Raw genomic sequence first — 72,089 nt, 5'->3', positions numbered from 1 at the left:
ACCGCCTACATTGTCTATACAGGTTGCTGGACTTCCATGAAGAGCCTGGTCGTAACTTTGCTTAGGTTTGATTATTGAGGCGGGACTAGAACAGTACGCCTAGTAGCGATGTCATTCCTATCTGACTTCGTCTGGGACTCTTGAGTGGAGCCTCCAGTATAGTTTATTTTGCACTGTTTATGCATGTTTTCCTATTCTGATGGGCGCCCAATGAGATGTGCTTAACTGTAGTATTACTACATGATTCCGCTAATATTATCCTAGGCTGACTATCGCTACTCTCTCTCCTAAATTTAGCTCCTGATGATGCCCCCTCGGAGGCTCGTCCCGACTGTGTCCACCTTTGCAACTGTATTTGGCCCATAACCCATCCTGATATGTTTGTTAATAATGTTTATGTTGACAGGTTTACGGACCTATAGGATAGAGTTTGGATTTCCCTTTTTTTTTCTTTTTTTGCTGTGGGGGCTTGGCTGCTTGCTCTTTGCCCAATCACATCCCCCCTTAGGGTGTGTCTATGACACTACTTCTCAGAGTTTTCTCTGATATTGTCCTTTACACCTAAGGCCTAGTGGCCTTCTGGTTTCTCCTTTTCTTTTTGGTTGGAACCCTGTCTTCCGGCTAAACTACTCTCTCTCCTTAGTGCTTTACCTTATCTGTTTCTATCTTTTCCCACTTCCCACCACCTCTACTCCTTTCCGGCCCGATTGTACCACCCATAGACCCGACAGTTCATATGGCATCCATACAACTCTGCTCACTTAATGTCAGGGGGTTTAACGTCCCCGAAAAGCCATTGAAGGTTTTATATGGTATGCATTAGCAACGGGTTGATATACTCTTGCTACAGGAGACGCATTTCCGATCAGACAGAATCCCTAAGCTCAACCATAAATATTACACAAAGTGGTTCCATGGAAGCAACTCTGACTCCAAGTCTATAGGAGTCAGTATTGCATTACATAAGTCTCTACAGGCTCAGGTAGTCGCCTCTAAGACGGATTCTGATGGTCGATATGTGTTTTTGAAGCTCAAAATTGCCCATGATCTGTTCACCATAGCTAACATTTATCTCCCTAATCAAGACCAGGTCCGGGCGTGCAGAAAGTACATGCGGGACCTTACAGCCTTTGCGGAGGGCTATGTGATTATGGGAGGGGACTTCAATATGGTGTTGGACCGCGCTGTGGATTCTTCTTCGGGCAGGTCGGCGGTGCCCCCCTCACAGCTGGAGAGCCTACGTCGGGCCCTGACGGACTCAAGGTTGGTGGATATCTGGAGGTTATTGCACCCCACTGCTCGGGATTATTTTTTGATTAGTCATGGGCTCCTGTCTTTTAATCCAAAGTCCGACATCGACTCGATGTTATGGTCGGATCATGCCCCGGTTTTGCTCTCCCTGCGGCTCCCGAGTCTCGCTCCAGGAGAATGGACCTGGTCCTTAAACCCTGGTCTCCTTGGAGATCTAACGTGTCGGGAGGCCGTGCGGACAGCAATCTCGGACTTTTTAGATTTTCACAAACATGACCCCACGTCTGTTCCGTATCAATGGGAAGCTTTGAAAGGAGTTATAAGGGGAGTATTTATACAACAGGGGGCCCGAATGAAGAGAGAAAGGGAGACTAAAGGGGGTTTTACACTAAGCGATATCGCTAGCAATATCGCTAAAACGTCACCGGTTTTGTGACGTTATAGCGATATTGCTAGTGATATCGCTATGTGTGATACTTACCAACGACCGGCTCCCCCGCTGTCCATCGCTGATCGCGCGAGAATGTCCGGCTCCATTTCTCGTCGTCTGCTTCCTGCTGTGTGAATTGAGCGACGCGTGGAGGCAGGCGGGAGGACGCCAGGATCGCTGTGTGTGAAAGGTGAGTATCGTGCTGCTGCGTCGCTGCTGCATTGCTGTGAGATCTTTCTGTGTGAAAGCTCACTAGCGATCATTTAGCGATGCACCAGCGATCCTGACCGGGTCGGATCGCTCGTCGGATCGCTGGTGCATCGCTAAATGTAAAAGGGCCTTAACATAGTGGGTTTGTTGTCTCGTGTCCAAGCTCTGGAGTTAGATCATAAACGGACTAGAGACACCGGGGTGCTGACTGATCTTATCCGGGCACACTGTGAATTGAGTACCTTGTTGGATATGACATTAGCACGACAGAAGGATCGCTTTCACAGATTTCTGTACAAGTATTCTGATAAACCTGGGAGAGCCCTAGCGAGGTTTTTGCATCCCCGTGCCCCCACTACTTATATTCCTGCCATGAAGTCTGCCACGGGTGAAATGGTCCATTTTCCTCGGGAGATTGTGGACTCATTCAGAGCATATTACGATTTTCTTTATAATTTAAGCGACCCGTTGTCTAATATGTCTCCTCTCGAGTTTCAAGCACGGGTGGACGATTACATCCAAGATACTGGGCTCCCGCCCATGTCGGTAGAGGAGTCTGAGGTCCTGGAGAGCCCTCTCTCGGAACAGGAGGTTTTAGACACAATAAAATCCTTAGCTAATGGTAAAAGCCCTGGCCCGGATGGATTCTCCGCCGCCTTTTATAAGCTATATGCAAACTCCCTGGTACCCTTCATGACCAAACTGTTTAACTCCATCTCGGCCAGCTGTCCTTTTGCCCCCCAAACGCTGATGGCTACAATCACCGTGATTCCTAAACCAGGGAAAGATCCCCTATTATGTGCAAGCTATAGGCCCATATCCCTTATTAATGTGGATGTGAAGGTGTTTGCGAAAGTGTTAGCTGGTAGATTGAACCCTGTTCTTCCTGGGGCCATCCATAATGATCAAGCGGGCTTTGTACCACAAAGGGAGGCCTGGGAAAACACGGTAAAGACATTGCTTCTGACTTCGTATATGCGCACCGGAAAGGTACCAGCATGCTTATTATCTATTGACGCTGAGAAGGCGTTTGATCGCCTAGGCTGGTCCTTTCTACGCGCTTCCCTGAAGCAATTAGGAGTGGGTCCTAACATGTTGGAGAGGATTTTTGCTCTGTATCATAGACCTACGGCCCATCTCAGAGTGAATGGCACCTTCTCCCCACCCATTGATATAAGGAACGGGACCCGTCAGGGTTGCTCCCTTTCCCCCTTACTTTTGTCCTTGCGATGGAACATCTAGCAGTGGCATTACGGAAGACACCTGATATTGAGGGTCTACGGATTGGCCAACATGAGTTTAAGATATCCCTATATACGGATGACTTACTACTATATATTACTAACCCGACGGTGGGCTTTCCTGTACTCCTCCGAGAGTTCCGTAGGTTCGGAGAGGTCTCAAATTTTAAAGTCAACTACTCCAAGACGGAGGCGCTCAGTATCTCCTTGCCTGATGATCTGGTTTCTCAGCTACAGGCGTCCTTTTCTTTTAAGTGGAAGACGGCCGCCCTGAAATATTTAGGAGTCTTGATACCTGCTGACATTAACGCAACATATGCTCTGAACTATGTCCCGCTCCTGCAGAAAACTATCTTGGACTTTAAACGATATGGCAGACCTCAGGGCCTGCAATCGACTATTAATAGCTTTATTTGGGGGACTAGGAAACCGCGGACCCGGTTCTCGGTACTAGTGAGACCCAAGACTAAAGGAGGAGTAGGCCTTCCTGATTTTAAACGTTATTATCAGGCAGTCTTGTTCTCTAGGATTGTCGATTGGAGGTTCGGTGATGCTCATAAACAGTGGGTGCTCTTGGAGAAACTTTTATCACCCTCTTCTTTGTATTGACTGCCTTGGCTGGGGGGATTGGACGCCCACCCGTGTCAAGTTATGCTCCTCTCACACAGGTTGTTCTGAGGTTCTGGGACAGATCCTATGTGAAACTACGCTTGACCTCCCGATTGAGCAGATTGAGTCCCCTTTTTGACAATCCGGCCTTTCCCCCAGCAATGAATAGATCGACGTATTTGTGTTGGTCACGCTTCGACGGGGTGGGACTGGGTCAGGTGAAGGATAAGCTGGCGGGGCTCTCTGATGTGCGGGGATTACGAGGCCCTGGCCATACGACACCGCTGTCCTGGCTGGAGTTTCTGCAATTGCGGAGCTTTCTTCTCAGTGTGCCGATGGGGGCGCTGACGCCATTTGAGTCCCTGATGCTCCCTACCGAGGGTCCCTCCCATGTGGTTTCTGTGCTCTATGGCCTGGTCTTGAACTTGCTCCCCCCTACTAAGCTTGGATTTATGGAGGCTTGGGAGAGGGACCTGGGGATCACCTTTTCTGAGGCGGATAGTTTGAAAATTTTTACTCTTGCACATAAGATGACAATGTCCAGTCAGGCGCAGGAGAGGAATTATAAATTGCTGACGCGCTGGTATAGGTGTCCCACACTTCTCCACAGGATTAACCCGGAGACTCTGGACGCCTGCTGGAGATGTGGATCCGCCATGGGATGCTTTACATTTGGTGGTCTTTTGGTCCCCTGCAACCCTTCTGGAACTCAGTTTTTGATGCCTTTCACCTGATGACGGGGTCCGCCATGAGCCCTCACCTCAAATGGCCCTGCTGTCCCTGATACCTAGTTCGATTGCTTCTGTTAGGCTGGTTTCACATTAGCGCTTTTTAAGCGCACGCACGGCCGGGGGTAGCTCCGCCCCCGAGCCGGCTCTCTGCCCGGCGTGCCCGCCCCTTGCTTGTAGCGCCGCTTCCTAGCGGACAGCGGCGCCTGCGATCGGCGCACCCTATCTTTAGCATAGGGTGCGCAGATCGTGCGCAGGCCGTGCGCTAGTTGCGCTTTGACCTGCGCTGCGCACTTTTGACGGTGCGCCGTGCGCGCCAAAATCGAACTTTTCGGATTTTGGCGCGCACGGCGCACCGTCAAAAGTGCGCAGCGCAGGTCAAAGCGCAACTAGCGCACGGCCTGCGCACGATCTGCGCACCCTATGCTAAAGATAGGGTGCGCCGATCGCAGGCGCCGCTGTCCGCTAGGAGGCGGCGCTACAAGCAAGGGGCGGGTACGCCGGTCAGAGAGCCGGCTCGGGGGCGGAGCTACCCCCGGCCGTGCGTGCGCTTAAAAAGCGCTAATGTGAAACCAGCCTAAAAAGGGGATTTTGAGATTTTGCCTAACGGCTGCCAGAGCGGTAATTCCCTGACATTGGAGGTCCACTGAGGTCCCCTCCACGGAGGAATGGATCACTGAAATGGAGAGACTACATCACCTGGAGTCACTAGCGGCGAGTGATGGTGATGCTGCATGTGAACAGGGACACACCTGGTTCCTCTGGCAATCCTTCAAGGAGACCACGAGGTTCCTGACTTGGCTGCGTCCATATTCATAAGCCTTAATACGTGGGCATTTACAATGCTGGGTGTCCCCTAACCTTCCCTCCTCTCTTCCCCCTTACTCCCCCTTTTCCCCATTCCCCCTCTCCCCCCTCTTCTTTTCTCTTTCTTTCTTTTTCTCTTCTATCCCTACGATTACTTTTTACATAGGTTCTGTGTATAAGGTTCATGTCCGGAGGTGAATCTCAAAATGGCAAGCATGTATTCCTTTATGTACCAGAGTTCTTGTTCGGCTACACTCGTGCTGCTTTTATAGAGGCGTAATGTATAGCTCTGGAGATTGTAATGTCTCCTTTTATTGTTCTTACTGTTTAAAATTCGAATAAATATATTTACTGAAAAAAATGACTACCTATTCTTATTCTTCACTATAAAATACTAAGCATTAATAATTAAGACATTAGTGCAATTATTCTTGGATAAAGTAGACACTGGTCCAGCCCAAACTGTCTTGAAATGTCCTTATGATAGGAGCAGAGCCCCAAGTCCGAGGTAGTTCTTATTTTAAGAAGGCCTATGTAAAACCAAGAAAGGGCACCTTAAAAGGCGCAACTATATACAAGAAAGTCTGTGACTCATTCCAAGTTCATGATCACGGCAGTTCCAATTTCAATAATACTAATGCCAAAAACTAGGCAAACTTGGGAAAAACAAGGAAAACATGATAACAATGAGGCACAACGGTGCCAAAACTCTCCTGGATAACAGTTATTGGGCATGTTCTTTATTGATGGTCTTCTCCTGGGGTAGTGGAAGCTGACTTGTTTTGCTGCTTCCAGGGAAGACTTTCTGCTTTTCCACCTCCAGGTGGGTTTACAAATTGCTGGTATTCTTTCTCCCAAGGAGTTAGGTTGGTGGCTGCCTGTGCAGATGAGGTGGCAGCTGGTGGAACTGCTGCCTGTGGTACAGCAGGGGTAGTAACTTGTACCAGGGGATGTTTTACTCTGGTGGACGTGGCCTGCTTTGCCTTTGTGGGTATGTGGTAGGGGCCGGTATTGGGGGGGGTGGACCGCTGCTTACCAGACGAGGCAAAGACAAGATGGAATCCAGTTGTAACAGTTCCAGGTTTATTTCGTCGTCCTCCTGACGACCACCAAACACGCACCGCAGCTTCTTCACACTGTCTCCAGGCTCGGGTACCTGTGCCCTCATTCCAGTCACAGTAACGCACCTCGCGGATCTTTCACTGTGGGCTTCCCTAAACCAATCTACCCCCAGCGCTTCACCTGTCCGAGGTCGTCGTCCAGTCGGTACTCCCGGGGCCTCACTTGTCCTGCGGTACGTCACCTTGCCTGTCCTGCGGTACATAATGTCCGACCCGCCACCTCGTCTGTCCTGCGATACGTCGTGTCAGGGCCACCCCCCTGACTGTCTTCTCCCGTCAGTCCCCCGGTCAAGCTCTTCTCCATTTCTGACTTCCGTTCTAAGTCTTCTGTCGAGCTCCTCCAGGGACTAACCAAACTCGAGCCCCGCCTTCTTCTATTTATCCCCTCCCTTACAGGGGAATTTCCCTCCTGGGCTCCAATCTCCCCGCCCCCCAAGACTGTGCATTTCTCGAGACATAAGCTGTTGTAAAGTCCAAAACTACTCTCCCCTGCCATCTTGTGGTCATTTCTCGGTACTGCACTCTCCTAGCCACCTTTCTCAGCTGTCACCCTTCTAACCTGTCAAGCGTCTTGCGTCCGTAGGCGGAGCTACAGGCGGAGGTGCGGCAGGGGGCGGGGCTTAGCGGCGGCCGTGCGCAGCCCGACGCTGCGGCCATAAACGCTAATGTGAAACTAGCCTAAAATAAAGTATTTGCAGATGATACAAAACTATGTAAGGTAGTTAACACAAAGCAGGACAGTTTGCAACTACAGACAGATTTGAGTAAATTGGGCTGAAAATGGCAAATGAGGTTTAACACAGATAAGTGTAAGGTTATGCACATGGGAAGGAGAAACAGATGCTACAATTACTTACTAAATGGGAAACTGCTGGGGAAATCAGACATGGAAAAAGACTTAGGCATCTTAGTCAATAAGAAGCTAAATTGGAGTGCCCAGTGTCAGGCAGCTGCCACCAAAGCAAATAGGGTCTTGGGATGCATTAGAAGAGGTCTCGGGACACGAGATGAAAACATAATTCTCCCTCTGTACAAATCACTCGTCCGACCACACTTGGAGGATTGTGTGCAATTTTGGACGCCGGTGCTCAAGAAAGATATTACTCAACTTGAAAGGGTTCAAAGGCGGGCTACTAAAATGATAAATGGAGTTGGTTCACTACAATACCCAGAAAGGTTATCAAAATTAGGTCTATTTACTCTAGAAAAGAGAAGACTTAGGGGAGACTTAATATATATGTACAAGTATATCAGAGAGCAATACAGAGATCTCTCCAATGAACTGTTTGTACCAAGGACTGCGACAAGAACAAGGGGGCATTCTCTTCGTTTGGAGGAAAGACAATTTCTGCACCAGCATAGAAGAGGGTTCTTCACGGTAAGAGCAGTGAGGCTCTGGAATTCTCTTCCTGAGGAAGTGGTGATGGCCAACTCACTGAATGAATGTAAGAAAGGAATGGATGCTTTTCTTGTGAGTAACAGTATAGAAGGTTACGAACAACAGAATATTATAGGTAGATGGTTGACCCAGCTTAGGGGAAGGAATTTTTTTTCCCTATGGAGAAAATTGGCTTCTACTCTGTGGGTTTTTTGCCTTCCCCAGGATCAACAATGCAGAACAGCTGCACTAAAAATAGGCTGAACTAGATGGACATAAGGTCTTCCTTCAGCCTTCAAAACTATGTTATGTTACTATGTTATGTTAAGTTTGAAGCGCATGGCCGGGGTCCGGTCCCTGAGGCTGTTTGTGAAACTAATGTTCCTGCAGCAGAAACAGGAGGAATAGGAGTTGTGACCACTCTGTTCCCACAAAAGACTCGTAGACACGGTAGCAACCTACGTGTGAGCCGGGTCATGACGGATGGAGTCCCCGAAGCAGGCTACAGTCACTTGTCATGCGAGTGGAGTTTGAGTAACATCAAGCAGGAGGAACTTCAGTGTAACTCAATACTGCAAGTACCTCAGATAAGAGCTAGAAAGGAGACATTCAGAACAGGCACACGAAAGGGAGTGCTGGAGAGGTTGATTCCATCTGCCTGGGAGTTGGCCAGGGCTGTGGAGTCGGAGTCGGAGTCGTGGAGTCGGTGCTCATTTTGGTGGAGTCGGAGTTGGAGTCGGTATAAAATGGACCGACTCCGACTCCTAAAATATATAATAAATTGGGTACAGTAATTCAATGCAGAATATGCTGAATATTTTTTCATAGGAATTTGTGAAAGTTGTGAAATGCCCTATAAATGGCTGTTATATTCCTGATCTAAGGCTACATTCACACAGCATTTTTCCTGCGCTTTTTGAGGATATGTTTTTCAGTTGCAAAAGCCGATCAGCTTTTTAAAAAACCGCATCACCTGAAAGGTTTTTGAGCTCATAGATAATGTTTTCAATAGCAAAAGCAGATTATAAATCTGCTCTATATATCCATTTATCCATATCTGTCTATCCATATCATATCTGTACCAAAAAGAATGAAAGCCGGATAGCACACAGACCTTTTTTTTAGCACCAGTCATAAACCTCATAGCTGCCCAAAAGGACGCCCAGGACAGGCATTGCTCGTCTTCAGTAACATCAACATCAACTGATAGTTGGAATAAATAGACTGCATTCATCACCACATCTTCTTAAGGTGCAGGCTTTATTTTCAAGTGTAGGGGTGTGAAGTATGAGGTTCTGCAGCAGCTGAGGTGTGCAGTATGAAATTCTGCGGAACAGTATGAGATTCTGCCCCCCCTAGGTTTGATCCTGGCTACGACCATAGTGTGAATGTAGCCTGAGGATCTAGGCTTTATCTTAGCCGAGATAAGTCATAGTGTGTGTATATATATATATATATATATATATATATATATATATATATATATATATATATATATATATATATATATATACACACATACACACAGTACAGACCAAAAGTTTGGACACACCTCAATCAAAGCGTTTTCTTTATTTTCATGACTATGAAAATTGTAGATTCTCTCTGAAGGCATCAAAACTATGAATTAACACATGTGGAATTATATAATTAACAAAAAAGTGTGAAACAACTGAAAATACTGTATGTCTTATATTCTAGGTTCTTCAAAGTTGCCACCTTTTGCTTTGACTTCTGCTTTGCACACTCTTGGCATTCTCTTGATGAGCTTCAAGAGGTAGTCACCGGAAATGGTTTTCACTTCACAGGTGTGCCCTGTCAGGTTTAATAAGTGGGATTTCTTGCCTTATAAATGAGGTTGGGACCATCAGTTGTGTTGTGCAGAAGTCTGGTGGATACACAGCTGATAGTCCTACTGAATAGACTGTTAGAATTTGTATTATGGCAAGAAAAAAGCAGCTAAGTAAAGAAAAACGAGTGGCCATCATTACTTTAAGAAATGAAGGTTAGTCAGTCCGAAAAATTGGGAAAACTTTGAAAGTGTCCCCAAGTGCATCGGCAAAAACCATCAAGCGCTAAAAGAAACTGGCTCACATGAGGACCGCCCCAGGAAAGGAAGACTAAGCGTCACCTCTGCTGCGGAGGATAAGTTCATCCGAGTCACCAGCCTCAGAAATCTCAGGTTAGCAGCAGCTCAGAATAGAGACCAAGTCAATGCCACACAGAGTTCTAGCAGCAGACACATCTCTACAACAACTGTTAAGAGGAGACTTTGTGCAGCAGGCCTTCATGGTAAAATAGCTGCTAGGAAACCACTGCTAAGGACAGGCCACAAGCAGAAGAGACTTGATGGGCTAGAGAACACAAGGAATGGACATTAGACCAGTGGAAATCTGTGCTTTGGTCTGATGAGTCCAAATTTGAGATCTTTGGTTCCAACCACCGTGTCTTTGTGTGACGCAGAAAAGGTGAACGGATGGACTCTACATGCCTGGTTCCCACCGTGAAGCATGGAGGAGGAGGTGTGATGGTGTGGGGATGCTTTCTGGTGACACTGTTGGGGATTTATTCAAAATTGAAGGCATACTGAACCAGCATGGCTACCACAGCATCTTGCAGCGGCATGCTATTCCATCCGGTTTGCGTTTAGTTGGACCATCATTTATTTTTCAACAGGACAATGGCCTCAAACACACCTCCAGGCTGTGTAAGGGCTATTTGACCAAGAAAGAGAGTGATGGGGTGCTACGCCAGATGACCTGGCCTCCACAGTCACCAGACCTGAACCCAATCGAGATGGTTTGGGGTGAGCTGGACAGCAGAGTGAAGGCAAAAGGGCCAACAAGTGCTAAGCATCTCTGGGAACTCCTTCAAGACTGTTGGAAGACCATTTCTGGTGACTACCTCTTGAAGCTCATCAAGAGAATAGCAAGAGTGTGCAAAGCAGTAATCAACGCAAAAGGTGGCTACTTTGAAGAACCTAGAATATAAGACATTTTCAGTTGTTTCACACTTTAATTATATAATTCCACATGTGGTAATTCATTGTTTTGATGCCTTCACTCAGAATGAATCTACAATTTTCATAGTCATGAAAATAAAGAAAACTCTTTGAATGAGAAGGTGTGTCCAAACTTTGGTCTGTACCGTATACATGTACATGTATACAGTGTATTACATATTTACAATTTATTACAGTTTTTTGTGTTCTAAAGTTGTATTCCAATAAATAGATATGTTCTATCTAAATATCTTGATTATTGGATCATAGAAATGATTAAATGTCTGATGTTCACATTGTACTACAATAAATTTTTCACTTAAATATAAGCAATATATGTGGGAGTCAGAGTCGGAGTCGTGGAGTCGGAGTCGGAGTTGGAGTCAGAGTCGGTGTAAGGGAAATTGAGGAGTCGGAGTCGGAGTTGCAGGTTTGGCTTATCAACTCCACAGCCCTGGAGTTGGCTAAGCCCCTAGTGTGGAGACCGCGGCATTGAAGCGGGCACCTGTCTGTGCCAAGAACGTGAGTAAAAAAACTGGAACTGCACTCAGCTGTATCATTGTCTTCTTCCTGCGCCATCCCACTCAGCACTGCTACATCCCTGTGCCTAACACTGCACCCTTTCCCTCAACACCTATTACTACTGCCGAGGCACTACAGTTCCACCTGTGGGGAGCTTCAACATCATTGCTGCACCACACCATCTGTCCCAGATAAGCAACCTTGCAGCGCTGGTCAAACCGACCAGAAACCACAGGTGGTGTCATGAATCATCTCAATAACTTTATCCCCATCACTCTACCCCTTTTACATTGACCGCCTGAGGCCACGGACCGGGTCACTGCCACTGTGACATCTCCCATTGAAATGAAAGGGCCCGGCACCGAGTACCCCACGGCCTCTGGGGGCGAATCAGGAAACTGTGTGGAAAATGCTCCAAGTTGTGAAGGAAATTATCATAAAACTGTGCGCCCGCTATCTCTTGTGTATCCCTCATTGAACTGCAGAACATCTGGTCCAGGCAAACCAGCAACATCAGTTACATGTGGCCTGCTCAGGCGTAGTGCCCCACAGCACAAGTCCACACACCCACCCAGGACCTCCACTGTCATGTAACTTATCAGAACACATGAGATGAATGCCTCACCCACGGCTACCACCCTGTGCCACGTTACAGTACCATGGAGAGCAATGCTGGATCCCGTTCTTTTAGGGATAATTCCATGAATAGAGGGAAACATGGTGGAGGCTATAGATATAGCCCGTACCAACTGAGGAATTTGAGATCAAACAATAAATCCTCTAAGCTCCAGGTAATTAATCTGTCTAATATTGAGCTCTCATCGGATCTGTCGCGTCCGTCTGCAAGTCTGTGCTGCAGACAGGCAGCGCCCCGAGTAGCACCGACACCCTTTACCCCTATACAGGGATCTGGATTTACTGCAGAGCCCAGGAAGCGCTGTCTGAACAGGAGCAGAGTGCCAGAGCAGAACGGTCGCAATAGAAAAGCAGGAAGGGAGCCAAAAATGGAGTCGGAAACCAGGCGAGCAGTGGAGGTACAGAAACGGCAGGCAGAGGCAGAGTCGAGAGTCCAGGCAGAGGTCAAAAACCGGGAGAGTAGTGGAGGTACAAAATCGTGAGGCAGTAGAGGGGGTCAGAAATCCAGGCCAAGGTCAGCGTCAGTAATCGGGAGAAATGCAAGGTACAAAAATGGCAGGCAACAGAGTAGTCAGAAGTTCAGGCTGAGGTCGGCGTTAACGATAGGCAATCACAAGTAACACGTAGGGGAACCAAGAATATATCCGGCGGCTTGCAAGCTTAGTCCCAAGGTATTTGAGGGATCAGGTCGTCCCTCACAGGCTCCTGGGCTGGTGATGTCATCAGGACCGCCCCCAGGACCAGACCTGATGATAATGCACCAGCCCCTTCATGACTGAAAGAGGAGCGGAGTCTGCGTCCAGTAGACACCTGCGCAGAAGCCCTTTCATTGTTGCCGCCCTCACCCGGGCGCGAGCCACAGCGCCTCCTAGTGGTTAAGGGCGGAACAGCAGGCCCCGAGATCGACAACGACATGTCAGTCCGGCGTCTCCTGGTGGCCGAGGCCTGGACAGCAGGCCCCGAGCCCAAGGGCGGCGTGACAGTCCGTCGCCTCCTAGTGGCTGAGGGCGGAACAGCCGGCCCCGAGTCTGACGGCAACGTGACAGTACCCCCCTCTCCAGGAGGGGCCTCCGGACCCTCAAAACCCGGTTTGTCAGGGTGAAGGAGATGAAATCTCCTAATTAATGCCTTGGCATGGATGTTCCTTGCGGGGACCCAGGACCTCTCCTCCGGGCCGTAGCCCTTCCAGTGTACAAGATACTGTATGGAGTCTCTAACAAGGCGGGAGTCAAGGATACCCTGGACTTCATACTCCAAGGACCCTCCGACCGAAACAGGAGGAGGAGGGGACTGGACAGGGTGAATTGGGGAGCGATACAGTTTGAGGAGAGACTTGTGGAACACGTTAGGTAACTTAAATGACTGCGGAAGTTTCAAACGGAAGGCTACCGGGTTAACCACTTCTATAATTTCATATGGGCCGATAAATCTGGGACCCAGTTTGGCAGACGGTACTTTCAGTTTGATGTTTTTAGTAGAAAGCCAAACCTTGTCCCCAACCCCCAAGTGTGGCCCCTTGGACCGTCGTTTGTTTGCAGCTGAAGCCTGCCTAACCTGAGCCCCTTTCAAATTCGTATTTACTTCAGACGATATTGTTTTCAAGCGATGTATGTTTTTCTCTACCCCAGGGAGCTCCGACATCCTAGTCGAGAACGACCCAAAGCGCGGATGCAATCCAAGGTTACAAAAAAAAGGGGTAGTTTTAATGGAGTCCTGGTAGCGATTATTTAAGGCAAACTCAGCCAATGGCAGATGTTCTACCCAATCGGACTGGTGTCCTGACACGTAACAACGGAGGTATTGCTCCAGAGCTTGATTAGCACGTTCGGTTTGCCCATTGGTTTCGGGGTGGTAGGCCGAGGAGAAGGATAACTCAACACCGATGCGTTTACAGAACGCCCTCCAGAATTTTGAGACGAACTGGGTACCTCTGTCGGACACAATATTTGACGGAACACCATGAAGACGTACAATGTGCACAAGGAACAATTTGCTCAAGGTTTCGGAGTTAGGTAAGCCAGACAGGGGAATAAAATGGCACTGTTTGCTGAACCTGTCTACCACCACCCAGATACATGTTTTCCCATCTGAGGTCGGCAGGTCTGTAATGAAGTCCATGGAGATGTGGGTCCATGGACTCTCAGGGGTGGGCAAGGACTGAAGCCAGCCAGCAGGGCGACTATGGGGGGATTTGGCGCGGGCACAGACTTCACATGCTGAAACATAGTTCTTACAGTCCTTGACCACCGTCGGCCACCAAAAGTTCCTAGTTACCAACCTGGTGGTATTATTGAGCCCAGGATAGCCTGCCAGAACAGAGTCATGTGACTCTTTAAGAACTTGAAGGCGAAAGGTATTCGGAACGAACAATTTTTTGGGGGGTGTAGTGTCAGGAGCTCGTTCCGGAGACCTACGGATCTCCTCCAGAAGGTCCAAGGAAACTGCCGACACGACGATCCCATTGGCTAATATCGGAACGGGTTCACAGTCTTCGGCTTGTGTGGGGCAAAAACTGCGAGAGAGGGCATCGGCCCTCACATTTTTCGTACCAGGGCGAAAGGTGATTAAGAAATCGAACCTTGAAAAGAACAAGGCCCACCTGGCCTGCCTGGAATTCAGTCTTTTAGCTGACTCCAGGTAGGTCAGATTTTTGTGGTCTGTAATGACGGTGACCTTGTGTTTGGCGCCTTCGAGAAAGTGACGCCATTCCTCGAAGGCCCATTTGATTGCTAGTAATTCCCGATTACCAATATCATAGTTCTTCTCTGTGGCAGAGAACTTTCGGGGAAAAAAAAGCACATGGGCGCAGCTGAGTGAGGGCTGCAGTGCCTTGCGATAGCACTGCTCCCACTCCGACTTCGGAGGCATCCACCTCCACAATAAATGGGCGGTCTAAGTCAGGTTGTACTAAAACCGGGTTGGCCACAAAGCACTCTTTTAACGTAGAAAATGCTTGAATGGCCTCGGGATTCCAGTTGGCCATGTCCGCCCCCTTCCGGGTTAGATCCGTGAGTGGCTTGGCAATCTCAGAGAAACTCCTGATAAACTTACGGTAGTAATTGGCAAATCCCAAAAATCGCTGCATTGCTTTCAGCGATTTGGGTTGCACCCACGCCTTAATAGGTTGGATCTTGGCAGGATCCATGCGGAACCCCCTGCCTGAGACCATGTACCCCAAAAATTGTACCTCCTCAGCGAAAAAGACATTTCTCCAACTTAGCAAACAAGGAGTTCTCCCGCAGTCTCTGCAGTACTGAACGGACGTGTTGAGCATGTGTCACAGGGTCAGTGGAGTAAATCAAAATGTCATCCAAGTACACAACGACATACACACCACAGATGTCCCTGAAAATATCGTTAACAAAGTGCTGAAACACTGCAGGAGCATTACTGAGTCCGAAAGGCATTACTAGGTACTCAAAGTGACCAAGAGGTGTATTAAACGCTGTCTTCCACTCATCGCCGTCTCTTATGTGGATTAGATTGTATGCCCCCCGGAGGTCAAGTTTAGTAAACCAACGGGCTCCAATTAGCTGATTAAAAAGATCAGGGATGAGTGGAAGCGGGTACTGGTTCTTTATAGTGATTGCGTTTAATTCCCGGTAGTCAATGCAGGGTCTGAGACCACCATCTTTCCTCTCTACAAAGAAGAACCCAGCTCCAACTGGTGAAATAGATGGTCTAATGAACCCTTTTCTTAAGCTATCCGCTATGTACTCATTCATGGCCTGAAGCTCTGGACCAGAGAGATTAAATATTCTCCCTTTTGGAAGACGGGCATCTGGAATTAGGTTTATAGGACAATCATACTCTCTGTGGGGTGGTAGTTTCTCAGACTCTATAACGGAAAAGACATCTCCATAATCCCTGAGAGCAAACGGTATGAAGGGGTGTTTTTTTAGCTTGGTTTGATTTACTGCTACAGACATGCAATTATCCTGGCATTGCGAACTCCAGCGCACCACATCACCCAGGTGCCAGTCAATGACAGGGTTGTGTTGACGTAGCCACGGCATCCCCAAAATGACTGCAGAAGATAGATTGTCCAACACAAAAAAGGAAATAAGCTCAGTATGTAGTGCTCCTACTGACATAGTTATCTTAGCAGTAACAAATTTAACCCCCTCCTGAATAATGGATGTGCCATTAATAGCCGTGGTTTTAATTGGAATATTAAGTTTCAGTAGTGGAACACCAAGTTTTCTAGCAGCAAAAGAGTCCATAAAATTCCCTTCAGATCCGCTATCGACATAGGCTTTTAAACACAGAGAATCCTGACCAAAATACAAGAAATAGGTAGTAAAACTTTGGCCGCATCTGCGGGCAATACCTGAGCCTCTGCGCAACCATAGCCAGAGCTGCTCAGAGGCTGATGTTCCCGGGGTACGGATCTCTGACTTTCAGCTTTGTCCCTGGAGTCTCCTAACTGCAGCATGCTCGAGCAGGAAGGTGAGACTGATCCTCCAGGCTGTATACTGGGGCTTAGTAACAGGTGTTTTAGGCCAACAATCAGCTCAGGCAAGAGAGGAAAGAAAAAAAAATTCAGAGAAACTGTCTTTATATACACTCACTGGCCACTTTATTAGGTACACCATGCTAGTAAGGGGTTGGACCCCCTTTTGCCTTCAGAACTGCCTCAATTCTTCGTGGCAGAGATTCAACAAGGTGCTGGAAGCATTCCTCAGAGATTTTGGACCATATTGACATGATGGCATCACACAGTTGGCGCAGATTTGTCGGCTGCACATCCCTGATGCGAATCTCCCGTTCCACCACATCCCAAAGATGCTCTATTGGATTGAGATCTGGTGACTGAGGAGGCCATTTGAGTACAGTAAACTCATTGTCATGTTCAAGAAACCAATCTGAGATGATTTGAGCTTTATGACATGGCGCATTATCCTGCTGAAAGTAGCCATCAGATGTTGGGTACATTGTGGTCATAAAGGGATGGACATGGTCAGCAACAATACTCAGGTAGGCTGTGGCGTTGCAACGATGCTCAATTGGTACCAAGGGGCCCAAAGAGTGCCCAGAAAAAATTCCCCACACCATGACACCACCACCACCACCAGCCTGAACCGTTGATACAAGGCAGGATGGATCCATGCTTTCATGTTGTTTACGCCAAATTCTGACCCTACCATCCGAATGTCGCAGCAGAAATCGAGACTCATCAGACCAGGCAACGTTTTTCCAATCTTCTACTGTCCAATTTCGATGAGCTTGTGCAAATTGTAGCCTCAGTTTCCTGTTCTTAGCTGAGAGGAGTGGTACCCAGTGTGGTCTTCTGCTGCTGTAGCCCATCTGCCTCAAAGTTCGACGCACTGTGCGTTCAGAGATGCTCTTCTGCCTACCTTGGTTGTAACGGGTGGCAATTTGAGTCACTGTTGCCTTTCTATCAGCTCGAACCAGTCTGCCCATTCTCCTCTGACCTCTGGCATCAACATGGCATTTCCGGCCACAGAACTGCCGCTCACTGGATTTTTTTTCTTTTTCGGACCATTCTCTGTAAACCCTAGAGATGGTTGTGCGTGAAAATCCCAGTAGATCAGCAGTTTCTGAAATTCTCAGACCAGCCCTTCTGGCACCAACAATCATGCCACGTTCAAAGGCACTCAAATCACCTTTCTTCCCCATACTGATGCTCGGTTTGAACTGCAGGAGATTGTCTTGACCATGTCTACATGCCTAAATGCACTGAGTTGCCGCCATGTGATTGGCTGATTAGAAATTAAGTCTTAACACACAGTTGGACAGGTGTACCTAATAAAGTGGCCAGTGAGTGTAGGTGTGATATATATATACACACAAGAGACAGTTTTATTTGGGCCGGATATAATGTCGCGTCCGTCTGCAAGTCTGGGCTGCAGAAAGACAGCGCCCCGAGTAGCACCGACACCCTTTACCCCTATACAGGGATCTGGATTTACTGCAGAGCCCAGGAAGCGATGTCTGAACAGGAGCAGAGTGCCAGAGCAGAACGGTCGCAATAGAAAAGCAGAAAGGGAGCCAAAAATGGAGTCGGAAACCAGGCGAGCAGTGGAGGTACAGAAACGGCAGGCAGAGGCAGAGTCGAGAGTCCAGGCAGAGGTCAAAAACCGGGAGAGTAGTGGAGGTACAAGATCGTGAGGCAGTAGAGGGGGTCAGAAATCCAGGCCAAGGTCAGCGTCAGTAATCGGGAGAAATGCAAGGTACAAAAACGGCAGGCAACAGAGTAGTCAGAAATTCAGGCAGGTCAGAGTTAACGATAGGCAATCACAAAGTAACACGTAGGGGAACTAGGAATATATCCGGCGGCTTGCAAGCCCAGTCCCAAGGTATTTGAGGGATCAGGTCGTCCCTCACAGGCTCCCGGGCTGGTGATGTCATCAGGACCGCCCCCAGGACCAGACCTGATGATAATGCACCAGCCCCTTCATGACTGACAGAGGAGCGGAGTCTGCGTCCAGTAGACACCTGCGCAGAAGCCCTTTCATTGTTGCCGCCCTCACCCGGGCGCGAGCCACGGCGCCTCCTAGTGGTTGAGGGCGAAACAGCAGGCCCCGAGATCGACGACGACATGTCAGTCCGGCGTCTCCTGGTGGCCGAGGCCTGGACAGCAGGCCCCGAGCCCGAGGGCGGTATGACAGTCCGTCGCCTCCTAGTGGCTGAGGGCGGAACAGCCGGCCCCGAGTCTGACGTCAACGTGACAGGATCAGATAGATGTTCTTGGCCTTGGTTTAACTTTTTCCCCTGTGGCTTCTTTGATTATTTTTCAGCCTTAAAAGATTTGCACTTGTTTGCAAGGAAATTGGTCCTAAAGAAATTACATGACAAAACACCGGGTGGCATAGAATGGACCGCTGAGGAATGTGAATCTATAGCCATTTTGGAAGAATTGAGTAATAAGACATCTACTTCAATTCATAACAGTAAGTTCAGAGTCCCAAAATCAAAAAAATTTCCACCTCTTTGTCTGTTTCCCAGTATTGAACTATTTGTGAAATTGGTTTCTGATGAGTTCCGTCATATCCCTTCTGGGATTCATCATGATAATTTGACAAGACAGCAAAGGACAGCCCTTAAGGAATTAAAATCACGTAGGGATATAGTAATAAAACCGGCAGACAAAGGGGGCAACATTGTGCTGTGGCCGACTTCAGTGTATGAAAAAGAAGCACTCCGTCAGTTGAGGGATGTCAATTGCTATAAGAGACTCACATTCAATCCTACCACTTTTTTTAAATGAATTAAGAGATCTCACTGAACAGGCCTGCTTAAATGGTACTATCTCTAAGGAACTCATGACTGGATTGATCATTGAGAACCCTCGCACAGCCTGTTTGTATTTAATACTACCTAAGGTGCATAAATCTGTCACCAATCCACCCGGTCGTCCCATCGTTTCTGGGGGAGGCAGGCTATGTGAGCAAATTAATAAATATCTTGACTTCCATCTTAAGCCTATGGTTGAAGCACTTCCATCTTACATCAAAGATACTGGGGATGTTCTAAGAAAGTTGGAAGGTATACCACTTGAAGCTGACATGTGGCTAGTGTCTTTTGACTTTGAATCTTTATACACGTCTATTCAACATTCTGACGGTATTGAAGCCACTAGAACTTTTCTCCATATGTCCGATATTGATAATGACCTTGTTGAATTTCTTCTGGTGTTGCTCGAATACACATTGACACACAACTTCATTTTTAAGGAAGTCTTGTATCTCCAACTTCGAGGGACCGCTATGGGGGCTGCCTTTGCGCCCTCATATGCGAATCTATTTTTGGGGTCCTGGGAGCGTACCCTTTTTCTAACACCACTTCACTGATTTCACATGTTTTAACATGGGTACGATTTATTGATGACATACTGGTTATCTGGCAAGGTTCTGAGAGTGATTTGTTATCTTTCTCTCAACATCTCAACAAAAATAATTTAAATATTACATTAACCTGTAAATATAGCCAGACCAGTATTGAGTTCCTTGACACCAAAATCTATAAAGATGATGATGGCTTCTTGCACACGGAAGTTTTTAGAAAACAAACGGCAGTAAGCGCAGTATTGCATGCAACTTCCTCACACCAAAGACCTCTTAAAAGAAGTATTCCGTATGGTCAATTTTTAAGAACTAGAAGGATTTGTTCTAGTGATTCCTCTTTCTCCAGACAATCTCTTGAACTTGCACAACGATTTTCCGACAGAGGGTATTCCAACTGAGTTATCCGTCAGGGCCTTAATAATGCATGGAATCAACAACGAATAAACTTACTTCAACCGAAAAAATGCTACCTTCAACCCCAGAGGTGAGATTCATCTCTACATTTAATGAGAAATGGAAGCCTATGAGGTCTGTTCTTCAGAAATTTTGGCCTATTCTCATGAGTGATACAGTACTGGCCAAGAACATTTCTTCAAAACCTATAATTACCTACAGAAGAAGACAGAATCTGAAGGATTTGCTGGTGCATAGTAATTATAAAGGACAGCCTGTGGACAATAGCTTTGGTACCAAGGGACCGAGATGGGGATTTTTTCCATGCAAAAAATGCCTGGCATGTTCCAACATGGACAGGGCTGTTGAATTTAAGACCGCCCATGGTGACAAGACTTAGCACATTACGCAGCATATCACCTGTGGTAGTGATCACGTTATTTACTAAGCTACTTGTCCCTGCCCTCGTATTTATGTGGGTATGACCACCAGACAGCTAAAAAACGCACTAGGGAACATGTCCGCGACATCTCTAATGCGTGTGATGTCACTGATGTCACTACACTGAAATCCATACCTTGCCACTTCAAGAGTGTTCATGGATGCAACGCAAAACTTTTGAGAGTGATTGGCATTGACCGCATCAATAAGGACTTTAGAGGTGGAGATTTAAAAACCAAATTAGCTCAAAAGGAAACAAGGTGGATTTCTATGATTGGTTCACTTCAACCTCATGGTTTGAATGAGGTTATGAGCTTTGCTCCCTTTTTATAATTTATATTGGATCTGATGGTGCTTGATCCTGTATTTTATGTGGAAAATTTTATGGTTGTCTGAGCTTACTCTAACATTATGTCTTTTTGTGTTTTTATAGAATTTATTATACGTTTATCTTGTGATTGTTCTTTCGCCTTCTCTGAAGCCCAAGTGGATTCGAATCTACCTACCTGATGTCTTCTGCCATTTATCCCCTGACCTTGGAGAGGAATTTGCCCAATGGATATTTATATATTTAATTATCATTCTTAAATAATTTTTCTACTTTATTTATTTTCTATTTTTTATTTTTATTTATTGTTTTTCATATTTATTTTTCTCATTATCCCACGTGTTATCATGTACACAAAAAAATGTTTTGAAAAAATTTTGTCTGTAAATGCAGCAAAAATCTTCTCTCATGTTTATATTTTTTTTCATATATTTTTATTTTATTTTTTATATGCGTGCATATTATTATTTGCTTTGTTTTTATGGGGTATGCACTAGCTTCACATGTTACACTTATTAATAACTGTGTTCATTTTATTAATAATTATGTCTTTGTGTGCATATTATTATTTGTTTAGTCCCCATGGTGTAGGCACTATTCTCACACGTTACACTTATTAATATTTATGTCCATTTATCTTCATATTTTTCATTTTTTTACACCCATATAACATTTAATTCACCCTTTTCACATTCTTTTGTTCCGTGGATTTCCTCTTCCTCTCTTTGTCAGCACATTCCTCCCCTTTGCAGTGGTGAGCGCTTGGTTTGGCTGACGTGACCGGGTTGCCATGGCAACGCGTCCCTTCGCGTCATCCCCTCCTCTTGACGCATCAGAGGTGGGCGGTGACTGATGACGTGGGACGCCGGACCCGCAGCTCCCTGTGTCTCTGCTCAGCTGATCTAAGCGCCGCATTACCGCGCATATACAAAAACCGGCACCCTCACTCTTGTCACATACTCGTCCCCCTGGAAGAAACGACTGGCGAAACGCGCGTCGGGGCTATCTCCTTGCCCGGTCCACACGGTAATTATGCCTCCTAGTGACAGTCTGCTCCATTAGATGCCTGCGTTCATGGTCACATAACCAGTGGACAGCAATCTCTTTGTGCACTTGCACTGTCATATGCATCTTTGATTTACTACCTCAATCTATTGCTGCACTATTGCACTTTTGTTATGCTTTGCTGACTGTCACTGTATACTTATTTTTGCACTATTGTGCTTTATATGTAAATGATCTTTGCCTATTACTATATAAATGTGTTGTCACATTGCTAGATCTTTGCAGCTATTTTGGTATTACTTTATGCAAACTGCTAATTATGCAAATTGTCTTATGCAATATATATTTATGCAATATATAATTATAATTATAATTTAATTAATTAATTATAAAATATATTTATGCAAACTGCTCACATAATTCAATAGGTCCACATGGTATTTATTCTTTTTTTGGCATTTTTCATTTTCTGTGGACCCCTTGGAGTTCATTTTGTTCAGTTTCAGTCCCTTCATATTTATGTGATTTTACCTTTCTGTATATTCAATACATTTTCACTTTTAATTACATATTTGGTTTCACACCTCCGTTTTTTGGTGTCTACATTACCAGGGGGCGGCCTCAGCCTCAGCCCCTTAGTTCCAGCACAGGGAAATCTTAATCTTCAGCACAATACATTGTGGAAAATTGTAGCTTCAGCTTTGTGGGAACAGCTTGGTGAAGACCCTTCTCTGTCCCCATGACTGTGCCCAGTGCACAAGGTCCATACAGACATGGAGGGGACATGAGCGGCCGCACAGAGCCCGGACCTCCGCCCCATCCAACATCTATAATGCAGACTGTGAGCCCGGCGTCCCCCGAACATCAGGGTCAGACCCTGCAAATGCTCATCTGCATGAAAGGGCATAAAATCCCTACTGACACCTCCAAAATCTTGTAGAAATCCTTCCCAGTTACATGTGCAGAGGGGCGACTCCATATAAAGTCTATGGATGTAAGACGGGAGGTCGGAAAAGCTCCTGGAAGGGGGCACATACTTTTTTACCTGACAGTGAGATTTTCTACTATCTGGAGAAAGGTAACAAAGTAAAACAAGCAATTTGTGATTAAAGTTGAAAAACATTTCACTCTAATGACGACCTTTAGGATCTGATGCATGAAATAAAGAATACAGAAATGTCAGGACGGTTTTGCCGACGTTCTGTCTTTTGTAATTTCTTTTAGCTGCTTTATGTTAAATGCAAATGAATGACAAGAAGACACCAGGACTGAGAGGGTTAGATGGGATTTCCAGGTGGGGTCACACTCCAGGACACCGGGGACAGTTCTAGTAATTAGCCGCACAGTTCTTCTAACTGCTGGCGATTTGGTCCGTCAGTTTTGCTGTGCACGGATCCGCTGCTATAGTGACTGCACTCACTGAATGGATACTTTCAGCATTTGCATCTCATCGTACGGTAAACCGCTTCCTTCCTGCGCTGCCCAGAAGAAGTCACTAAATTAAGACATTTCTATAAAACCCATGAAACATTCTGTTCCCATTCCGGAGCGGGGCGACCACAAAACATTCGTTTTCACTTGCATATTTACAATTGCTGCCGTTTGGTTTCCTGCTGAATGGTCGGATGCTCATTGACACCTCGGAGGTGCAGTCCGATCACCCAGAGGGTCTGGCGGATCATTTTAGCTCCGCTTGAAAAAGTCATTTTTAACCTGATATGATTTTATCCTCGAAATTAACTTTTGGAGCGGAGAATGTTTCATGACATTTCCTACAATTATTCATCTTTCTGAGGTTCTATAAGGGAAATCGACCTGGTTGCAAAGTAATATCAGGGGCAATATTACTACGCACCTTGGAATGTTTCCTAGTGATTATACACTGCTCAAAAAATAAAGGGAACACTTAAAGAACAGAATATAACTCCAAGTGAATCAAACTTCTGTGAAATCAAACTGTCCACTTAGGAAGCAACACTGATTGACAATCAATTTCACATGCTGTTGTGCAAATGGAATAGACAACAGATGGAAATTATTGGCAATTATCAAGACATCTTCAATAAAGGAGTGGTTCTGCAGGTGGGGACCACAGACCACATCTCAGTACCAATGCTTTCTGGCTGATGTTTTGGTCACTTTTGAATGTTGGTTGTGCTTTCACACTCGTGGTAGCATGAGACGGACTCTACAACCCACACAAGTGGCTCAGGTAGTGCAGCTCATCCAGGATGGCACATCAATGCGAGCTGTGACAAGAAGGTTTGCTGTGTCTGTCAGCGTAGTGTCCAGAGGCTGGAGGCACTACCAGGAGACAGGCCAGTACACCAGGAGACGTGGAGGGGGCCGTATGAGGGAAACAACCCAGCAGCAGGACCACTACCTCCACCTTTGTGCAAGGAGGAACAGGAGGAGCACTGCCAGAGCCCTGCAAAATGACCTCCAGCAGGCCACAAATGTGCATGTGTCTGCACAAACGGTTAGAAACCGACTCCATGAGGATCGTCTGAGTGCCTGACGTCCACAGATGGGGGTTGTGCTCACAGCCCAGCACTGTGCAGGGAGATTGGCATTTGGCTCAGAACACCAAGATTGGCAGATTCTACATTGGCGCCCAGTGCTCTTCACAGATGAGAGCAGGTTTACACTGAGCACATGTGACAGATGTGACAGAGTCTGGAGATGCCGTGGAGAAAGTTCTTACAACATCCTCCAGCATGGCCAAGTTTGGCAGTGGGTCAGTAATGGTATGGGAATGCCTTTCTTTGCAGGGCCGCACAGCCCTCTGTGTGCTAGCCAGAGGTACCCTTACTGCCAGTAGGTACAGGGATGATATCCTCAGGACCATATGCAGGTGTAGTGGGCCCTGGGTTCCTTCTGATTCATGACAATGATAGACCTCATGTGGGTTAAGTGTTTCAGCCATCCCTGCATGATGAAAGCATTGATGCTATGGACTGACCTGCTCATTCTCCAGACCTGAATCCAATTGAGCACATATGGGACAAAATGTCTCGTTCCATTCACCAATTCCACGTTGCACCACAGACTGTCCAGGAGTTGACTGATGATTTAATCCAGGTCTGGGAGTAGATCTCTCAGGAGAACATTCGCTGCCTCATCAGGACCATGCTCAGGCTTTGTAGGGAGGTCATACAGGCACGTGGAGGCCACACACACTACTGAGCATCATCTCCTTGTCTTGAGACATTTCCACTGAAGTTGGATCAGCCGGTAATTTGATTTTCCACTTTCATTTTGAGTATCATTCCAAATCCAGACCTCCATGGGATATCATTTTAATTTTTCCATGATCATTTTTATGTTTTATTGTTCTGAACGCATTCCACTGTGTAATGAATAAAGATTTGCAACTGGATTATTTCATTCAGTGATATCTATGATGTGGTGTTTTAGTGTTCCCTTTATTTTTTTGAGCAGTGTATATTGGCCTTTGGGGGGAGTTATGAATTCTGGAGACCCCTCAACAATGATCATGTTGAATTAATTTTCTCTATCGGAAGCCGATCTGATAGAAGTAAACATTTGGATCAAGGTTTTCTATTTTTTTTTTTATTTATCCAATTTTCAACTGTGAAAAAACTTTTATTATGTAAATGTGACCCTTATTGCCAAAGTTCTAGCGCCTCTTCAGGGTCCTTCTACCCAAACATTCATCACATTCAGCAGCCATAGATAAAATCCTTTTAGGATCTTGAGTCTGAGATCGATTAAACCAAGTGATCCAGTCCGAGGTGAGGATCAGTATTTACTATTGCACATTTATAATCCACTGGTAAAACTTTGAGGAAAATAGAACTTTGTATCATCAAATTCCTCAGGAAGACTTGGGGTAAAGATCTGCTGATCACCGGGAACATCTGACATTAATAATTTATCTATGAACGTCTGGTTCTCCCATAGGCTTTGCAGTGTAGGATTGGACATTGACTGCAGAGCTGCATCGTGCAGATTATTATCCATTGTGACCGTCAGATTCAGCCCCTTAAAAAGATCATCTGCAATGTTCAGTAGGGGCGCATTGTTGGTTGGGACCCCCGAGCTTCCTGATTCCAGGGCAGAGAGCTGTCGTTCCAACATGTGAGTGGGACTGCAGTAGGATCCTCGCCACGGGGAAGTGACATTAGTAATCTGTGGTCTATATCCCAATGTGTGTTCCGGAACCTCAATTTCAGCGGTTGGGATAAGGGGCGCCTCCTCCACGTCATTGATAATGTCAGTTTCTTGGGCAGTAGTCGCTGAGGGGATTGGGCGACTTGTCAGTACAATCGGAATTTCTTCGATCTCCGCAATATCCGGGTCCGAGGGCGGCAGACTATGTGGAGCGATCAAACTCTCTTTGCTTTCCTGCTAAACGATAAGATCGGCGGCTTAGTTGGTAAAATGCACAAGGTGAATACACAAAACACAACCAATGTGACACCTGGAATGAAAGGATATTTACACTATTTTCAGTTTTGTTTTTTTTATTTGCTGCCTAAATGCAAAACTAAGCTACTTTCTAACTTTTTAGTCTTCATTAAAATTGTTCAACAAATTTTATGCTGCAGAATATCTGTAACTCCTTTATCTATCTGGGAGGTCTACAAAAATGGTACAGATTCATCACAGCTCCTGGTCAGTTCTGATGGCTCTACTAGCTCCCCTCTCACTTCTCTCAGTGATAGAGATAGCAGGGATGAGGTTGTACAAATATCTGCAGTGGAGAGGGGAGAAAGTATTCACAGTCTCTGGGAGGGCAAATAAAACAGACTGGAGAAATGAAAGAAAGATAGATCATGGAGAAGAAATAAGTCCAGGGCAGAAGCTATGCTGATATGAAAGTTAGTGAAGATGGCAACATCCTAGATACACACAGAGCTTATATCTAGCTTATATTACTAGGATAGACACAGATCTCACATCCAGCCTATATTACTGTGAGAGACACACAGACCTCTCATCCAACCTATATTACAGTGAGAGACACACAGACCTCACATCCAGACTATATTACTCGGAGAGACACACAGAGCTCGCATCCAGACTATTTTACTGGGAGAGACACACAGACCTCACATCCAACCTATATTACAGTGTGAGACACACAGCGCTCGCATCCAGCCTATATTACTGGGAGAGACACAGACCTCATATCCAGACTATATTACTGGGAGAGACACAGAGCTCACATCCAGCCTGTATTATTGGAGACTGCCCTTCCCGTGGTTGTTCCTTCCCGGGGAAAGACCTGGCTAGTCATTGCTTGCGTTGAGAAACATGTGATGGTGTCTCCGCGGCTGTTGATTTACATGCTTTTGCATATTTCCCATAAGGGATGGGGGCATTGCTCTAGATCACTGCGTTGAGAAACATGTGATGGTGTCTCCGCAGTGTTGGATGTTGATCTCCATGAGGTCACTCATCCTTATGTTCATAGCCTTTCACTAGGCATTGCTCCTACTAGCCAGTTTCCTACTCCACACTGATGAGGGGCAATACCCCGAAACAGCTGTCTGTGGATGGATACCATGTTTTGGCATAGGTGGTTTCCTTCATTGGAGACTGCCCTTCCCGTGGTTGTTCCTTCCCGGGGAAAGACCTGGCTAGTCATTGCTTGCGTTGAGAAACATGTGATGGTGTCTCCGCGGCTGTTGATTTACATGCTTTTGCATATTTCCCATAAGGGATGGGGGCATTGCTCTAGATCACTGCGTTGAGAAACATGTGATGGTGTCTCCGCAGTGTTGGATGTTGATCTCCATGAGGTCACTCATCCTTATGTTCATAGCCTTTCACTAGGCATTGCTCCTACTAGCCAGTTTCCTACTCCACACTGATGAGGGGCAATACCCCGAAACAGCTGTCTGTGGATGGATACCATGTTTTGGCATAGGTGGTTTCCTTCATTGGAGACTGCCCTTCCCGTGGTTGTTCCTTCCCGGGGAAAGACCTGGCTAGTCATTGCTTGCGTTGAGAAACATGTGATGGTGTCTCCGCGGCTGTTGATTTACATGCTTTTGCATATTTCCCATAAGGGATGGGGGCATTGCTCTAGATCACTGCGTTGAGAAACATGTGATGGTGTCTCCGCAGTGTTGGATGTTGATCTCCATGAGGTCACTCATCCTTATGTTCATAGCCTTTCACTAGGCATTGCTCCTACTAGCCAGTTTCCTACTCCACACTGATGAGGGGCAATACCCCGAAACAGCTGTCTGTGGATGGATACCATGTTTTGGCATAGGTGGTTTCCTTCATTGGAGACTGCCCTTCCCGTGGTTGTTCCTTCCCGGGGAAAGACCTGGCTAGTCATTGCTTGCGTTGAGAAACATGTGATGGTGTCTCCGCGGCTGTTGATTTACATGCTTTTGCATATTTCCCATAAGGGATGGGGGCATTGCTCTAGATCACTGCGTTGAGAAACATGTGATGGTGTCTCCGCAGTGTTGGATGTTGATCTCCATGAGGTCACTCATCCTTATGTTCATAGCCTTTCACTAGGCATTGCTCCTACTAGCCAGTTTCCTACTCCACACTGATGAGGGGCAATACCCCGAAACAGCTGTCTGTGGATGGATACCATGTTTTGGCATAGGTGGTTTCCTTCATTGGAGACTGCCCTTCCCGTGGTTGTTCCTTCCCGGGGAAAGACCTGGCTAGTCATTGCTTGCGTTGAGAAACATGTGATGGTGTCTCCGCGGCTGTTGATTTACATGCTTTTGCATATTTCCCATAAGGGATGGGGGCATTGCTCTAGATCACTGCGTTGAGAAACATGTGATGGTGTCTCCGCAGTGTTGGATGTTGATCTCCATGAGGTCACTCATCCTTATGTTCATAGCCTTTCACTAGGCATTGCTCCTACTAGCCAGTTTCCTACTCCACACTGATGAGGGGCAATACCCCGAAACAGCTGTCTGTGGATGGATACCATGTTTTGGCATAGGTGGTTTCCTTCATTGGAGACTGCCCTTCCCGTGGTTGTTCCTTCCCGGGGAAAGACCTGGCTAGTCATTGCTTGCGTTGAGAAACATGTGATGGTGTCTCCGCGGCTGTTGATTTACATGCTTTTGCATATTTCCCATAAGGGATGGGGGCATTGCTCTAGATCACTGCGTTGAGAAACATGTGATGGTGTCTCCGCAGTGTTGGATGTTGATCTCCATGAGGTCACTCATCCTTATGTTCATAGCCTTTCACTAGGCATTGCTCCTACTAGCCAGTTTCCTACTCCACACTGATGAGGGGCAATACCCCGAAACAGCTGTCTGTGGATGGATACCATGTTTTGGCATAGGTGGTTTCCTTCATTGGAGACTGCCCTTCCCGTGGTTGTTCCTTCCCGGGGAAAGACCTGGCTAGTCATTGCTTGCGTTGAGAAACATGTGATGGTGTCTCCGCGGCTGTTGATTTACATGCTTTTGCATATTTCCCATAAGGGATGGGGGCATTGCTCTAGATCACTGCGTTGAGAAACATGTGATGGTGTCTCCGCAGTGTTGGATGTTGATCTCCATGAGGTCACTCATCCTTATGTTCATAGCCTTTCACTAGGCATTGCTCCTACTAGCCAGTTTCCTACTCCACACTGATGAGGGGCAATACCCCGAAACAGCTGTCTGTGGATGGATACCATGTTTTGGCATAGGTGGTTTCCTTCATTGGAGACTGCCCTTCCCGTGGTTGTTCCTTCCCGGGGAAAGACCTGGCTAGTCATTGCTTGCGTTGAGAAACATGTGATGGTGTCTCCGCGGCTGTTGATTTACATGCTTTTGCATATTTCCCATAAGGGATGGGGGCATTGCTCTAGATCACTGCGTTGAGAAACATGTGATGGTGTCTCCGCAGTGTTGGATGTTGATCTCCATGAGGTCACTCATCCTTATGTTCATATTTTACTGGGAGAGACACACAGAGCTCGCATCCAGCCTATTTTACTGGGAGAGACACACAGACCTCACATCCAGACTATATTACTCGGAGAGACACACAGAGCTCGCATCCAGACTATTTTACTGGGAGAGACACACAGACCTCACATCCAACCTATATTACAGTGTGAGACACACAGCGCTCGCATCCAGCCTATATTACTGGGAGAGACACAGACCTCATATCCAGACTATATTACTGGGAGAGACACAGAGCTCACATCCAACCTATATTACAGTGTGAGACACACAGAGCTCACATCCAGCCTATTTTACTGGGAGAGACACAGACCTCACATCCAGCCTATATTACTGGGAGAGACACACAGAGCTCACATCCAGCCTATATTACTGGGAGAGACACACAGAGCTCACATCCAACCTATATTACAGTGTGAGACACACAGAGCTCACATCCAGCCTATTTTACTGGGAGAGACACAGACCTCCCATCCAGCTTATATTACTGGGAGAGACACACAGAGCTCATATCCAGCCTATTTTACTGGGAGAGACACACAGAGCTCACATCCAGCCTATTTTACTGGGAGAGACACAGACCTCACATCCAGCTTATATTACTGGGAGAGACACACAGAGCTCGCATCCAGCTTATATTACTGGGAGAGACACACAGAGCTCGCATCCAGCCTATTTTACTGGGAGAGACACACAGAGCTCGCATCCAGCCTATTTTACTGGGAGAGACACACAGACCTCACATCCAGACTATATTACTCGGAGAGACACACAGAGCTCGCATCCAGACTATTTTACTGGGAGAGACACACAGACCTCACATCCAACCTATATTACAGTGTGAGACACACAGCGCTCGCATCCAGCCTATATTACTGGGAGAGACACAGACCTCATATCCAGACTATATTACTGGGAGAGACACAGAGCTCACATCCAACCTATATTACAGTGTGAGACACACAGAGCTCACATCCAGCCTATTTTACTGGGAGAGACACAGACCTCACATCCAGCCTATATTACTGGGAGAGACACACAGAGCTCACATCCAGCCTATATTACTGGGAGAGACACACAGAGCTCACATCCAACCTATATTACAGTGTGAGACACACAGAGCTCACATCCAGCCTATTTTACTGGGAGAGACACAGACCTCCCATCCAGCTTATATTACTGGGAGAGACACACAGAGCTCATATCCAGCCTATTTTACTGGGAGAGACACACAGAGCTCACATCCAGCCTATTTTACTGGGAGAGACACAGACCTCACATCCAGCTTATATTACTGGGAGAGACACACAGAGCTCGCATCCAGCCTATTTTACTGGGAGAGACACACAGAGCTCACATCCAGCCTATTTTACTGGGAGAGACACAGACCTCACATCCAGCTTATATTACTGGGAGAGACGCACAGAGCTCGCATCCAGCCTATTTTACTGGGAGAGACACACAGAGCTCGCATCCAGCCTATTTTACTGGGAGAGACACACAGAGCTCGCATCCAGCCTATTTTACTGGGAGAGACACACACAGAGCTCACATCCAACCTATATTACAGTGTGAGACACACAGACCTCACATCCAACCTATATTACAGTGTGAGACACACAGAGCTCACATCCAGCCTATTTTACTGGGAGAGACACAGACCTCACATCCAGCTTATATTACTGGGAGAGACACACAGAGCTCACATCCAACCTATATTACAGTGTGAGACACACAGACCTCACATCCAGACTATATTACTGGGAGAGACACACAGAGCTCACATCCAGCTTATATTACTGGGAGACTCACAGACCTCACATACAGCCTATATTACTGGGAGAGATACAGCCCTCACATTCAGCCTATATTACCCGAAGAGACACGCACAAATCGTACATCCAGACTATATTACTAGGATAGACAATCCCACAAAAGATAAAATCGAAACTTGAATCAGGCTGCAAACTTCACATCAGGGGACCTGAAAATGGATGAATGAAATGAAGATTGCAGTCTGAAACTAAGTACAATTTTATTAACTAATGGTAACTACTAACATATGTAAATATCTTCTTTATATATATATATATATATATATATATATATATATATATATATATCAGAGTTGCCCACAGCCTTTGAAGAGTTTTACCCTCTGGTAAAGGACATAGCATATTGGTAGTATGTGCCTTTACTTTAGGATCGGGGTGAGGGTGGGGGGGGGTTCCACCTTTATAACCCATATTGATCCTAATAACTGTTTAGCCCTGTGTGCCCCTCACATGTTACCCTGTACAGTAGCGCCCCCAATCCGCTGTACATGGAATTGCTGCAGGTGAATGGGGCTGGCTGCAGTTGGCACAAAGGCTGAAAGGAGGGCTCCACAGGACATCGGGGTCTTATATACAGAGTATTCACCTGCAGAGACTTCACAGCTGAACTCTTCCTCACATCGGGGTATTCCTTATGTAGGAATTCAGGTAGCAATAGGGTCAAGACTTTTTTTACCCTAAAATAAAGAAAAATGACTCGTTATGTCGAAAAGCATCTGATAGCAATTAAGTGAAATAAGACAGTATTATCATTGTTTCTAAAATATAATGTCTGGAGTTCTAGTGATGGTCTTAAATCTACAATAGAAGTCACCGGCTTTCTGAGCACCAATGAGCTTTCATCAGATCAAGCTTCTCCTTTTCTCTTCCTTTCCATGCTTTACACTGCAGCTCTGCTTGTTCAGCGTCGTATAATCAGAAGCACATCTTTGCATACAGCGCTGCGTTCAATAGAACGAGCATCAAGTTTTTTGGATTTTTTTTGTATAATGACAAGTCATAACATTTTCCAATATACTTCCTGTGATAAATGGTCACTGTAGTTTCAATCCATAAACTGCTGTCCAAAAAAATTTGTAATATTTGTTATCAGAGAAATATGCTCTATAAAAAACCTGCTAAAATGTGTCCTGCTCAAGACAAGACGGATTGCAAGATCACTGAGGGATCAGATTACTGCTTATTTATTCAAGTCTATGGGAAGGAAGAGAAAAGAGCAGAAAGACAGGTACAGAGAAACTCACAGGTGCTGCAAGTTTATAGTGAGTGTTGATTTCACTCCAGCACTGGATTCACAGCTACACTACTCAGTACCACTGTATAATATTCTCCGTGCTGTTTGGCTTCAGAGACAGTAGAGCAAGAATCCCTCATATCTGTATGTGCTGTGTATGGGAGACATCACAGCAGCTCGTTTCCATCCACCAGCTCAGAGACAACTGAAAATTAGTGTTAGAGCCTGCAGAGGGGAAGGCGGTGATTTAATGGTTTTGGCCCTCAATAACTCAGTAAAATGGAGGTCGTCTGGCTTCCTTTTCTGCTGAATTCAAACAAAGCAAAACACAAAAAAATATCAAATTTAGAAGAATCTGATCTTTAAGAAGTACGAGTGAATCAAACATTGGTAAAGCTTCCAATAGGCGACAGCAAGCAGAGATCAGATCAGAGGAACTGATCCAGACGAGGAGATTGGAAAACATGCCGACATTATCATTATACAAAAAAAAAAAAAGTTAAACTGGAATATATAATTTAAAGTGCAAAATGATTATTACAAAAGTTTGTGATTACTATTTAAAAAAAATGATATATGTCCCAGAATAATCTAAACATCAGAAAAAGTCACCCACTGATTCATATCCCCTTTACTATAGCCGTCCCTAGAGTCCCTGGAGGTCTCCTTGCTTTCTTACCCTGTAGATATGGTACATGACCGCTGCAGCCAATCAGTGAGTATTGTTTTGTTTTTTTTGCATTTGTTTTAGTCCATGCTCGGTCCGGTTAAAAAGTAATGGGCAAAACACCAATAGGAAAAAAAGCTTTCGACTACAGATCTAATTTCCAGAAGCCTGTATCTTGACCTTTTTATTTTTTTTTTCCTACGGCTGGTCAATTTTGCTGTGTTAACCCTTCTCCCACCTGCTGTACTTTCTACTGACGTCAGTGTGAAACCACCATGGCGTCACCCTGCTAAACCACTTATTCTAGGAATTCATTAGTGCACGTAGTCAGGGAATGGATACACTGGCTCCCTCTGCTGGCTGAAAACTGGTAATGCATGCATGCTTTCCTCATCCCTTTATATGGCAGTCAGAAAACATACATGATAATGTAATAAATTTTTGGCACTCAACTTGTTGCAAAGTGAAGATTTTTATTTGCAGTCTCAATAATTTAGACGTTTCGGCTTGCACATATAAGCCTTCATCAGTAGGCTGCAAATCAGATACAAATGTACAGTACAAGTCAAGGGCTACATAGTGTACAAATAATCAAGATAACATACAGTGAATAATACAATGTATTCATAGCCGTGCACTAGTGATAGACAGGACGGGTTGAGGTGCACATATATTTGGGAATATGTTCTGCCATTAAATCATGTCGTTTTTGCCTCTTTCTAACACTTTTTTTGATTTTGCAGAGTCGTCAATTCTGAACTACACGCAAATGTCACCGATTGTCTCTGTTACTCCCTCGGACTTCCCCCTCCTGCCTCCTTCAAGCTTAAAAAATTTTATTCAAAAAATTTTTTTTCAAAAAAATTTTTTCTACACACTATAGTTTCTTAGAAACTATTTTCTAATTTTTCTATTTGAACCTCTCTTGGTCTGGAATACCAATCGAGTCATTTTGAACCCACTCTTTTGTGGGACATCATGATACAAAGAACTCCTTTTCCACAGTGACTTGAGATATCTTGCTCAATTTGCATATTGTTTACATCTATATATCTAATTTTTTTCCTTTTTTTAGATATAACCGCATTCATACACAACACCATATGCACACTCGCTAAAATTCTACTTTCTACAAACAATTGCTCTGCGCGTCAACACAGGAAGCACAATTGCCTGTATAGTTCTCTAGAATGACGAGCATTCCAGCGCCACCCCCCATAACACGCCCCTTTACTTTACTAAACCTATCAGCACACCCAAATGGACACATACGTCACTTCCGGTGACGCAGTCCAATCAATCTGACAATGTCCCGCCCACCGTCTATTTAAAACCCACGGTACACGCTATGGACACCCTGGCTACAAGCGGTGGATACCGCGTCCTCCCTGATACAACACGCCGCCACCCACCAAGGGTAAGCCCACTCCTAACTGGACATACATATATAGACTTGATTCTGTAGCGCTATTTAACCCCTCATATACTATACGTTTTGACTTAACAGCTACATCGCATAGCGTGGTATGGGCTCCTTGGGGAATTGAAACCTACAGTTGATTCCCAAACCTGACATTAAGTGAGTGAATCTATTGATGCCTCTTTGTCAACTTTAACCCCCAGTATATTAAGTGAAATTCTCTTTCTTTCTATGATCTACAGACCCCTCACATATGATTCTGTACGGTATCTTCACTGATCATTTCAGTTACAAAATCATTATCAGTTAGTATCTATAATAATTTATTCGTCATTCAACATATAAACATGTTACAGTTACATTTTAGTTCTCTGTTTCAGTCACATTTTCCTTCTCTTTTAAGATAAATGAGAATCATTCTCAATACGTATCAGACCATTCATACCACCATTTTAGTGGTGCCTTATCAACAAGTGAGTAGTGACGGACCATTGATTCCAGCTACTAACCTAATACAATTATTATTATATTATATATACTACATATGTGCTCTTTTTTCTGTCACTTTAGACACATTGCAGACCTATTCAAGAGAGCAGTCTGGGTAGGTTATAGACCTTCCCCTCCTTTATTTTATTTTTTCTCCCAAAAAATGTTTTTTCCTACCTCTCCCTACACCTCAACCCGTCCTGTCTATCACTAGTGAACGGCTATGAATACATTGTATTATTCACTGTATGTTATTTTTGATTATTTGTACACTATGTAGCCCTTGACTTGTACTGTACATTTGTATCTGATTTGCAGCCTACTGATGAAGGCTTATATGTGCAAGCCGAAACGTCTAAATTATTGAGACTGCAAATAAAAATCTTCACTTTGCAACAAGTTGAGTGCCAAAACTTTATTACATTATCTATACTGGTGTGGGAACCTTCTTTTGTGCACCAACGCAGTAGTGCCACGATATATTTGTAGAAAACATACATGTGCACAAGTTTCTGCATCCTGTCTGTAACAATCCCATTGCCCCATTCTTGGATCGCTGGTGTATACATTTTGCATATTCGTGGTCCCGTGATGATTGCTGGAACGGCAAGCAGAGACAAATCCTAATGGTATATACATTACACGCCGCTAAGATTCGGCGGTGATTTTCCAAAGTTTCCCCAGGGCGAGCAACCCCTATAATGACCTGAAGCAGATCAATAGATTGAGTAATTCACTGTATATACATTCAACCAATGTGCTGCAGTGTGCGAGTGTGGAGCGTACAGGTTATATACCTTTCCTGCATTCCAGATAATGTCAAAATGATCGTAGCCAAAACCATCACTCCACAAGCCATTCCCACCAGGAGGCCCACATAGCTGGTAAAATCGTTATCTAAAAAACAGAATTGGTATTAAGTTGCTAATGCCATAATCTAAGGTAGAGGTACATCATAGTCATGCAACGGGTCAAATAAGGGGTTAACTAACTCAGATAAAGCATATTGATTCCACCTGCATCAATAATAACTGAAGGAACGGCTACAAGGTGTGCGAGGGGTTAAACCTTCCCTTTTCCGTTCTCAGCTTTTACCATTTTTGTTCTGCTATCAGTCACCACTAGGGGGAGCTAGGAATAAATGAGAGATTTATAAATATATGAGGGCTCCTTCTAGGGGTGTCTACGAGCAATGACAACTTTATCAAAAGGGGGTTTGTAGTGAACTCTGAACCCTAAAAAGATATATTTAGGAAATTAATCACTACAAAGTTTTGCATCTGCTTAACCTCTTGAGACATAGCTATCTTTTAATTTTTATGCTTCAATTTTTTTAAATATTTCCATTTTTTAATATTTTTTATATTTTTTCAGTCAATGAACTTGTATAAAGGCTCTTTTTTTTTTTTGTGGTCCAACCTGTAGTTTTAATTGGTATCAGCTGCATTAAATCATTTTTTTTATCATATTTAATTCCCCCCACCTCCTATCTGCTTAAATGCTGCGGTCTCGATTGACAGCTGCATCTAAGGGGTTAAACTGCTGCGATCAGCGATTGGTTCAATCATGGCACTTAGCTTTATAAAGCAGACATGGAGCGGACTCGGCTCTATCCTTAGTGTGCGAATCTACTGCGCCTTTTTGGCGGATGTCGTGAAGGGGTTAAAACTGCTGCCACTCTCTGCATGTTAACAGCGCTGCAGCCAATCGCTGAGCTCAGCAGCTCTCACCATGTAGATAGATGGCACAGGCTGCTGAGCTCACTCATTGGTTGTTACGCTGCAGACAAACAGTACAGACCAGGACAGCAGCGCAAACTCAGCTTTGGACCAGGGGATGGTGAGAAACACTTATGAAAGTGGACAAACCATTTAAAATCTGGAGAACCCATACTTGTGAAATAATGTTTATTTCATGGATTTTCATAAGCCCTGATCACATGAAAGAAACAGTCACAGGACTTTCTGCATCCAATCAGCGACATGTCAGTATCGCCCCAATGTTCCTACCTTGATGAAAGTTAGTGCAGTGTTCCGGCCCTTTCCCGGCCCTCGTGGACGCAGAAATGCACACAGAATATTGCTCGCTTGGGTTAAATTTATTGAACAGTAAATGTCTTGTCGATTCAGGGACTTCTAGAAAGAGAAGACATACTGATAGGGAATGTAGATTGTGAGCCCCATCGGGGACAGTGATGATAATGTGTGCAAACTGTAAAGTGCTGCGGAATATGTTAGTGCTATATAAAAATAAAGATTATTATTATTATTATTATTATTATTATTAAAGAAGTAAATGTGTAAAAACCATTGTGATATCTGGAGAGGAGATCGGTGAGTATAAGGATTTTTATTTTTACATAATGTGTTTGTTATAGTCTGGATGGCACCAGAGACAATCCAAGTTCTCTGCAGACAGTGCCACCTAGTGATGAAGTTGCAGAATGCGCTTACAATTGTATGACTATCAAATGATTTACTTACCATAACTTAAATTGGTTTCATTTTGCAACTGCCTTATGTTCAGTGTATACCCGGTGATGAGGCCTCGTCTGTCGCACTGTGCAATCTCAGCCCATTCAATAATTCTTGCTTTTAACGACGGGTTGATTATTTTTACAGAACTGGGACCTGTCTTGGGTTCTGTGGGAGATTAAGGTAAAGTTATGTCAGTTTTTTTTATGAATGAAGGAGATACTATCATGGAAATGTAATTTCAATGAATATATAGCAGGAATTATTAAGGAAGATTTGTGCTGCACAATAATATTTGTATCTGTGGGGCTGGTTGGTTATTCGCTCCTGTCTAACTCCACACCGTTCTTCTGAGTCCCTCCAATAACTGCAGCCGTGGGACCTTATACTGAGTCTGCTGGAATTAGAATATTTCCGGTGAGATAAGATTATTTTCTTGAATAGATCATTTGAAAAACCATAAAGCCGATCTATCATCAAATTTCACTATCCAAACTACATACCTCATTACATAGGTCTCTTAAACCTGATGAGGCTGGTATACTTGTGTAGAAAAGTCTGAAAACCTCATTACATAGGTCTCTTAAACCTGATGAGGCTGGTATACTTGTGTAGAAAACTCTGCAAACCTCATTACATAAGATTCTTAAACCTGATGAGGCTGGTATACTTTTGTAGAGCATTCTGAAAACCTCATTACATAGGTCTCTTAAACCTGATGAGACTGGTATACTTGTGCAGAAAATTCTGAAAACCTCATTACATAGGTCTCTTAAATCTGATGAGACTGGTATACTTGTGCAGAAAATTCTGAAAACCTCATGACATGAGATTTTTAAACCTGATGAGGCTGGTATACTTGTGTAGAAAATTCTGCAAACCTCATTACATAAGATTCTTAAACCCGATGAGGCTGGTATACTTTTGTAGAGCATTCTGAAAACCTCATTACATAGGTCTCTTAAACCTGATGAGACTGGTATACTTGTGCAGAAAATTCTGAAAACCTCATTACATAGGTCTCTTAAACCTGATGAGACTGGTATACTTGTGCAGAAAATTCTGAAAACCTCATTACATAGGTCTCTTAAATCTGATGAGACTGGTATACTTGTGCAGAAAATTCTGAAAACCTCATGACATGAGATTTTTAAACCTGATGAGGCTGGTATACTTGTGTAGAAAATTCTGCAAACCTCATTACATAAGATTCTTAAACCCGATGAGGCTGGTATACTTTTGTAGAGCATTCTGAAAACCTCATTACATAGGTCTCTTAAACCTGATGAGACTGGTATACTTGTGCAGAAAATTCTGAAAACCTCATTACATAGGTCTCTTAAACCTGATGAGACTGGTATACTTGTGCAGAAAATTCTGAAAACCTCATTACATAGGTCTCTTAAATCTGATGAGACTGGTATACTTGTGCAGAAAATTCTGAAAACCTCATGACATAAGATTTTTAAACCTGATGAGGCTGGTATACTTGTGTAGAAAATTCTGCAAACCTCATTACATAAGATTCTTAAACCTGATGAGGCTGGTATACTTGTGCAGAAAAGTCTGAAAACCTCATTACATAGGTCTCTTAAACCTGATGAGGCTGGTATACCTGTGTAGAAAATTCTGCAAACCTCATTACATAAGATTCTTAAACCTGATGAGGCTGGTATACTTGTGCAGAAAAGTCTGAAAACCTCATTACATAGGTCTCTTAAACCTGATGAGGCTGGTATACCTGTGTAGAAAATTCTGCTAACCTCATTACATAAGATTCTTAAACCTGATGAGGCTGGTATACTTTTGTAGAGCATTCTGAAAACCTCATTACATAGGTCTCTTAAACTTGATGAGACTGGTATACTTGTGCAGAAAATTCTGAAAACCTCTTTACACAGGTCTCTTAAACCTAATGAGACTGGTATACTTGTGCAGAAAATTCTGAAAACCTTATGACATAAGATTCTTAAACCTGATGAGGTTGGTATACTTACGTAGAACATTCTGAAAACCTCATTACATAGGTCTCTTAAAAACCTGATGAGGCTGGTATACTTGCATAGAAAATTCTATGTTAGAATAGCTGTATAATGCATTTTGAAAGTTTCAGCTCGATCTCTGCCTACCTACTCTGACAACTCTTCAGGGTCCCTCCTCCTCCATGCTACTAAAATTTTGAAAAGTTGCAAAAAAAAAAAACCCCAAAAAGGTTAAAGACAATTTTGAAAAATTTAACATAAAAAATTCAATGAAAACCAAAAGACAAAACTTGAAAAGTGACCTAAAAAATGCAAATGATGAATCGAGTCCATAGTGTTCTACTAATGTGCAGCATCCAAATAATAATCCTTTAGAGCCTAAATAATGCTGCCATGTTGTTCTCACATAAAACCGCCATACACATCTATAGTCTTGGATACATGGAGATACAGAGGCTACAAAGCACCATAGTGAGGAGTAGATGACGGCACAGTATGGAAAAGATCACATTACATTATACCGGACCCACCTAATTCCTGACTGTACCCGTAGACGGTCCCAGCTCTGCGGACTGTAGTGCTGTATACCGCGTATAGGGAAACACCGACACGCTGTCCTGGAGCGACGTCCCCTACAAAACAAGGCGCACGTCAATCAATGAGCGTACGATGTGCGGATGAAGCATGAATCAGTGGGAAGAAAAATCCACAAATCTGTCACTGATGAGAAGTGGTCGGGGCGACCTCTTATACTGCAGATACAATGTGGCAAAGAGCAAAATGTCCTCCTGACCATGCGACATCAGTTTAGGGGACTGTTCCACCCTGAGAGCTGAGCACATAAGAGATGATGATCCCACATAATACTGCCCTATAATGCTGACAAATAGCCCAGACCACAGATCTGCCGGCATCTGCTCCTATGTTATATTCTGGCCCTGTACACACCTGAGGACGCCGCAGCAATCTCCTCCGTTGTTCTGGAGCGTTTACCTTTTATTGTAAAGTTTCTTTGTTCTTTTCCAACCTTCTTCCATGATACTTTTCTGTGTTTTCCATCACAAGAATCAGATATCCACTGTAGAACGTACCATCTAACGGGCTGAGCGGAGCTGGCGGGCGGCTGCCATTGCACCCACACAGAAGATGGATGTAAAGAGCCTACTGTGACATGCTGTGGTCCTAGAAAACAGGAGCAGAGGCTGAGCAATACCGCAGGCAGAACGCTGCCATGTGCAGCTCTGGCCAACAGACCACTGACAAATGTTCAGTTTGTCTGATTTCTCTATAGGAAGATTTTTGAGTAAAATGTAAATTGTTCCTTTATTCTATAAACTTCTGACAACACGTCTCCGAATTTCCAAGCAATAAATTTAGGTTTTTTTCTGAAAAGGAGAAATGATCGAAATTTAAAAAAAACAACAACCCCAGTGCTTTCAGACCTCAAATAATGCAAAGAAAACAAGTTCATCATCATTTAGAAACAACAATACTAATGTTTTACCTCAGGAAGAGTTCAGAAATCAATATTTTGTGGAATCCCCATGATTATGAAAAACAGCTTTCATGCGTCTTGGCTGCTTTCCACCAGTCTCTCACACGGCTCCTGGTGCAAAAATGTAAGCAGTTCCTCTTTGATGGCTTGTGAGTGACTATCCATCATCCTCTTGATTACATTCCAGAGGTTTTCATTGGGGTTCAGGTCTGGAGAATGGGCTGCCCATGACAGGGTCTAGATGTGGTGGTCCCTTAATTTTTGCCAGAGCTGTATGTCTGTATACAGGGAGCTCCCCTAGTGGTGACTGCAGACAGGATCTTATGTATACAGGGGGCTCCTCCTAGTGGTGACTGCAGACAGGATCTTATCATGTATCTCTGTATACAGGGAGCTCCCCCTAGTGGTGGCTGGAGACAGGATCTTATCATGTATCTCTGTATACAGGGAGCTCCCCCTAGTGGTGGCTGCAGACAGGATCTTATGTATACAGGGGGCTCCTCCTAGTGGTGACTGCAGACAGGATCTTATGTATACAGGAGGCTCCTTCTAGTGGTGGCTGCAGACAGGATCTTATCATGTATCTCTATATACAGGGAGCTCCCCCTAGTGGTGGCTGCAGACAGAATCTTATCATGTATCTCTGTATACAAGGAGCTCCCCCTAGTAGTGGCTACAGACAGGATCTTATCATGTATCTCTGTATACAAGGAGCTTCCCCTAGTGGTGGCTGCAGACAGAATCTTATCATGTATCTCTGTATACAAGGAGCTCCCCCTAGTAGTGGCTACAGACAGGATCTTATCATGTATCTCTGTATACAAGGAGCTCCCCCTAGTAGTGGCTACAGACAGGATCTTATCATGTATGTGTAATTCCTATAAGTGTGTACCAGAAGTGTGAAGATTAATTTAAGAATTAAAACCAGAAGGATGTATACAGACTGTGCCCTGCTACCTGCCACCATCGCACTCTAACAAGCATCTCTATTCTTCCGACAGGTATGTTCATCCACCCAGCTCTCCTGCTGTCTGTCTATGAAGGGCACACAGTGCATCACCCAGCTTTGCACATAGACTTGCCTCTGCACCTAGCATTCACATGGTATGCCTTTCAGCTAACCCCAGCTTACCCCAGTGTTATTTATGACCTTGTTTACTCTGGCTTGATCATATGCATCTGGTCCACTGTTAATTGTCTGACCAAGAAGAGCAGAGACCACTCCTCTCTGCTTCACACCTGACTGCACTTAGTTGTACATATATTGCAGAGCACAACTCGGCATAAAGACTTCAGTCTGCAGTGTGTTTCCTATAAGTGTGTTCTAGAAGTGTGAAGATTAATTTAAGAATTAAAACCAGAAGTGAACCAGAAGGGAACTGAAGGTAACTGTACACAGTCACTGTAAACAATGTTTCTGTTTGTTTTCACTTTCACCCCAATAATCCTTCACTTTCTGCTAATTCCCCTAATCCCTACTCCTAGTAAGGAACTGTTCATCTCTTCTTCAATCCTCCCCATCCACCTCACCTCCGTCTCAAAACTGTTCCTTACCATACAATCCTCTGTCTCCAAACACAGACAGCCCCCTCATGCCCTCTCCTGCTCCCACCTGCTAACACTTTCTCTGCTCCTTCTCACTGCTGGTGATATCTCTCCAAATCCTGATCCTCCTCACCACATTCCCACAGTCATTTCTACCTCCCATCCACGCTCTATCACAACCTTCCGTAACCACTCCAACCTTATACCCATTCACCCAGCCCCCGCTTCCCCAGTCCCACTAACAGGAGCTCTGTGGAACGCTCGCTCTGTCTGCAACAAGCTTTCCTACATCCATGATCTTTTTGTTGCTACCAAACTTTCCTTCCTCGCCATCACCGAAACCTGGCTCACCCCCTCTAACACAGCCTCTCCTGCTGCACTTTCGTATGGCGGCTTCCACCTTTCTCACACCCCCCGCCCCAGCAGCAAACATGGCGGAGGAGTTAGTTTTCTCCTGTCAGATACCTGCTCCTTCACCCCAATCCCACTGCCACCCTCTGTTACCCTCCCTTCCTTTGAGGTGCATTCTGTGCGCATCTACTCCCCCTCCAACCTCCAACTGGCTGTCATCTACCGCCCCCCAGGGCCAGCCACCACCTTCTTTGACCACTTCACCACCTGGTTACTTCATTTCCTTTCCGTGGACATCCCTACTATCATCATGGGCGACTTCAACATCCCCATTGACACTTCCCTCTCAGCTGCCACTAAACTCCTATCTCTCACTTCCTCCTTCGGCCTCACTCAATGGTCTTCTACAGCCACCCACAAAGATGGCCACACACTGGACCTCATCTTCACCCACCTCTGCTCCCTATCTAACCTCTCTAACTCACCTCTTCCTCTCTCTGACCACAACCTTCTCACATTCTCTTCCCTCTTCACTCCATGTCTACAATCCCCACCCCACAAACTTTCACACCCTCGCAGGAATCTTAAACACCTTGACCTACACTCATTCTCTGAATCCCTCCTCCCTCTTACAGATATAAGTTCCTTACACAATGCGGATGATGCTGCCGCTCTATATAACACCACAATAGCTGTAGCTTTGGAATCCGCTGCCCCACTTACACATACCAAAACTCGCAAAATCAACAGACAGCCCTGGCACACCAGCCTGACCAAAGAGCTGAGGCGAGCTTCCAGGGCTGCTGAGTGCAGATGGAAAAGATCCCACTCCAACGAGCACTTCATCGCATTCAAACAGTCCCTCACTACTTTCAAGACCACACTCGCCACAGCTAAACAAACCTACTTCTCATCTCTCATATCCTCCCTGTCTCACAACCCTAAACAGTTATTCAACACCTTCAATTCTCTCCTCCGCCCCCCAGCACCTCCTCCCTCCCCACTCATCTCAGCTGAAGACTTTGCCTCATTTTTCAAGCAGAAGATTGATAACATCAGAGACAGTTTTGGTCAACAACCCCCAGAGCCCTTCCTCCCGACTTCCCAGCCCTCCACCTTCAAAACCAAATTCTCCACCATTACAGAAGATCGACTCTCCACTCTACTCTCAAGATCACATCTCACCACCTGTGCTCTCGACCCGATCCCATCCCACTTCATACCAAACCTCACCACAGTCTTCATCCCAACTCTAACCCATCTCTTCAACCTATCACTAACAACTGGTGTTTTCCCCTCAAGCTTTAAACATGCCTCCATCACACCTATCCTCAAAAAGCCCTCTCTTGACCCATCCTCTGTATCTAGCTATCGCCCTATATCACTTCTCCCCTACGCCTCCAAGCTCCTGGAACAACACGTCTACCTTGAACTGTCCTCCCATCTCTCTTCTTGCTCCCTCTTCGACCGCTTACAATCTGGCTTCCGGTCACACCACTCCACTGAAACTGACCTTACTAAGGTCACCAATGACTTCTTAACCACCAAGAGCAAGCAACACTACTCTGTCCTCCTCCTCCTGGACCTGTCGGCTGCCTTTGACACAGTGGACCATTCCCTATTATTACAGACCCTCTCATCCCTCGGCATCACAGACTTGGCCCTATCCTGGATCTCATCATACCTAACAGACCGGACATTCAGCGTCTCCCACTCACACACCACCTCCTCACCTCGCCCCCTATCTGTCGGAGTCCCACAAGGTTCAGTCCTTGGGCCCCTGCTGTTCTCTATTTACACCTTTGGCCTGGGACAGCTCATAGAATCTCATGGCTTTCAGTATCATCTCTATGCTGATGACACACAGATCTACATCTCTGGACCAGATATCACCTCCCTACTAACCAGAATCCCTCAATGTCTGTCCACTATTTCATCCTTCTTCTCCGCTAGATTTCTGAAACTCAACATGGACAAAACAGAATTCATCATCTTTCCCCCATCTCACGTGACCCCCCCTATGAACCTATCAATTACAGTAAATGACTGCCCACTCTCCCAAGTCCCACAAGCTCGCTGCCTCGGAGTAATCCTTGACGCTGATCTCTCCTTCAAACCACATATCCAAGCCCTTTCCACTTCCTGCCGACTTCAACTCAAAAATATTTCACGAATCAGTTCATTCCTCACCCAAGAATCTGCAAAAACCCTAGTCCATGCCCTCATCATCTCTCGCCTTGACTACTGCAACCTCCTGCTCTGTGGCCTCCCCTCAAACACTCTCGCACCCCTCCAATCTATTCTAAACTCTGCTGCCCGACTAATCCACCTGTCCCCCCGCTATTCCCCAGCTTCTCCCCTCTGTCAATCCCTTCACTGGCTCCCAATTGCCCAGAGAGTCCATTACAAAACCCTAACCATGACATACAAAGCCATCCACAACCTGTCTCCTCTCGTCTCCCGGTACTTTCCCGCACGGAAACTCCGATCCTCACAAGATCTCCTTCTCTACTCCCCTCTTATCTCCTCTTCCCACAATCGCATACAAGATTTCTCTCGCGCATCACCCCTACTCTGGAACTCTCTACCACAACATATCAGACTCTCACCTACCATCGAAACCTTCAAAAAGAGCCTGAAGACCCACCTCTTCCGACAAGCCTATAACCTGCAGTAACCACCGATCGACCAAACCGCTGCACGACCAGCTCTACCCTCGCCTACTGTATTATCACCCATCCCTTGTAGATTGTGAGCCCTCGCGGGCAGGGTCCTCTCTCCTCCTGTACCAGTTATGACTTGTATTGTTTAAGATTATTGTACTTTTATTATGTATACCCCTCCCTACATGTAAAGCGCCATGGTATAAATGGCGCTAGAACAATAAATAATAATAATAATAATAATGATAATAATAATAATAATAATAATAATGTATTTCTGTATACAGGGAGTTCCCCCCTAGTGGTGGCTGTAGACAGAATCTTATCATGTATCTCTGTATACAGGGAGCTCCCCCTAGTGGTGGCTGCAGACAGGATCTTATCATGTATCTCTGTATACAGGGAGCTGCCCCTAGTGGGGGCTGCAGACAGAATCTTATCATGTATCTCTGTATACAGGGAGCTCCCCCTAGTAGTGGCTACAGACAGGATCTTATCATGTATCTCTGTATACAAGGAGCTCCCCCTAGTGGTGGCTACAGACAGGATCTTATGTATCTCTGTATACAGGGAGCTCCCCTTAATATTGGCTTCAAACACCCCCAGTAAATAAATATAAAAATATCAATTATTTCAGGATTTTGGACCCATTAAGATAAAAAGTCAAAACTGCATTATATTCCAGACTCCCGGTGCTGCACTCAGTAGTGAACTTCCTAGAATTACTGAAAGTTGCATTATTATAAATGTTTAGCTTTTTTCTGACCATGAGATTCTCACCATTTCCGTCTTCCTCTTGCAGCGGCAGATCAGCTGCTGGAGAAAACCCATATGGATTATACGCCGCGGTGAACACCATCTGTACTCCTTTTGGTATCAGAGCGTCACACTGTACCTCGAATGAGGAGCATCGCCTCAGACTTGTCCGTACTCCTTCATTATAATAATATACTTCATAGCTGGAGACATTTATCCGTGGTGGATCATCGAGATCTGTCTGAGATACAAAAGAATCGCATTAATAAACGGTGAGTGATGTCGATCAGGTAGTTATTTTTAAAGGAGTTTTACAGGACTTACATATCGATGACCTATCCATAAAATAGGTCATCAATAAACCGATCAGCTGACAGCAGCTCCTGCAGCCGGCGGAAGTAGACAGTGTAGTGGCCGTTCACGTGTACTACATCTCAGATCACATTCACTTCAATAAGAGGAATCTATGAACATTTAGTAATATCGAAGTCACCCCTGGGAGCCATAACTTTATATAATACCTCAATGAGGATAGTGACTTCCTGAGTTCCATCAGGGCGCTGCTGACCAAGAAGCCTCCACACATTAGGAATTTCCTCAGGAGCTATAGGAAAAAGTAAAATGTTCAAGCCATTTTCCAAAATGAACAGGATCTTATCCTGTATCTCTGTATACAGGGAGCTCCCTCTAGTGGTGGCTGCAGACAGGATCTTATCATGTATCTCTGTATACAGGGAGCTCCCTCTAGTGGTGGCTGCAGACAGGATCTTATCATGTATCTCTGTATACAGGGAGCTCCCTCTAGTGGTGGCTGCAGACAGGATCTTATCATGTATCTCTATATACAGGGAGCTCCCCCTAGAGGTGACTGCAGACAGAATCTTATCATGTATCTCTGTATACAGGGAGCTCCCCTAGTGGTGGCTGCAGACAGGATCTTATCATGTATCTCTGTATAAAGGAATTTCCCTTAGTGGTGGCTGCAGACAGGATCTTATCATGTATCTCTGTATACAGGGAGCTCCCCCTAGTGGTGACTGCAGACAGAATCTCATCATGTATCTCTGTATACAGGGAGCTCCCCCTAGTTGTGGCTGCAGACAGAATCTTATCATGTATCTCTGTATACTGGGAGCTCCCCCTAGTGGTGGCTGCAAACAGGATCTTATCATGTATCTATACAGGGAGCTCCCCCTAGTGGTGACTGCAGACAGGATCTTATCATGTATCTCTGTATACAGGGAGCTCCCCCTAGAGGTGGCTGCAGACAGGATCTTATCATGTATCTCTGCATACAGGGAGCTCCCCCTAGTAGTGGCTGCAGGCAGGATCTTATCATGTATCTCTGTGTACAGAGAGCTCCCCCTAGTGGTGGCTGCAGACAGGATCTTATCATGTATCTATGTATACAGGGAGCTCCCCCTAGTGGTGGCTGCAGACAGGATCTTATCATGTATCTGTGTATACAGGGAACTCCCCCTAGTGGTGGCTGCAGACAGGATCTTATCATGTATCTCTGTATACAGGGAGCTCCCCCTAGTGGTGGCTGCAGACAGGATCTTACCATGTATCTCTGTATACAGGGAGCTCCCCCTAGTGGTGGCTGCAGACAGGATCTTATCATGTATCTCTGTATACAGGGAGCTCCCCCTAGTGGTGACTGCAGACAGGATCTTACCATGTATCTCTGTATACAGGGAGCTCCCCCTAGTGGCGGCTGCAGACAGGATCTTATCATGTATCTCTGTGTACAGGGAGCTCCCCCTAGTGGTGGCTGCAGGCAGGATTTTATCATGTATCTGTGTACAGAGAGCTCCCCCTAGTGGTGGCTGCTGACAGGATCTTATCATGTATCTGTGTATACAGGGAACTCCCCCTAGTGGTGGCTGCAGACAGGATCTTATCATGTATCTCTGTATACAGGGAGCTCCCCCTAGTGGTGGCTGCAGACAGGATCTTATCATGTATCTCTGTATACAGGGAGCTCTCCCTAGTGGTGACTGCAGACAGGATCTTACCATGTATCTCTGTATACAGGGAGCTCCCCCTAGTGGTGGCTGCAGAGTCTTATCAAGTATCTCTATATACAGGGAGCTCCCCCCAGTGGTGGCTGCAGACAGGATCTTACCATGTATCTCTGTATACAGGGAGCTCCCTGTAGTGGTGCATTATAAACAAAGAATTTATCCTCATGCCTATTCTTTCTGCTTCTTTCACAGATAGCTCTACAAATCTTATATTAAGGTCTGGAATTCTTTATTGTTTTTTTTCCATCATCTTTTATTAATTTATTTTTTTAGTAGTTTTTAATTTGTTGAGCTCCAAATTCTCATCCAATTGCATCTCACTGCAGCTACCACTATAGGGAGCTTACTGTTTCACACAATCCGCTGCTCCCCCTAGTGGTGGCTGCGGGAGGCCACGTTAGGGAGCCCAGTAGTGGCAGTGCAGTACATACGTGAAGGTGGTATCATATGGGGGCTGCTCCATTTACTCCAATAACTCTTTCCAAACTTCTCTCTGCATCGAAGGCGTAAAGAATCTGCATCACGAATTTTCTTTAGTAAAATAACATTATTTATATTCATTTCTTCCCCGGCCTGTGAAATGGATGCAAGAATTTATATTAAAGGCTAGTATTCCACAGATTATATTAGTATCACATGGTACCCATTTACATAAAGTTTTCAAAGATGAAAGTCCTGAGTGAAGATACCCCGACCCTATGTGAGTCCAGGGTTTTTTTGCTCAGAAAATCATAAGTTAGTACCATAGATTATAATAATGGCAAGCTGATCTTTATCAAATGAAAAAGATTCCATTCTAGATTAAATTGCACTTAGCACGTACTGTTCATGCATCATGATTAATATTTAGCAGTTTTCTAATATTTTTGATGCATGAATGTAAAAAAGAAAAATTACATATTTTACCACTAGGTGGCGACATGTATACAGTTTTCTATGGCTCTCATTGATTTAAACATAGGATTATATAACTCTGCCCTCTTGTGGTGAGAACTAGTGCACATGGTTAGTGCTAGAGCTCCATCTAGTATGATTGTTAGAAGTCCATACATTTTGCAAAACAAAAATGTTTTTTTTTAATAAATATTGTGATATGACAAAAAAATAAATAAACCAAAAGCCGGATTTAAACAATAGATAGTTTTAGGATGGCACACTCCCTTTGAGAACACATGGTGGTTTGTCATTTGACCAACTGTGTTGCTTTAGAGGTACAAAGATTGAAGTTGCTCCCAAGACCTGTTGCTTAAAGGGTCAGCAGTGTAATAAAGGAGAGTGCAGAAGAGCATAGAATCTTAATTATAACGGACAGAACTTTTTCTAGGTGACAGGATGCACTTTATTATAAGACATTCTCAAATTTGGAGTCAAGCATAAAACTTGTGCTACCATTTAAGCTCATAGATGCTGCAAAACTTGCACTAATTTTACAAGATATACACTACCGTTCAAAAGTTTGGGGTCACCCAGACAATTTTGTGTTTTCCATGAAAACTCATACTTTTATTAATCACATGAGATGCCAAATGAATTTAAAATCTCGTCCAGACATTGACAAGGTTGAAAAAAAAGATTTTTATTTGAAATAATAATTTTCTCCTTCAAACTTTGCTTTCGTCACAGAATGCTCTTTTGCAGAAATTCCAGCATTGCAGACCTTTGGCATTCTAGCAGTTAATTTGCTGAGGTAATCTGGAGAAATTTCACCCCAAGCTTCCAGAAGCCCCTCCCACATGTCGGTTTGGCTTTATGGGCACTTTCTGAGTACCATACGGGCAAGCTGCTCCCACAACAGCTCAATGGGGCTGAGATCTGGTGATTGGGCTGGCCGCTCCATTACAGATAGAATACCAGCTGCCTGCTTCTTCCCTAAATAGTTCTTGTATAATTTGGAGGTGTGCTTTGGGTCATTGTCCTGTTGTAGGATGAAATTGGCTCCAATCAAGCGCTGTCCACAGGGTACGGCATGGCGTTGTAAAATGGAGTGATAGCCTTCCTTATTCAAAATCCCTTTTACCTTGTACAAATCTCCCACTTTACCAGCACCAAAGCAACCCCAGACCATCACATTACCTCCACCATGCTTGACAGATGGCGTCAGGCACTCTTCCAGCATCTTTTCAGTTGTTCTGCATCTCACAAATGTTCTTCTGTGCCTGTGTGATCCAAACACCTCAAACTTGGATTCGTCTGTCCATAACACTTTTTTCCGATCTTCCTCTGTCCAATGTCTGTGTTCTTTTGCCCATGTTATTCTTTTCCTTTTATTAGCCAGTCTCAGATATGGCTTTTTCTTTGCCACTCTGCCCTGAAGGCCAGCATCCCGGAGTCGCCTCTTCTCTGTAGACGTTGACACTGGTGTTTTGCGTGTACTATTTAATGAAGCTGCCAGTTGAGGACCTGTGAGGCGTCGATTCCTCAAACTACAGACTCTAATGTACTTGTCTTGCTGCTCAGTTGTGCAGCAGGGCCTCCCACTTCTCTTTCTACTCTGGTTAGAGCCTGTTTGTGCTCTCCTCTGAAGGGAGTAGTACACACCGTTGTAGGAAATCTTCAGTTTCTTGTCAATTTCTTGCATGGAATAGCCTTCATTTCTAAGAACAAGAATAGACTGTCGAGTTTCACATGAAAGTTCTTTTTTTCTGGCCATTTTGAGAGTTTAATGGAACCAACAAATGTAATGCTCCAGATTCAGAACTTGCTCAAATGGAAGGTCAGGTTTATAGCTTCTCTAATCAGCCAAACTGTTTTCAGCTGTGCTAACATACTTGCATAATGGTTTTCAAGGGTATTATAACCATCCATTAGCCTTCTTACACAGTTAGCAAACACAAAATACCATAAGAACACTGGAGTGATGGTTGTTGGAAATGGGCCTCTACACCTATGAAGATATTGCATTACAAACCAGACGTTTGCAGCTAGAATGGTCATTTACCACATTAACAATGTATAGAGTGTATTTCTGAATCATTTAATGTTCGCTTCATTGGAAAAACTGTGCTTTTCTTTCAAAAATAAGGAAATTTCTAAGTGACCCTAAACTTTTGAACGGTAGTGTAAGTGGCAGTAAGGGGACGGACCCTCACCTAGATTTTATATTGTGACCCTGACGCCCTCCAGCCCTTGATTGCCGCATTGCATAGTTGTGTAATTAGCTCAGTGCTGCCCTCTAGTTTGCACCTGTAGGATGACAGATTCAGCCATTGTTGCTGAGGTCATTACTTTTCTTTACGGAGTTTGTGTTGAAGTGGGGAAACGGTTACAGAGGGCGGTTTGTGGCCTCCTGGGGGTTTTCTGGGAACCTCAACTGTAAATGGGAATTCACAAACCACATCTATGTTCTTTGAAGTGAACAGATCATGACTGATGCCTGCACTGACAATGCGGCCCCCCAAATGTGGTTTGGGGCCTGAACTTTTTTAGGTGGTCCTGTGTGAGGTTGTGTAATTCTTAGGGAGTCTGTTCTAAGGTTTGTATTCATTAGAAATAAAAGTCTTGTGCATCTGTGACAACAATGGAATTAAAATAAAAGTCACAGTGCATCTGAAGTCGCAGTGAATTTTTTTTTAGCTATTTTTATTGTGCAAAAGTCGTAGAACAAAAAAAAATAGAAAAATTCTGAAATGTATTCATTAAAGTTAACACATCATATACACTGCATACTAAGTGCCATAAACGTACAAGCCCCAAAAAATAAAAAAAATAACAATTTTCAATGCACAATATTGAAACAGCAAATCAAAAAAACTATAGCTCTCAGAAAGCAGGATGAAAAAGCTAGAAGAAAATTCCAGTGTCATAACAACCAAAGTTTCAACTTAATATGGAACTTCCCCTTTAAATGCACAATGTGTGTATGTGTATATGTGTGTGTGTATCGTAAAATATATATTCTTTCTGTTTTTCATAGTTTGCATCTATTTTATAAACGCCTGATTGTGGTATGTTATAGGATACTGTGCAAGGAAAAATGTATTTAGGGAGCGATTCTATGCTTTATACTAGGGTATACTAATCTCTAACATGTATACATGCTCTGAACAGTCTTTTCCTGCCTCTCTCACAGAGACATCTGTTTTTAATTGATGTATGTTGTTACACTGTATTATTTTCTATATATAAAAGAATGTATTGATATACACCTTTCTAGTGTTCACTGTGCCTACTTAGGGCCCCTGGTGGAGGGATCATACTGAGTGGGCACTTTTTGATCTACACGTATATATGTGTGTATGTACGTACAGCTGCTTCTCACAAAATTAGAAAATCATCAAAAAGTTAATTTATTTCTGTTCTTCAATACAAAAAGTGACTCTCCTATATTCTATAGAGTCATTACACACAGAGTGATCTATTTCACGTGTTTATTTCTGTTAATGTTGATGATTATGGCTTACAGCCAATGAAAACGCAAAAGTCATTATCTCAGTAAATTAGAATAATTAACAAAAAACACCTGTAAAGGCTCCTAAGCATTTATAAAGGTCCCTTAGTCTGTTTCAGTAGCACCACAATCATGGGGAAGACTGCTGACCTGACAGATGTCCAGAAGGCAGTCACTGACACACTCCACAAGGAGGGGAAGCCACGAAAGGTCATTGCTAAAGAAGCCGGCTGTTCACAGAGTGCAGAGAAGCCCTTGTATATACAGTATATGTATGTGTGTATGTACAGTATATGTATATAGGTATATGTGTGTATGTACAGTATATGTATATATGTATATGTGTGTATGTACAGTATATGTATATAGGTATATGTGTGTATGTACAGTATGTGTATATGTATAGGTATATGTGTATATGTACAGTATATGTGTATAGGTATGTGTATATGTATATGTGTGTATGTACAGTATATGTATATAGGTATATGTGTGTATGTACAGAATATGTGTATATGTATATGTGAGTATGTACAGTATATGTATATGTATATGTGTATATGTACAGTATATGTATATGTGAGTATGTACAGTATATGTGAGTATGCACAGTATATGTATATAGGTATATGTGTGTATGTACAGTATATGTGTATATGTATATGTGAGTATGTACAGTATATGTATATAGGTATATGTGCAGTATATGTATATATGTATGTGTGTATGTACAGTATATGTATATATGTACAGTATATGTATATAGGTATATGTGTATATGTGCAGTATATGTATATGTGTGTATGTGTGTATGTACAGTATATGTATATAGGTATATGTGTGTATGTACAGTATATGTGTACATGTATATGTGAGTATGTACAGTATATGTATATAGGTATATGTGTATATGTGCAGTATATGTATATATGTATATGTGTGTATGTACAGTATATGTATGTGTATATGTACAGTATATGTATATGTGAGTATGTACAGTATATGTATATAGGTATATGTGTGTATGTACAGTATATGTGTATATGTATATGTGAGTATGTACAGTATATGTATATAGGTATATGTGTGTATGTACAGTATATGTGTATATGTATATGTGTGTATGTACAGTATATGTGTATATGTACAGTATATGTATATATACATATGGTCAGGTGCACAATTGAGAATAGCGTCCCACTTACCAGTGTCCAGTTCGGCTGTTTTAGGGTCTTATGTTCCACCTCACAATAACGTTGGTTTTCTGACGTTTGGTTTCTCCATTTTATGTAAATTACGAGGCTTGTGTCAGAGATTTTAATCTTCCTGATCACCGGGGTCAGGGGAACCACTACGGTAGAAAAGAACATTAATAGGTCAGAATCAAAAAACATGAAAGCAGCAATAATTGTGTCCGTCTCCGTTCCTCCTCCAGGATACAATGGATCAGTTTTTAAGTGTTCCTTTAACTACTTCAGCACTTAACCTATGTAGATGTTTCACCCCACAAATCTGCGCGTGGCGAATGCGTTGCCCATGTTTTTGGAGTGAATTTAAGCAGGTATTCCTATTGTAGCTCCATTGCTCCAGCTGTACCAGGGCTCGGGGTGAGTCATATACGGCATTATTTGTGGCACATGTAACTTATTGATTAATTATTATCAACTTTTGTCTTCGCTCAGAGGGTGTGGGCTGTAAAATTGGTGCCTGGCAACAACCAAAAAGGTTTCTCTCCCAAATCTGACATACAAATCACAAAAGATCCCAAATTTCAAGACTGGTGATGCAGCCCACCTGGTCTGTGCCACCTCCCACCAGGGCCCATCGCTCCCGCATGCGATGTGTGTCTGCTGTATGACGTCTCCTTCCCCCTTTGCTCCCATACACACCAGGAGACGTGACTATTGCTTTCAGACTTGTTTTCCCGCAGACGTCAATAACTTCAGAGATGAAAGAGATGACATTGCTTCTGCTTTCATCGTGTAGGTGAACAGATCTCATAACTGCTGGGGATGGACAATCTCTGTTACCTATTTCTGCCAGATGGAATTTTTCAGTCTCCGATTCGCTTTGATTCAGTTGATTCACAGCAAAAATCTGAATCTGATGCGTCTCATTCTGAGTCATGTTCATAGGGAAAGTCACAACGGCCTCTGTCGTGTTCGCAGCAACGTCTTCTCCTGTCTGCAGACTAAAGGATGAATATATAAGAAAGATATCATTGACATATGCATTGCATGAGAAGGTTAGGTTCTCCTTGTAACTTTATTCTGTCTCCAAATCAGTATTCATTCAATTTGTCCTTTTACACAATATAGCAGCTTCTTCTCCTAGGACCTCCCAGGACTTTCCATTCATTTCTGTGCAACAATCAATATGATTGGTTCAATCCATCCTGAAGCTCCAGCCTTTAGCCTCATTCAGACATAGGCAAAACATTAGACACATTCACCCAGTGGCGGACATATCATTGGTGCAACCTGTGCAGCAGCACAGGGGCCCAAGAGGTAAGGGGGCCACTACCGCCTCTAAAACAGGTGAAATTGTGCATTATCATGAGCTATTGGACTGCAGAGGACCCATATAATGTTCGTGCACAGGGGCCCTTTTCTGTCTGTGTCTGCCAGTGCAATAGCGGAAATACCATTGGTGCAACCTGTGCAGCAACTGACCTGCAACTCGTAGCGAAATGATGCAAGTATGAACAGGTGCCAGCTCCTCTGACGGCATAATATACAGACAAAAGAATGTAAGCGCTAAGTAAACATTGAATATATGACATTTGGACTGTATCACTGCTATATAGAATACACGTATAACATGAAAATCTGTGACTCTGATGTTTGCAGACATCTTAGCATTTGCAGAGGCTGCTGTATTCTTTTGTTTGTAGATTATGAAGACATGGCAGTTTGCACATGTTCACACTTGCTTTATTCTGTTAGTTTTTCGTAGCATACTATTGGAGGTGGACTGCCCCTATATTTGGCTGATTCCTTCCACTTAACCTAAGGGCTCATACTCACTTGTGAGAAACTGGCCCGATTCTTGTGCGAATCTCTCGCATGAAAACCTGGCACTGCTTCCGGCACTCGGACCGGAGTGTGCGGCTACATGTATTTCTATGCAGCCGCACGCTTCGGTCCCAGTACCGGCGGCAGCGCCAGGTTTTCATGCGACAGACTCGGACGAGAGTCACGTGAGTCTCTCGCAAGTGAGTATGAGCCCTTAGGCTTTGCTCACATGTCCAGTAACCATCAGTCAGACCGGATTCAGCAGCAATCTGTTGGCAAAAAAGTTGCGCATTCACAACTTTTTAGTTTATTTTTAAGTACCTGATCTCTGCTGGATCTGGTTTTTTTTTTAACATTGAAGTCTATGAAAAATCGGCTAATTAGCCATCCCTTTTTCTTTAATTTGTAATGGATCCGTTATTTGCTAACAGGATCCAGATCCAAATTGATTGAGATCTGTGGATTCTCTTGGCCGTAAACCCAAACTTTCAAAGTTTGGTTCCCCGAGCCACTTAGTTTTCACTTTTTGCCTTGTGACATGGTCTTCATCATGCATTGTTCACCAAATTGCTCCTGGGTTGTTTAGATCCCATTCTTTATTCATGGCTGTGTTCTGAGGCAAAATTATGAGTAACCCCCTCCATAGGTGAAAAGCCCCACACACATGAGTGGTCTCAGGAAGCTTTAACTGTCGGCAGTCACAGGACTCATGGCAGTGTTCACTTTTTCTTCTCTGGGCGATCATTCTTCCAGATGTCTGAAGGGGCCTCTTCAGAGAAAGTAAATCTACTCCAGTCCTCTGCAATCCCTGTACTTCCTTCAGAATGTCAGGCTGCCCTGGATGTTTTTTCTTGGAGAGTAGTGTCTTCTTTGCTCCAACATCCTTGGCTTCACTGTGTGTGTAGATGTGCTGACGCCTGCCTGCTGCCATTTCTGAGCAAGCTCTGCACTGGTGTTGAACCAATCCCGAAGGTGAATCATCTTTAGAAGATGGTGCTGGCACTTGCTGGACTTTCTTGGGCGGACAGTATCCTCTTCACAACAATTTAATCACTGCATTTGAATTGGGTTATTGTGATTAAATACATTTTCATGGCAAAGAATGACTTTGCTATTTTTTGCAATTCATCTAATAATCCAACTTTGGAGCAGCGAACTTTATGAAAATCCAAATTTGTGTCAGTCAGTTTCAGAACATTTGACCAAGACTGTATCTAACAATGCATGTATCTAATATCTATCACATATCTTTCTAATAGTGATCTATCTAAAATCAACCAATCATCTATCTGATATTGATCTAATATCTATCTTCTGATTTGCCAGAATGACCTGATGATCTCAGTTCAGTCAAAGGTGAAGTGTCACAAGTTCTCATGTATGTGTAGCACACGGGTGACCTAGAAGTCATATGGTTCGGCACAGCGTGGGACATCATACCGCCTCCGGGCTTATGGCTCTGCCGTGTGCATGAGGCCATAACACGCTGCTAATAATGAAAGTGTGATCTTTTCTTGTAAGTTTATTTCTAGAACATCCTATGTTTACCTAGATTCCTTATTAACTTATCGTGGTCTAATAATATATGACTTGATTTTCAGTAAATGTCGTTCTTTGTTCTGATGGAGGATGATAACTTGTAGCTCTAGTTGCTGAATGTTTCCTCTTAAGTTCTCTAGCGATCTAATCACTTTTATGAAGATGAAAAACAAAACTCAGAGGATCTAGATCAATGTATCAGATAATGTAAGAATCTACAACATGGCGGTAAATGTAACAATGAGTCTGAAAACCTCCTGCGCCGAAACAAAGCGTAGTTTCTGGAAGACAAACATTTCTGGAACAATTTAAACGGAACCAACACTTATGGCCATGACTGTGCAGCGCTGGAGTCCTGGGTTCGAATCCCACCAAGGACAACATCTGCAAGGAGTTTGTATGTTCTCCCCGTGTTTGCGTGGGTTTCCTCCGGGTACTCTGGTTTCCTCCCACATTCCAAAGACATACTGATAGGGAATTTAGATTGTGAGCCCCATCGGGGACAGCGATGATAATGTGTGCAAAAACTGTAAAGCGCTGCGGAATAGGTTAGCGCTATATAAAAATAAAGATTATTATTATCCATAAAGTAGGCACAAGCTGTGCTGCCGGTCCTCTGGAACCTTGGCTCAGGTCCGACCGCTACCACTACATCATCTGCAGCTGTTTCCTTCCATATCTAAGACTTCATTCACAGATGTATTGGAGCATCTGTTACATCTTTTACAATAGAATAACTGTTCTAATAAATGTATTTGCTAAAAAAAAATGAATGTTATGACATAAAACCAACAGGTCCCACTATAATAATATATAAATGCCTCCTCAACATGAAAAAAAGGAAAATAAAAACTCAATTTCTAGCAGATGTAAATCAATAAATTCCAACAGGATAAGCGACATTATCAAAAGTCTATTTAAAAAGAACCCTTACTTCATTAAATGCACTTCATAGTGCGTGGGTAAACTTGAATTCTGTCCTTTGTCCCATTCACATTTCATCTCTGTAGAAAACTCTTCCACACGACATTGAACATTCATCGGTCGGTCGGGGGGATCTGTGTTGGTTAAAGAAAATGTAAAAGATTCTATTAAAAAATTAATGCAGACAAAAGTAGGTTCCACTACACCATAAGACCTCGCTTATCTGCCCTTTCAGACTGTTAATTTCTGCAGTTTTCCTATATGCTCAGATTTTTAGACGGCAATGTCCGTGACCCACCCAGGAACCTGTATAAGGAATGACTTTGCACATACGCAAAGTCCTATCCCCTATGAAGGTTCCCAGTTGGGACACTCAGCCTGTTAAAACAATGCTATTTTTGCTGTGTTTTTTTCACTATAATAATATTTATTTTTATATAGCACTAACATATTCCGCAGCGCTTTACAGTTTGCACACATTATCATCGCTGTCCCTGTTTGAGGCTCACAATCTAAATTCCCTATCAGTATGTCTTTAGAATGTGGGAGGAAACCGGAGAACCCGGAGGAAACCCACGCAAACACAGGGAGAACATACAAACTCATTGCAGATGTTATCCTTGGTGGGATTCGAACCCAGGACTCCAGCGCTGCAAGGCTGCTGTGCTAACCACTGAGCCACCTTGCTATGTTTTTTCAAACTTTTACTATGATACAATATAAAACTAGTAACGGTAAAATAAAAAAAGAGAATTAACAATAAAGAAACCTGTGTGGACAGTTTATAGGAAAGGCAAAAGCAGTTACAAATATTAATCCTATTAAGAAAGAAAAAGTAAAAAATATGTGAACATAAAATCCCAGTAATTTCTCTCCTTTTCCCTCCTTATGATTGTATTTCCTTCTGCTTTCCCATAGACTTGGCTGTAAACAATTGGCTGCAGCAGGATCATCCCCTATTATTCTTCTTGTAATATGACAGACCTGGGCAAATGCGACACCATAATGTGTGGGGACTGTGGGGACCTCATATTGTGTGTGGGAGGTACCATGCTATGTGTGGGGACTGTGAGGGCATCATATTATGTGTGGGAGGTACCATGCTATGTGTGGGGGCTGAGAGGGCATCATGTTGTGTGTGGGAGGTACCATGCTATGTGTGGGGACTGTGAGGGCCTCATATTGTGTGTGGGAGGTACCATGCTATGTGTGGGGACTGTGGGAGCCTCATATTGTGTGTGGGAGGAACCATGCTATGTGTGGGGACTGTGAGGGCATCATATTGTGTGTGGGAGGTACCATGCAATGTGTGGGGACTGTGAGGGCATCATATTGTGTGGGAGGTACCATGCTATGTGTGGGGACTGTGAGGGCATCATATTGTGTGTGGGAGGTACCATGCTATGTGTGGGGACTGTGAGGGCATCATATTGTGTGTGGGAGGTACCATGCTATGTGTGGGGACTGTAAGGGCCTCATATTGTGTGTGGGAGGAACCATGCTATGTGTGGGGACTGTGAGGCCATCATATTGTGTGTGGGAGGTACCATGCTATGTGTGGTGACTGTGGGGGCCTCATATTGTGTGTGGGAGGTACCATGCTATGTGTGGGGACTCTGAGGGCATCATATTGTGTGTGGGGACTGTGGGGGCCTCATATTGTATGTGGGAGGTACCATGCTATGTGTGGGGACTGTGAGGACATCATATTGTGTGTGAGGACTGTGGGGCATTATATTGTGTGTGTGGGGATTGCAGAGGCATTATATTGTGTGTGGAGACTGTGGGGGCATCATATTGTGTGTGGAGACTGTGGGGGCATCGTATCAGGTGTGTGCACTGCAGGGGCATCACATTGTGTTAGGAGCTGTAGATCAAGGTGCAATGGCTGAAAAACAGGATCAGTATAATTTAATGGTTTTTTTTTATAAACTTTATAAAAAAAAAGTAAATTATATGGTTTTGTTTTACAAGAAGACGTAACTTGCATCAACAGTAGAAGATACTCAACAGACTTAATTACACCGTAACAGAAGGCAGATGAAAGTTTACACATCATGACACAGAAAATGATGCAAAAGATTTTGTTGTGGCGCAGAACATACAGTGTGTGATATCTAAGAAGACCTCATAATGACAAGTATTAGACAGAACACTTACATCCCACCTGTAACTTCATCATATTGATGACATGCAGACGTTCATGACATTCAATGTAACAAACCACACCGTAAGCTTCTCTGATGTGAATGAGCTGAATCATGGCCGTCGTGTGGTTCTGCCAGTCCGGACTCCTCATATCTTCTTTTACTTCAAATTTAAATGTACTAAATCCAGTGCAGGTTTTCAATTTATTGATGCAGATTATTGTAAGGTTTGTTCCTACTGACACCAATGAGGCCGGTTTAAATATCAGGTCTCCGTTATATGATACAATACCTGCAAAAAGTGACATCAAGAGTAAGTTATAAATGTTACACAATGCTCTATCAATAAAAAGGATCTGTCAGCTCTCCTGTGTGGTGAAGTATATAGAGGATGTGTCCCGTGTGGTGTAGTATATAGAGGATGTGTCCCGTGTGGTGTAGTATATAGAGGGTGTGTCCCGTGTGGTGTAGTATATAGAGGGTGTGTCCCGTGTGGTGTAGTATATAGAGGATGTGTCCCGTGTGGTGTAGTATATAGAGGGTGTGTCCCGTGTGGTGTAGTATATAGAGGGTGTGTCCCATGGGGTGTAGTATATAGAGGATGTGTCCCGTGGGGTGTAGTATATAGAGGATGTGTCCCGTGGGGTGTAGTATAGAGAGGATGTGTCCCGTGTGGTGTAGTATATAGAGAATGTGTCCCGTGTGGTGTAGTATATAGAGAATGTGTCCCGTGTGGTGTAGTATATAGAGGGTGTGTCCCGTGTGGTGTAGTATATAGAGGGTGTGTCCCGTGTGGTGTAGTATATAGAGGGTGTGTCCCGTGTGGTGTAGTATATAGAGGATGTGTCCCGTGGGGTGTAGTATATAGAGGATGTGTCCCGTGGGGTGTAGTATATAGAGGATGTGTCCCGTGGGGTGTAGTATATAGAGAATGTGTCCCGTGTGGTGTAGTATATAGAGGATGTGTCCCGTGTGGTGTAGTATATAGAGGATGTATCCCGTGTGGTGTAGTATATAGAGGATGTGTCCCGTGGGGTGTAGTATATAGAGGATGTGTCCCGTGGGGTGTAGTATATAGAGGATGTGTCCCGTGGGGTGTAGTATATAGAGAATGTGTCCCGTGTGGTGTAGTATATAGAGGATGTGTCCCGTGTGGTGTAGTATATAGAGGATGTGTCCCGTGGGGTGTAGTATATAGAGGATGTGTCCCGTGTGGTGTAGTATATAGAGACTGTGTCCCGTGGGGTGTAGTATATAGAGAATGTGTCCCGTGTGGTGTAGTATATAGAGGATGTGTCCCGTGTGGTGTAGTATATAGAGGATGTATCCCGTGTGGTGTAGTATATAGAGGATGTGTCCCGTGGGGTGTAGTATATAGAGGATGTGTCCCGTGGGGTGTAGTATATAGAGGATGTGTCCCGTGTGGTGTAGTATATAGAGGATGTGTCCCGTGTGGTGTAGTATATAGATGATGTGCCCCGTGTGGTGTAGTATATAGAGGATGTGTCCCGTGTGGTGTAGTATATAGAGGATGTGTCCCGTGTGGTGTAGTATATAGAGGATGTATCCCGTGTGGTGTATTATATAGAGGATGTGTCCCGTGTGGTGTAGTATATAGATGATGTGCCCCGTGTAGTGTAGTATATAGAGGATGTGTCCCGTGTGGTGTAGTATATAGAGGATGTGTCCCGTGTGGTGTAGTATATAGAGGATGTGTCCCGTGTGGTGTAGTATATAGAGGATGTGTCCCGTGTGGTGTAGTATATAGAGGATGTGTCCCGTGGGGTGTAGTATATAGAGGATGTGTCCCGTGGGGTGTAGTATATAGAGGATGTGTCCCGTGTGGTGTAGTATATAGAGGATGTGTCCCGTGTGGTGTAGTATATAGATGATGTGCCCCGTGTAGTGTAGTATATAGAGGATGTGACCCGTGTGGTGTAGTATATAGAGGATGTGTCCTGTGTGGTGCATTATATAGAGGAGGTGTCCTGTGTGGTGTAGTATATAGGGGATGTGTCCCATGTGGTGTAGTATATAGAGGATGTGTCCCGTGGGGTGTAGTATATAGAGGAGGTGTCCCGTGGGGTGTAGTATATAGAGGAGGTGTCCAGTGCGGTGTAGTATATAGAGGAGGTGTCCCGTGTGGTGTAGTATATAGAGGATGTGTCCCGCGTGGTGTAGTAGAGGATGTGTCCCGTGTGGTGTAGTATATAGATGATGTGCCCCGTGTAGTGTAGTATATAGAGGATGTGTCCCGTGTGGTGTATTATATAGAGGAGGTGTCCTGTGTGGTGTAATATAAAGAGGATGTGTCCCGTGTGGTGTAGTATATAGAGGATGTGTCCCGTGTGGTGTAGTATATAGGGGATGTGTCCCATGTGGTGTAGTATATAGAGGATGTGTCCCGTGGGGTGTAGTATATAGAGGATGTGTCCCGTGCGGTGTATTATATAGAGGAGGTGTCCCGTGTGGTGTAGTATATAGAGGATGTGTCCCATGTGGTGTAGTATATAGAGGATGTGTCCCGTGCGGTGCAGTATATAGGGGATGTGTCCCGTGTGGTGTAGTATTTAGGGGATGTTTCCCGTGTGGTGTAGTATATAGAGGATGTTTCCCGTGTGGTGTAGTATATAGAGGATGTGTCCCGTGTGGTGTAGTATATAGAGGATGTGTCCCGTGTGGTGTAGTATATAGAGGATGTGTCCCGTGTGGTGTAGTATATAGGGGATGTGTCCCGTGTGGTGTAGTATATAGGGGATGTTTCCCGTGGGGTGTATTATATAGGGGATGTGTCCCGTGTGGTGTAGTATAGAGAGGATTTATCGTCTCTCATGTGTGGTGTATTATCTTCTGCCATATGCATCAATAGTGCAGCATTTGCAGTTTTGCAGCATTAGTCTTGTCTGCAGCAGGCACCTTACACATCTCAGCCCTGCTAGCCTCCACTGTGCTGCACTTCCACGGGGTTATTTTAAGCTCCATTGTGGATTCACAGCAGATTGGAGTGCAGAACTGTTGATCTCTGCTGGAAAACAGATAAAAGAAAGTTGGAATAAAACGTCCTAGTTTAAAAATACGCAGTTTGCCTGATTGTAAATGCAAGCTATAAACTTGGAATTATTCCACACAATAAGTGAATAATCACCTTCTGACAATATACTGGTGAATACATGGAAAATCCAAATTACATTCCATTTAGTAAACTTGATTTCCATATCTGGATGTCACATATCACATGATGAAAAGCAGCGATAACATCTGCAACAACAAAAAGGCGATGTAACAATATGTACCTTCCTTGTGTATCTCTTCATAACACTGATATCAAGGAAATAATGAATTGTATCATAAGAGAATTAACAACTGCAGCTCAGAACCTCATGCTAAATCCTCTGATAAAAAGCAAGTTCACCTTTAAAAATTTTACACTTTACATATAAAGCAGATTAAATAAACAGAACTTCTGTGACTTTACAAATAAATCCTATTTTTTTATTTTGTGCTTATCTAGAGTTACATCCTGCATTGTACGCCAGAGCTGCACTTCCCATTCTCCTGGTGCAGTCACCATTATTTATGTAATGTAGTGTATGCACACAATGACTGCACCAGCAGAATAGTGAGTGCAGCTCTGGGGTATAATACAGAATGTAACTCAGGATCAGTAATGTAATGTATGTACACAGTGACTGCACCAGCAGAATAGTGAGTGCAGCTCTGGAGTATAATACAGGATTTAACTCAGGATCAGTAATGTAATGTATGTACACAGTGACTGCACCAGCAGAATATTGAATGCAGCTCCTGAGTACAGGAAATATTATACTCAGGAGTGGCACTGTTATATTGGAGGACTTGTTGTTAATATTACATTATTGATCATGAGTTACATCCTGTGTAATACCCCAGAGCTGCACTCACTATTCTGCTGGTGGAGTCACTGTGTACATACATTACATTACTTATCTTGTACTGATCCTTTGTTACATCTTATTCTACAAAGCTGCACTCACAATTCTGCTGGTTGCCATTCGAAACGCTCAACAAACACATTGTTAACAAATGAGCTGCAATAAAGCGAATTCAGAGTTTCGCCTCCTTCAGATAACTGCACCGCACCTGCTGTAGCAACAATAGCGCAGTCTTTGCAGACATCGAGCCAGCTATTGAATACTGAGAAATTTCTGAAATGTGCACGACTGGTAATACAGGTCTACACTGTAATATAAGCTAAAAGGCAGAATAATGCAGAGAACTGACATGATAGTTACTCTAGTCACTGTATACACATTACACTCCATATTCTAGCTGCTGTGAGCTCCCCCTGGTAGTGACTGCAGATAATGAGAATTTTATTATCAAATAAAGAACCTCTGAGCGCCGCTCACTATAAATATAGTCAGAAAGAATCCACACAGAATGTTAGATCTAACAGCAATAGGAATCCACATATATACAAAGTGATACACCCTGGTATATTTCCATTTCCTGTGCGATCTATTTCAGTAAGAGATTGTAGGTTTGATATAAAAGTGCAGAATGTTTATGATGAGCAGATAAGACGCGTCTAATAGTCCTGGTGAGAAAGCAACAGTATCAAATGTTACGTTGTTGCATTCTTGTATTGCTCATTGAAGCTTTTAGGGTGTGTGCACACGCTGCGGATTCTGCTGCGGATCTGCAGCGGTTTTTGTCCTGCGGATCCACAGCAGAAGTAGCTGCGGTGTACAGTACCTTTATAGCCTATGGGAAATGAAAACCGCTGTGCAGACGCTGAGGAATTTTCTGCGGTTTTAAGTCCGCAGAAAGAAATGACATGTCAATTCTTTCTGCGGATTCCGCTGCGGTTTACCATCTCCTCCATTGTAGAGGTGATAATCCGCAGGGTAATCCGCAGATAAACCGCAGGTCTTTTGACCTGCGGATTTACCTGGGGATTTTGCAAAATCCACGCGGATCAATCCGCAGCAGAATCCGCAGCGTGTGCACACACCCTTAATGAGAGAGGAAATCTGATCATTATATTTTCAATACTTGTCTTATATTGTTCCGGCACATCCACCCTCTCTTGAGGTTACAAACAATGTGTCTAAACCCCTCTAGATCTACCTCCAATAACTACGGGGCTTCAGGACTAGGGGCAAATATTTCTACCTTCGTGTTTGGAATCTGTTGCTACTTACCACATTGTTCTCTGAGCTTTTTGACATATCTACTTCTTGCCCTATGGATGGGTTCATACTGCGTTATGGCAGTCCGTTAAGGATGCCATTAACCCCTATTATCAGGCGCATCACCAACGCATGCCATAATCAGCATGCGCTAGCGATGTGCCGTCATTCTGTGACGGGGCCTCGGACGCGGGTTGCAGTGTCTGAGGCTCCGTCACTGCTAGCGCTGATGAAGCATCTGCGCTAGCGGTATAGCATAACGCGATCACATTATGCAATGCTATGCGTTGAACGGGCTGCCTTAATGCAGTATGCACCTGGCCTGTCTTATCTGCCATCCTTCACAAACTGTTCATTACCCTACACTGAGGTGGGGTGGGCTTGGTATCTGACTAAGGTCGGACCCTCCCTACAAAGCTGCTTTTCTAGGCACATTCAGCACCACAGACTTTCCTGCTACTTTCTTGCTAATATTAGCACCAACTTGTCAGGGAGATGGCGCAGGAAACAGCGACCACAGATGACTGCTTGACCCTTCCACCAACGCTCTCATTCCCCCCTGAACTAAGAAAGTGATGTTTTTGGTGCCATTCACACATAAGATCCCTATAAACAGGGAACCCTATGCTATTCCTGTGATCTCTATACCGAAAGGATTTTTTTAAGGTGTTAGGGAGAACACATTGTATGTCCCCTTCCTCAATAATTTAAGAATTATTCCTTAAATAATAAGTTATCCTCTATCCTATTAGACCCCCAGGGATCCCAAAAATGGTACACTGCAGTCCCCTCTTGATGGAAGCAGAGGTGCACATGCTCAGTCTCCAAACTCGGCTCCATTCTCTGTCTATGAGATTGCTGGAGAAAGAGGAGTAGAGCGCTTGACTACTTCCGGCAGTCCCATAGACAATGATTGAGATTGAGCGTGTGCACCTCAGCTCCATGCATGACGGTGATGCAGAGTCCAGGAGCATAGCTTCAAGCTCATGGGCCCTAATTCAAAAGCTCCAATGGGCCCCAGTTATTGCAAGTCTTTAATAGCATTGATCTTTTTATATAGGTTAACGAGACTTTTTGGGCCCCCTAGGCTCCAGGGCCCAGGTGTGATGGCAACCCCGGCACCTATTGTAGTTACACCCCAGGCATAACTCCATTCGGAGGGTCCCAGCAGTCGATCTCCCAATGCTTAGCAAGCTATGGGATGCTGTAATACACATTTTCTTTTCAAATTCCAGATATGAACAGACAATGAGAACGCAGCCGGACCAATTGCAACTCCAAATTCCATGAGCCAAGGCCCACCTGCTTCCATCAACCAAGTGTATTGGCCAAGGGTCGGTCCATCAGCAATTCTGAGATTATCTGGCGATCCTTTGTGTCCTGCCGTACAGATAATATTTCCTTAAGGCCACGGTCACACTATTATCAGAATGTGGTCAGTATTTTTACGTCAGTATGTGTAAGCCAAAACCAGGAGTGGGTGATGAATCCAGAAGTGGTGACGGGCTTCTATTATACTTTTCCTGTGATTGTTCCTCACCTGGTTTTGGCTACAAATACTGATGTCAAATACTGACCAAATACTGACCGTGGCCTAATAATTAGTTTACCTGGCCATTAAGAATGTTGCTCACTAGTCATGGCCAATCAAAGCTTATTCCAAAGCTTATTCCAAACCAGGACCACTCTTGGCCACAGGCCGTGTTGGGATTTTTGAATTATTTTTATTTTGTCCTATCCGTGAATAATTTTTAACATGAAACATTGCACATTTTAGTTGTGCTGCCATCTATTGGACTTAAAGGCTACAGTGCAGAAGCCTTCCAAAAGAGCAGGAAAATCAAATGTTGTTGTTTCACAATACGAGGGGCGATCCAAAAGTAATGATAATCGGTTATTTCTATTGCACACAGAAATTAAAATAAAATGTTTTCTTCTCTCTTAGGTACCCACTAGTCCAGGAAAAAAAAAAATCACTTCTTTAGGCCACGATTCCCGGGAGCTACATTCATTTGAATATGAACTGCCAAGGAGTGAACATCAAAATGGAAAAAAATGAGCTCAGAGCTGTCATCAAATACCTCTGCTTGAAAAAAATGTCTACCAAAGACATACACATCGACTTGGTGGAAACATTGGGGGACTCTTCTCCTCCATATTCCACAGTTGCACGCTGGGCCAAGGAATTTAAGCTGGGAAGAACATCGACAGAAGATGAACATCGCGAAGGACGCCCATCCACGTCCCTCAATGAAGAAAACGTGAAAAAAGTTGAAGAAGTTGTGTTGGCAGATCGAAGAGTGACTATCAGGCATGTAGCTGAGGTCACAGGGATCTCATATGGCAGTATTCAAAGAATCCTTGCAAAAGAATTGCATATGAGAAAGGTCTCCGCGTGTTGGGTGCCAAAATGTTAAGCGACGCGCAAAAGAAGAAACGAGTTGACATTTCAATAGCAAATCTCGAAAAGTTCCAAGCAGACAAAGAGAATTTTTTGTCACGTTTTTTGACCATGGATGAGACCTGGATCCACCACTTTGATCCCGAAACTAAACAACAATCGATGACATGGAAACGAGCCGACAAACCGACGCCGAAGAAATTCAAAGTGTCAAGCTCAGCAGGGAAGGTTATGGCGTCCGTTTTTTGGGACGCTGAAGGAATTATTATGGTGGACTATTTGGAGAAGGGAGCCACTATTACGGGCTCCTACTACGCAGAACAAATAAGTCAGTGCAAAGTATGAGATCTAATATGGCTACACCGAGAGGTTATGTAGACAGATGCTTGCCTGGCAGTTCCAGGAGTTGCTTAATGTCTTCTCTTTTGGGTACGCTGTCTTAACGAAGCACCAGATCACACTTTTTTTCCTTCAAGACAAATTAGAGGGGTTTTCATGGAATGCAGAATTCACAGACATTTGATTTTAGGTTTGGCTTTTTAGCTTTCTTTTCAAATCTGCATCCATATATCTGTATGACATGTCTTTTTTGGAGTTGTTTTTGGTATGTTTTTCAGAATACGTTTGTATTTTTGAGCAGTTTTAGAAAAGTTCAGCACTTTTTCTCTAAGTGGAAAGATCACAAAAAGATAGAGATAAGCACCTCAGGCTTGGCAGATACATTATATATTATAAATAATATAATAACATTCCAGGAAAGTTTTCTTATTGAGAAAATCAATGTTAAAAACCTTGAGACATATAAAAGGGTGCAGGAGTAGAAGTTGCACCTTGACATCCTTTTTCTTCAGGACCGTTTGAAACATAAAAAGATTCCATTATTATAAATGGGAATTTAAAATCTTGCCCTCATTATTCTTCTCACGGGTATGGGATCCTGATCTGAGCCTCTGCGCCAGTTCTGCGCCCCTTCATTTTGTATTTGGAGTCATTGATCTCAGTAACCTGATAACTGGACTCCCAAGGAGGCGCAGATAGAGGTTAAGAAGAGGGTCCATCATCTTTTTCTGAGGAGTCTTATAGACATCTCAGGGGTGTGAGACTTCTCTCATACTGTTTGTACATTGTATTCCTCTTTTATATACAGTGTCTAAACATGTGTAAAACCTAAAATGCAGCGGTATCCATCAGACCTACCTTATCCTGTGAGATGTAGTGGAGAAGTGCCAGCTCTGTCGTCAAAGCCCCTTTATCTGCTCATCTCTGTCAGCCGCCTACTAAGTCTTATATCAAGAATCTAGGACATAGATGCAAATGCAGCGGTAACCTAAATACTCAGAATGTAACCTTTACAGATGTGCCCCAGATAACACTACCTGACCTTAATAATGTTGTCCCCTGTCCTAGAAGGGAACTGAACCGTCATCTGGTAGGGTGCAAAACACACGAATATTGCTCAACGGCTTCTTGTAAATAGAGATTATTACACAACCTGACATATCTATCAGAAATACTACACCAGAGAAAGACCACACAAGTGTGCAGGGACACATGGAGAGGAGGAAGAGCTGGAGAGGAGGAAGTGCTGGAAAGTAGGATGAAGTGGAAAGAAGCAAGAGCTGGAGAGGAGGAAGAGCTGGAAAGGAGGAAGTGCTAGAAAGGAGAAAGTGCTGGAGAAGCGGAAGTGCTGGAGAGGAGGAAGTGCTGAAGAGAAAGAGGAGCTGGAGGAAAAAGAGCTGGAGAGGAGGAAGAGCTGGAGAGGAGGAAGAGCTGGAGAGGAGGAAGTGCTAGAAAGGAGAAAGTGCGGGGGCGTGACCTGGATCTCACACAGGGAGGACGTGTTTTATGGCAGCTCCCGCTCCTAGCCACAAAATTGCCTTATTTGGCCCAGATAAAAGCGGCATAAAAGCGACAAAAAAGATTTTTAGAGTGCCCCGGGCTTGGAGAAGAAGGTGAGGGGTGGTGTGGAGACGCGGCACCGGAGCGCTGAGCGGCCTCGTGGAGAGTGCTGCGGCGCTGGAGGAAGACGGGCGCCATCTTTATATATCCCCCTGAGTACAAGACCCGGAGATCCGGACCGCAGGAGGCCCTTGGTGGAGGTGTGAGACCGCAGAGCAGGGAGCGGTCTCGCCTGTTGGAGCACAAGGCGGTGAGAGGAAACCCCCGGTGTGCTGTCTGTGTGGCCTGCGGGGATTGCTGTCGCTGCATGAGCTGCATGAGGGGGAGGAGGGTGCTGGCTCTGGGCCAGACAGGTTGTTGACGGCCCCCGGCGTTGTTGAGACTTTCTGCAAGGCCTGAGCGGGGGATATCACTCCCCCCACATAGAAGTGCTGCTGTCTGCTGATATAAACGCAGCAGTGGAGAGTTGGCGCTACCCTGTCTCTGCCGGCTCCAGCGGATCCCCGCAGATGTTTCCAATTTTTAACCCCTCACCCTCCAAGTTACATGGGGTTATTTTTATATAGCAAAATGCTGTACTAGACTTTTCTTGACGCACGGGTGGTAAATTTTAGGCACGCTTCAATTGAGCAAAATGGTCAAAACTAATAAAGAGCGTGCAAAACCGCTGACTGCGGAGGCGTATCGAAGCAAACAAGGTGAAATGGATAAATTTTTGAAAAACAAATCTGCTACGTCTAAGCCTAATGCTAAAAGGCTCCCTGTAGAAGTTGTGGAGGAGGAGCATGCCGAGGACTCAGATTCCAGTGACGATGCTTCTGGCAGCGATGTCACTCAATCAGACTCTGGGAAACTTTCTAGATCGTTTTTTAAAAAATTATTAGCACAGGCTATGAAACCATTGGTTAATGAAATATCTGGTATGAGAGCGGACTTGTTACACATTGGTAATAGAGTGGAGTCTTTGGAGTCCTCTCAGTCCTCTATCATTAGCCACTCCAATGCTATGAGAGAACATCTAGATTATCACAGAATACAGCTTAACAACTCTTTTCTGGCCCTAGAGGATCAGGAAAATCGGAGTCGCAGAAAGAACATACGGATAAAAGGCTTGCCTGAAAGTGTTTCCACAGAGATATTGGAAAAAGCTACTAAGGAGATCTTTGCCCTCTTAATTCCACAAGAAACATGTGACCGAATTGTAATAGAAAGGGTGCATAGATCTCTTAGACCAAAGCCGAAACCAACGGAACCTCCGAGGGATGTGATTTGCGGCCTACTGAGCTATTTGTATACCAATGCTATTTTGTCCGCTTCAAGAGACATTAAAAATCTTTCTTATGAGGGATCTGCTATTCATCTTTATCAGGATGTTGCGCCGTCGACCCTTGCAAAAAGAAGAGTCCTAAGGCCCCTCCTGGAGGTGTTACGCTCGCGTAAAATCTTATATAAATGGCTGTTTCCGTTTGGTATATCTATACAAGGAGATGGTAGGCAAATAATGGTTCGGACCCCTGAAGATTTACCCAAAATATGGGACGCTTTTGGCATTGCCCCTATGGACATTCCTTCCTGGCTTCCTCTAGACATGGATCATCGTACGCCTCCCCCTGTTCATGCTTTTACTGGAGGACAGGGGGACTGGGTCTTGGGAAAGAGACGCTCGACTCCCAAAAGAGGGAAATCTGGAACGGAAAAGGAGATACCCCCCTGAGCTTTCTTGTGCTTCTCCCGGTTGTATTTGTTTTTTCCACACTGGAGCCGGACCCCTCGGCCCGTTCGGACATGCTTTATCCTATTTTAGCTTGCTAAGTTTGACATTTATTCAGGTGTTGATATCATTCAAT

General features: G+C 44.3%; 2 protein-coding genes across 3 annotated transcripts; one reads left to right on the top strand and one right to left on the bottom strand.

Moving 5' to 3' along the window:
- Nucleotides 1-25,460: 25,460 nt before the first annotated feature.
- IL23R (interleukin 23 receptor) lies at nucleotides 25,461-69,836 on the bottom strand. Of its 2 annotated transcripts, none has more exons than XM_073544744.1 (16): nucleotides 69,541-69,836; nucleotides 63,917-64,029; nucleotides 60,785-61,063; nucleotides 58,635-58,758; nucleotides 55,178-55,338; nucleotides 54,353-54,498; nucleotides 49,192-49,333; nucleotides 47,255-47,337; nucleotides 46,758-46,974; nucleotides 40,917-41,105; nucleotides 40,454-40,555; nucleotides 37,951-38,109; nucleotides 37,477-37,602; nucleotides 36,265-36,364; nucleotides 32,244-32,334; nucleotides 25,461-26,280 (listed from the first exon to the last, which is right to left on the bottom strand). In XM_073544744.1, exons 2-16 carry the CDS (start codon nucleotides 63,984-63,986, stop codon nucleotides 25,693-25,695), a joined length of 2,577 nt encoding a protein of 858 aa, XP_073400845.1. In that variant the 5' UTR covers nucleotides 63,987-64,029; nucleotides 69,541-69,836; the 3' UTR covers nucleotides 25,461-25,692. The 2 variants fall into 2 exon arrangements, with proteins under 2 accessions (XP_073400845.1, XP_073400846.1); XM_073544745.1 differs by having other exon boundaries at nucleotides 25,461-26,277.
- Nucleotides 34,859-46,851, top strand: LOC141048762 (uncharacterized). The gene is made up of 2 exons (XM_073544743.1): nucleotides 34,859-34,975; nucleotides 42,420-46,851. The coding sequence occupies exon 2, from the start codon at nucleotides 42,830-42,832 to the stop codon at nucleotides 45,989-45,991; it is 3,162 nt and encodes a 1,053-aa protein (XP_073400844.1). The 5' UTR covers nucleotides 34,859-34,975; nucleotides 42,420-42,829; the 3' UTR covers nucleotides 45,992-46,851.
- Nucleotides 69,837-72,089: the final 2,253 nt, after the last annotated feature.

This window comes from Dendrobates tinctorius, unplaced genomic scaffold, assembly GCF_039654945.1.
Source record: "Dendrobates tinctorius isolate UK_male_01 unplaced genomic scaffold, ASM3965494v1 ptg000138l, whole genome shotgun sequence".
NCBI lineage: Eukaryota > Metazoa > Chordata > Amphibia > Anura > Dendrobatidae > Dendrobates > Dendrobates tinctorius.
Note: the sequence above shows the minus strand (reverse complement) of the source record. Positions and strands in the feature narration are given on the sequence as shown.

What these genes read in the sequence shown, in the direction of transcription:
- IL23R (XM_073544744.1), bottom strand. Translation starts at nt 63,986, where the DNA reads ATGGAAATCAAGTTTACTAAATGGAATGTAATTTGGATTTTCCATGTA. An exon ending in CGGGTACAGTCAGGAATTAG is followed by an intron (nt 38,110 to 40,453) that starts GTGGGTCCGGTA and finishes AATCTCCCACAG; the next exon opens with AACCCAAGACAGGTCCCAGT. An exon ending in CTGCACTAACTTTCATCAAG is followed by an intron (nt 36,365 to 37,476) that starts GTAGGAACATTG and finishes TCTGTTTTTTAG; the next exon opens with ATAACGATTTTACCAGCTAT.
- LOC141048762 (XM_073544743.1), top strand. Translation starts at nt 42,830, where the DNA reads ATGTTTCTGTTTGTTTTCACTTTCACCCCAATAATCCTTCACTTTCTG.